Source organism: Ovis aries, chromosome 20, assembly GCF_016772045.2.
Source record: "Ovis aries strain OAR_USU_Benz2616 breed Rambouillet chromosome 20, ARS-UI_Ramb_v3.0, whole genome shotgun sequence".
NCBI lineage: Eukaryota > Metazoa > Chordata > Mammalia > Artiodactyla > Bovidae > Ovis > Ovis aries.
This window is the reverse complement of record NC_056073.1, coordinates 33539436-33611524: the sequence shown is the minus strand read 5'-3', so window position 1 is coordinate 33611524 and position 72089 is coordinate 33539436. Positions and strand designations below refer to the sequence as shown.

The 72089-nt window shown below is 38.0% G+C and overlaps 1 protein-coding gene across 1 annotated transcript; it reads left to right on the top strand.

Annotated features, from left to right (window-relative positions):
• The first annotated feature begins 14533 nt into the window (after nucleotides 1-14533).
• On the top strand, nucleotides 14534-63720 carry LOC101101868 (UPF3B regulator of nonsense mediated mRNA decay). Its single transcript, XM_027958589.2, is given in 9 exon segments — nucleotides 14534-14595; nucleotides 16722-16736; nucleotides 17797-17908; nucleotides 62374-62609; nucleotides 62611-62686; nucleotides 62689-62919; nucleotides 62921-63174; nucleotides 63176-63530; nucleotides 63532-63720. Coding segments are annotated over 9 exon segments (1530 nt in total).
• Nucleotides 63721-72089: the final 8369 nt, after the last annotated feature.

Below are 72089 nucleotides of genomic sequence, written 5' to 3'. Positions count from 1 at the left end.
AAAAGAATGCCATGTGTGTATCTTCTAAAAGGAGAAAAGTAAGGTTGAACAAAGAATTTAGTGTATGATACAGTGTGGTGTGCTGTGTACTGTGCTTAGTTACCTCTGACTCTTTGTGACCCCGTAGACACTGCTAGGCTCATCTATCCATGGGGATTCTGCAGGCAAGAATACTGGAGTGGTTGCTATGCCCTCCTGCAGAGGATCTTCCCAATCCAGGGATGGAATCCAGGTTCCCTGTATTGTAGGAGGATTCTTTACCAGCTGAGCTAATAATACCGTGTGATGTTATTTAGAAAATTCATCTGAAATAGTAAGAAAAAATAAGATATCAGTTGCATTAGTTTCGACAATAAAGATGAACACTCCTGCTCAATTATTTAATTTACTGTGGAGAAATTAGATTTGAGGAAAGGATTAAAATCCAGCCAAATATTTTTCCAGTTTCTTCAAAAATAATTTCTTTTAAGAATCGTTTCTCTTTCAATTCCCTATCTAAGATCAAGCTCAGGGAAGAGACATATTTCTTTATTATTTCTGTCACTAAAAATTATTCTGATTTGGCTAGACTCCCATTCTTTGTAGTTCAGACACATTCATAGTAGTGGACAGCAAAGAATGCTTCTTTAAATACTGTCACATGCCAGTACCATTCAAAGAAATGCCCAAGGTGTCACCAATTGAATCCCAGGTGAACTGCTAACTCTTTACTTGGAAAAGCTATGAAATAATAGCTACCAGAAACTACTGCCTAGGACAATAAAAATTAATTCTGAACAATTCTGAGCTCATCTTTCTTGTATTAGGTAGTTTCCATTTATAAGGGGAAGAAAACCATTTCTACTGAAAGAGAACAGGTTCTATTGACAGTCCACTTTCTAAAGGAGACTCAAAAAAAAAAAGGGTATTTCTGGATGCACAATACATATAAAAATCTCAACAGCAGTAAGCTAGGGATCTTTATTATACACCATACTGTGCCAACAATATGACATAAATATTCCCCAAAAGCCTATTTTTAATGTCCTATGAAAAAAAAATCATTTTCTTACCCTTTATTTTTATTTTTCTCTACCTAATTGTTCTGCTTACTCAAAGTTTCTATTACCTCATAACTTTGGCAAAGTCCATCATATCTTTCTAGCTGATTTCATTTAACTTTGGTACCTGCTGCTAAATGACTCATCCCCCCAGAATTTCTTAGTTCAAGAGAATCTCACTAACTGAGCTCATCGTTTGTCAGACCACATCACAGTTTCCTCATCAGCCTTTGGATGGACTGTTCTTGTGTCCAGTTGGGGATGACTAAGAAGGTGGAAACTGTGCAGAAAGACTTTTGTGAGGCAGCTTATCCTGGTGGCTCAGAGGATAAAGCCTCTGCCTCCAATGCGGTAGACCCGGGTTCAATCCCTGGGTCAGGAAGATCCCCTGGAGAAGGAAATGGTAACTCACTCTAGTACTCACGCCTGGAGAATCCCATGAACGGAGAAGCCTGAGAGGCTACGGTCCACGGAGTCACAGAGTCAGACACAACTGAGCAAATTCACCTTCCCCTTCACCTTGTCCTGGGAAGGAGTTAAGCTTACTTAAGTTCTCTATGCATCCATAGAGAACAAGGTACTTACATGATCTAGATTAGGTCTTGCTAACCAGTAGGGAGAAGGCAACGGCACCCCACTCCAGTACTCTTGCCTGGAAAATCCTATGGACGGAGGAGCCTGGTAGGCTGTAAAGAGTCAGACAGGACTGAGCGACTTCACTTACACTTTTCAGTTTCATGCATTGGAGAAGGAAATGGCAACCCACTCCAGTGCTCTTGCCTGGAGAATCCCAGGGACGGGGGAGCCTGGTGGGCTGCTGTCTATGGGGTCGCACAGAGTCGGACATGACTGAAGCGACTTAGCAGTAGCAGCTGCAACCAGTAGAGCTGGTTAGAGGAGGCTTCTCATGCTGCAGTCCACAGAGTCACAGAGTTGGATACGACTAGGCTACTGAACAACAACGACAACCAGTAGAGCAAACTGTCTACATCCGCTCCAGCACAGCTGCAAAGCTGCTCCCATCTAACCCATTCCATCTATCACATGCTTTGTACATAGGCCCATATCACGCAAATAGAATGCTGTGCTGTGTATCAATTTCATCTCCTGCCTCTGAAGGTGGTATCTAAAGGACCTATCAAAAGTTCTTGATGGTTTTGGAGTCTACTGGATAATTCTTGATTCTACAGAACTAAGAATCTATTCTTTTAAATTCTGATAAGCATCATGCACAGATGGAAGTAAAGATATAAAAAAACACCTTGATTATATTCTACACGTTTCATGCTCAAGGGCTTCCCTGGTGGCTCAGAGGGTAAAGAATCTGCCCTCAATGTGGGAGACCCAGGTTGGATGCCTGGGTCAGGAAGATCCCCTGGAGAGAGAAATGGCACCCCACTCCAGTACTCTCACCTGGAAAATGCCAAGGACAGAGGAGCCTGGTAGGATGCAGTTCATGGAGTTGCGAAAAGTCGGACACGACTGAGTTACTTCACTCTCACTTTTTCATTCTCAAATATACCCAAATAAGACCTGGATTTTCCCCAGTCCTTTTATTTACTCTATGTCTCAATAAAGATGCCAAGTGTAAAAACAAAGGTAGCTTTAGTGCATCAAAGACATTTAGTAGTCATCCAATGCCAATATTTTCTCTTTGACTAGTGATCAAGACTATTTTATAGGAAAATGATAGAGATATCCACTATAGCTGTTAATAAAAATTCACTGACATGAAATAGATCTGAGAAAAAAAATTAAAGCTAGAGCCACTCAGTCTGTATTGTGAATACATGACATGAGAATACAGTCTCAATGACCTTTTCACTATCTCTGCTGAATTGACTTCGATATGGTTCCTTTCATCTTCATGTAGGAATGAACAAACCACCTCCCATGGAGGCCGAGACTTACATGAGGTCTGTCCCTTGCTAAGATCCTCAATCAATAGAAAGCTCATGAAAGCTGCATACTGATCGCATTCTACACCTTTTCACCCAAGCCCCGGTGGAAGCCAGGATTAATGAGACTGATAAACTCTGATTTACCCTTTAGGACGGTTAGAGAAAAACACCCCATTGTGACCATTCAAGGCCAATAGGAAAAGCCATGATAACCCTCTCTTAACTGGCTCTTGTTCCAAAGACAATTTTGAAACCAACAGGCAATGGCAAATGTGCAAACATTACTTTTTTTCACTTCCCTGGATTGAGAAGGGGACACCATCAAAGGTCAAAATTTCCAGAATAAAGTGATTGATCAAAGGTTACTGGAATGCTTTTAAACTTACTACCAATAAAGTATTTTTATCCATATTCTCATTGGGACAATTTTATGTTCAAATGACCCATTTATGTTTCATTGTATCTCTAATGTTTCTTTTATTTATTCAAGTTGGCTGAAAATAGCAGTCAGTCAAAATGTTCAAAATACTTGGGACAAAGAAAAATCCCAGTTTGACAGAAACTCAGTAGATATATGTTGTTTGTTCATAATGAAACAACATTTGACATAGGAGAAAAATGTCCATGACCAAATTCCTAGAATCTGTGACTATGCTATCTTCTACGGCAAAAGGGACCTTGCAGATTGTGACTAAATTAAAATTCTTCAGAAGTTAACCCAGATTTACTGCACAGCACCAGTATGATTGCAAACTCAGACCCCATAAATAAAAAGGGTGGCCTAAGAGTCAAAGGCAGGGAAGGAGTTGTGACAACAGAAGAAAAGGGAGTGAAACAAATACTGGTTTTTAAGATAGAGCCAAGGAAGGAGAGGAGCTTCTAGACGCTGGAAAAGGGCAAAGAATTCTCCCCTACAACCTCCAGAAGGAATGCAGCCCTGTAAAAGCCTTGACTGTAGACCGATGAAGCCCATGTGAACTTCTGACACCCAGAACTGTAAATTAATAAATATTTCTAGTTTTAATCCACTGAATTTGTGCTGACTTGGTACAGAGGCAATAGGAATCTAATGTGTGTGCTTAGTCCCTCAGTCATGTCTGACTCTTTGGACACCATAGACTGTTGCCTGCCAGGTTCGTCCATCCATGGGAATTCCCAGGCAAGAATAATAGAGTGGGTTTCCATTTCCTCTGCAGGGGATCTTTCCAATCCAGGGATTGAACTCAGGACTCCTGCCTGCATTGCAGGTGGATTTTTTTTTTTTTTTTTTTTTTTTTTACTGTCTGAATCACCATGGAAGCCTAAGAGTACTGGAATGGATAGCCTATCCCTTCTCCAGGTTATCTTCCTAACCCAGGAATTGACCCAGGTCTCCTGCACTGCAGGCAGATTCTTTACCAGCTGGGCTATCTGGGAAGGCCCTAGAAATCTAAGACATGGTCTAATAATTTTATTATTAAATCATTGTAAAGAATCTATGCAACCATAGGTAATAGACTAGTTTATAGCCTATTGTTAAAATAATTATTAAAAATCTTAATTGACCACTCCTTACTTTTCAAAAAACTAGGCCGCCTTTGGACTCAGTGAAGACCCATGACTAAAATATCAAAGTATTTCCTTCTTATACTGAACCTGACCCATATTATCTGCTTTAAAAAAAAAAAAGTATTTGCAGCTTTATCATTTTGAAAAAAAATCTAGTGATATAAAATTAAGCCCTATTAATAGAAATCCCCAAAATAAATCCACACAACTATGGATACATTTACTGGAGAAGGCAGTGGCACCCCACTCCAGTACTCTTGCCTGGAGAATCCCATGGATGGAGGAGCCTGGTGGGCTGCAGTCCATGCTGGGGGTCGGACACGACTGAGTGACTTCCCTTTCAGTTTTCACTTTCATGCATTGGAGAGGGAGATGGCAATCCACTCCAGTGTTGTTGCCTGGAGAATCCTAGGTCCAGGGGAGCCTGGTGGGCTGCCGTCTATGGGGTCGCACAGAGTCAGACACAACTGAAGTGACTTAGAAGCATGGACACCTTATCTTTGACAGAGGAGGCAAGAATGTACAATGGAGAAAAGACAATCTCTTTAACAAGTGGTGCTAGGGAAACTGGTCAACCACTTGTAAAAGAATAAAAGTAGAACATTTTCTAACACCATACACAAAAATAAACTCAAAATGGATTAAAGATCTAAATGTAAGACCAGAAACTATAAAACTCCTAAAAGGAAAACATAGGCAAAACACTCTGACATAAATCACAGCAAGATCTTCTATGACCACCTCCCAGAGTAATGGAAGTAAAAGCAAACATAAACAAATGGGACCTAATTAAACTTAAAAGCTTTTGCACAATGAAGGAAACTGTAAGCAAGGCGAAAAGACAGCCTTCAGAATGGGAGAAAATAATAGCAAATGAAGCAACTGACAAAGAATTAATCTCAAATATATACAAGCAGCTCATGTAGCTCAATACCAGAAAAATAAATAACCCAATCAAAAAATGGGCCAAAGAACTAAACAGACATTTCTCCAAAGAAGACATACAGATGGCTAACAAACACACGAAAAGATGCTCAACATTACTCATTATCAGAGAAATACAAATCAAAACCAAAATGAGGAAACATCTCACATCAGTCAAAATGGTTGCTATCAAAAAGACTACAAAAAATAAATGCTGGAAAGGGTGCAGAGAAAAGGGAACCCTCTTACACTGTTGGTGGGAATGCAAACTGGTACAGCCACTATGGAGAACAGTGCGGAATTTCCTTAAAAAACTGGAAATAGAACTGTCTTACAACCCAGCAATCTCACTGGTGGGCACACACACTGAAGAAACCAGAATTGAAAGAGACACGTGTACCCCAGTGTTCATCGCAGCACTGTTTACAATAGCTAGGATTTGGAAGCAACATAGATGTCCATCAGCAGATGAATGGATAAGAAAGCTGTGATACATATGGACAATGGAATATTACTCAGCTATTAAAAAGAATGCATTTGAATCAGTTCTAATGAGGTGGATGAAACTGGAACCTATTATACAGAGTGAAGTAAGTCAGAAAGAAAAACACCAATACAGTATATTAAAGCATTTATATGAAAAAACTAATAAAATAATTTAAAAATAAAGCATATATGTGGAATTTAGAAAGATGGTAATGATGACCATATATCAGTTCAGTTCAGTTCAATTTCTCAGTCATGTCCAATGCTTTGCAACCCCATGAACCACTGCACGCCAGGCCTCTCTGTCTATCACCAACTCCCGGAGTTTACCCAAATTCATGTCCATTGAGTTGGTGATGCCATCCAGCCATCTCATCCTCTGTCGTCCCCTTCTCCTCCTGCCCCCAATCCCTCCCAGCATCAGAGTCTTTTCCAATGAGTCAACTCTTCGCATGTGGTGGCCAAAGTACTGGAGTTTCAGCCATAGCACCATTCCTTCCAAAGAAATCCCAGGGCTGATCTCATTCAAAATGGACTGGTTAGATCTCCTTGCAATCCAAGGGACTCTCAAGAGTCTTCTCCAACACCACAGTTCAAAGCATCAATTCTTTAGTGCTCAGCTTTCTTTATAGTCCAACTCTCACATCCATACATGACTACTGGAAAAACAATAGACTTGACTAAATGGACCTTTGTTGACAAAGTAATGTCTCTACTTTGTAATATGCTATCTAGATCGGTCATAACTTTCCTTCCAAGGAGTAAGCGTCTTTTAATTTCATGGCTGCAGTCACCATCTGCAGTGATTTTGGAGCCCCCCAAAATAAAGTCAGCCACTGTTTCCACTGTTTCCCCATCTATTTGCCACGAAATGATGGGACCGGATGCCATGATCTTAATTTTCTGAATGTTGAGCTTTAAGCCAGCTTTTTAACTCTCCTCTTTCACTTTCATCAAGAGGCTTTTTAGTTCCTCTTCACTTTCTGCCATAAGGGTGGTGTCATCTGCATATCTGAGGTTATCGATATTTCTCCCAGCAATCTTGTTTCCAGCTTGTGCTTCTTTCAGCCCAGCGTTTTTCATGATGTACTCTGCATATAATTTAAATAATCAGGGTTGACAACATACAGCCTTGACGTGCTGTTTCCTATTTGGAACCAGTCTATTGTTCCATGTCCAGTTCTAACTGTGGCTTCCTAACCTGCATACAAGTTTCTCAACAGGCAGGTCACGTGGTCTGGTATGCCCATCTCTTTCAGAATTTTCCACAGTTTACGGTGATCCACACAGTCAAAGGCTTTCACATAGGTAATAAAGCAGAAATAGATGTTTTTCTGGAACTCTCTTGCTTTTTCGATGATCCAGCAGATGTTGGCAATTTGAACTCTGGTTCCTCTGCCTTTTCTAAAACCAGCTTGAACATCTGGAAGTTCATGGTTCATGTAATGCTGAGGCCTGGCTTGGAAAATTTTGAGCATTACTTTACTAGAGTGTGAGATGAGTGCAATTGTGTGGTACTATGAGCATTCTTTGGCATTCCCTTTCTTTGGGATTGGAATGAAAACTGACCTTTTCCAGTCCTATGGCCACTGCTGAGTTTACCAAATGTGCTGACATATTCAGTGCAGCACTTTCACAGCATCATCTTTCAGGATTTGAAATAGCTCAACTGGAATTCCATCACCTCCTGTAGCTTTGTTCATAGTGATGCTTCCTAAGGACCACTTGACTTCACATTCCAGGAAGTCTGGCTCTAAGGGAGTGATCACACTATAGTGATTATCTGGGTCGTGAAGATCTGTTTTGTATAGTTCTTTAATATATTCTTGCCACCTCTTCTTAATATCTTCTGCTTCTGTTGGACTCTGTGGGAGAAGGCAAAGGTGGGATGATTTGAGAGAATAGCACTGAAACATGTATACTACCGGTATGTGAAATAGATCGCCAGTCTAGCTTTGATGCATGAGACAGGGTGCTTAGTGCTGGTGCACTGGGATGACCCTGAGGGATGGAATGGGAAGCGAGTGAGAGGGGAGTTCAAATGGGGAACACATGTACATCCATGGCTGATTCATGTCAATGCATGGCAAATACCACTTTAATATTGTAAAGTAATTAGCCTCCAATTAAAATAAATGCATTAATTTTTAATTAATCTTTTTAAAATGTGTTACTTAGTCATTGTTAGTAATCAATAAATAATTTTCAAAAATAAAAGATGTGAAAATTCCTGTTTTGTTTGGAGTTAGGCTATAAAGATCTGCTAAACATTTGTGGTTTCTAAAACTAAAAGGAGTAAATTCACACATCATTGGGAGTGTAGGTCTCTATAGCCCTGTGAAAAACACTATGGAAATTCCTCAGAAAATTAAAAATAAAACTACCATATAACCAGCAATTCCACTCCTGGGTGTATATCCGTAAAAATACTAATTCAAAAAGATATATGCACCCCAATGTTCATAACAGCATTATTTACATAGCAAAGACATGTAAGCAATCAACAGATGTGTGAATAAAGAAGGTGTAGTACATACAGACAGTGGAATACTACTCACCCATAAAATGAATGAAATATTGTCATTTGCAACAACATGGATGGATTTTGAGGGTGTTATGCTTAGTGAATTAAGTCAAACAGAGTAAGACAAATATTGTGTTTTCTATTCTATGTAGAAACTAAAAGAATGAATAAAAATCAAACCAGTGGCTACCAGTGGGAAGAGAGTAGCTACTAGATACAAAATAATAACTTTAAGTGGTTTATAATCTATGAAAATATTGACTCACTATTAAACTTAATATTGTAAATCAAATATGCCTTTTAAAAACAGATGATTTTCTTAATTGCTCAAAATTGAGTGAGTTATTTAAAATATCCACTGGGGATAAATAAAATTGACCAAATAACCTTGCTTGTAGTTTTATTTTGAAAGACACTACTAAATATGAAATGTTTTATTATTGCTTCAAACAGAAAATTGCAAATATTGCTTTTCAACATCACATACATGAACTCAGAAATGTTATCACTATAATTATCAATAGTTTACATAAAAAAGTTTTGTTTATTTTAATCAGGAAAGACAATGCTTTTACTTTGCTTGCATTTGTCAAAACAGCGTCTAACCTCAGACTACATCTGTGCATTTAGAGATGACAGTCATTTTCCTCCTAACATCAAGGACAAAAACAAATGTGAGAAAATCAAGATAGATACTGAATCTATTAATTTATACACTTTCATGGGGGATTAATTTGGGTATAAAGCATATTTTTTCTATACTATAAAATTTCTGACTAAGAGGGTCAGTAAATCTTTGCTAAAACTTGGAATAGTTATTTGGAAAATTTTAGTATGAAACACTTCAGAAAAGAAAATCATTTGGTTGCAACCAGAGTATTTGACCTGGGTCGCATTTGTAACTAAGGGCACCTGATGGACATCACATTTTCCAAAGTGGGCAAACTTCCATCAGGACCACAAGTGTACCCTAGTTGCCTATATAATTCAGGTAAAGTCTGGCAACAATAAATTTTTTAATTAAGGTATTTGTGCCTAGAATAAAGCATCAGTTACTTCTAGGAAATTTGATTATTTTATGTTTCATTTTTTTTTAAAAAAAAGCGTAATTCATAAAAATTATGTTCAGAAAGATTTTTTGAAATCTACTTTTCTTCCACCTGATTTCATGTGTCAAGCCTCCCTAAATATATTACTTTTTTCCTGAATGCCTCACTGTTATTTCCAAAAGCTCCCAATGAAAACCTAGCTCTCTTCATTTTATTGGGAAATTTTTGCTGACAGAAAAGTATTCTGTCAGCAACTGAATTTAAGTTATCTAAGTACAAGTTAATCTAAGTAATCAACAATAATTTGGAGGTAAATAAACATACTTTGAACATAAAATATAATACCATGAAGATTTATTTTGCTTGCTTCAGAGGAAGAGTCTTCCTGGATGGTGGTGGATGGTACAGTAGGGAAGTGAGATGCTGATGTTTCTTTTCTACATTATTTCTTCACCATATTTTTTAACCCTTTCAGTGCCATGGCTATCTTGCACTCTGACTTAGAGATAGAGTTATAGTGCAGAGATGCACCTTGAAGGTGACTCCAGTTACAAAATGAGAATTCTTCAAAAGTGGAGAAAGGAACCTCGATGTGCAAGGGTGAAGTAGGCATACACCTTCCCTTGATCAGGAGTTTGGGCAAAAGAACTTCAAGCAAACCATTGACCTTGAGACTCATCTGAACACGGAGCACAATTTAAATTTGTTCCATGCAACATTCTTCAACCAGAACCTGTTGTGTCAGGTAAATTATCCCTGGCACAATTATGTTGAAATATTTCTTTTTATAGCATATTTGCTTTAGCAAGTTTGAGGATAAATTCTTTATTATTAATAAAAGGAAGGGTTGTCTGAAAAATAATGAAGCTTTGCCATCACTATTGGGAGAAAATTTTATTAACTTAACAGTCTTTATGTGAGATAAGTGTATTATAAGTGTAATTGCTGCTGCTGCTGCTGCTAAGTCACTTCAGTCGTGCCTGACTCTGTGAGACCCCATAGACAGCAGCCCATCAGGCTCCCCCGTCCCTGGGATTCTCCAGACAAGAACACTGGAGTGGGTTGCCATTTCCTCCTCCAATGCATGAAAGTGAAAAGTGAAAGTGAAGTCGTTCGGTCGTGTCTGACTCTTCGCGACCCCATGGACTGTACCCTACCAGGCTCCTCAGTCCATGGGATTTTCCAGGCAAGAATACTGGAGTGGGTTGCCATTGCCTTCTCCATAAGTGTAATTAAGTAGAGATATTACCAAAGTTGTAGTCATGGTCTCCTCCCTCAGGAGCAAGGCAGTTTACAAAGCAAGATGATATTCCATCTTTATATAATAGCAACTATGATAAACGTTATTTATAAGAAGCATGAAGGAAATTTTGAGATGCAATGCAGTCATTAGATTAAAAACATAACATATTCATAAACTTAGAACTAATATTTCTACTTGAGAGAACATATTTTAAAAAGATTAGAAATTTATGTACATATATGATTATTACTGTGTTCACTGTAATAGTGAAATTTTGCAAACAATCTTTATGTCTAAACAGTAAGAATTTTAAGTAACTAAAGTACATTCATATACTGGGATAATTCAAAACCATTAGAACTTGTCTTAAATGGTCATTCACACATGATAAATGCACTTGATATATTGCCAAGTTAAGACAAATCAGATTGCAATACATTCAAATTAACCTCAATTTTGTAAAAAATCTCTCTGAGTGTTGATTTCTTCTTAGAGAGGTTTAAGCAGAAATAAACCAAATATTAACTGGTTTTCTCCACTGTGAAATTTTGGGTGACTCTATCTTCTTTATTTTTCTTTTCTATATTCTGCTATTTTTTTCAACATGTAAACAATACTTTAAATTTATTTTTAACAAATGGAACATTCAGTTGGAAGTAGTTTTTAAGATAGCCTGATGGAAGAGAAGAAATAGACTCAGGTAGGAATTATATTTTGAAGTAATGTAAGCTTAAAGGTATCAGGATGTTGATTAAGGAATTGGCAATTGAAAAGGAGATTTGGAGAGGGAAATAGCAAAGGGAAAATTTAACCAAATTACTCAGTGAAAAGTTAGCCACATGCTTAAAATATTAGTCATTGAACATTTATTTTAAAATAGAGAAGGAAATGGATAAATTCTGGTTTTGTCCCAAATCATCCACTTGAGTTAGTTGGATAGTTTAACAATCTTTGGACTTTCTAACTATCTTAAGGTCAAGGACTAAGTACTTTTTTATTGGAAAGTTCTCTGAAGTAGCCATCATTGAGCCTCGCTCAAACTGATGTGTAATCCCTGTGTGTGAATTTCATCATTGGCAAAACTGTCACATCATCCATGTGTCCATAATTGAAGAGTTCCGATGTTGGCTAGCAACTTGGGTTAATATAAAGTGACTGGTTTCTCAACCCTGCTATATATTCAGTAGTAAGTACCTTTCATCTTCTTAAATTATGCTTTATGAAAGTGAATACACCGAGTCACCTACACAGGAATGAGTTCTGTTCCCAGAGTGCATTTGTAGTCAAATTTGTCCACAAGTCCAACAAAATTCTACCCAAGTTAAAGCCCAGGTACTCAACTAACACAGTCCAATATATACTACTGTAATGCAATAGGTTTATAATATGTTTCTCACAAATGATACGTAAAAAACAAACACATAAAACAAACATTTTTAATCTCACAGTACAGTGCTTTGAAAAGTTCAATAGTGCAGTACAACATCTGGCATATAGGGGCTGGCATCCAGTCAATAGGCAAGAAGGGTTACTGACTAGGGGAGGGAGAGGGGATGGGAGATGATAGAGTTGAAGGATCATTTGCAATAGGAGATGAGTGCAAGCTGCAATTTTTCTCACACCTGACATGGATGGAGAACACTTTCACATCTTTGAAAATTTGCAACTTGAACTTTGTAGGGGAACTATATATGGGACTTATTCTAGATGTAGGACTAATTAAATATTTATAAAACAGTCAGCTATACTAGTAGAAATACATATACTATTTTAACTCAAATCCTTAGAGTGCATAAATATAGGTTAAAAAGGAGAGCCAACGGGTCAACGAATAAAACTTCAGAGATGGCTTTGTACAACATTTAATGTACATTAAAATGAATTTAGTGTATTTTAAGGTCTATTTCAAGTATTCAGTGCATAGAGTTTTGTTCTTTTTAAAACAGGAATATAATAAATACTGTGCAGAGATTCTGAATGCCCACAGTTTATAATTATCTCAAAGAATCTTCACCCCAGGCCACCTGGAGGCTAAATTTTAAAGTAAGGAAAGTTTGCTTTTACCATTTCTTTCCTTATTACCTTTCATTTTTAGAAATGAATCTATTACCCCAGTCCCTGAGCTAACCTGCACTCTCATCCACAGCCTTTCCTTCTTATCTCCAAAATAGTTTGTCTACTGCATGGGCCGTGGTACCATACTTTCCTGATAGTCTTGCTGTAAGAATCATTGCTCGACCCTTCTGAGTCCCAACCAATTGTTCTCTGTTTGAAATGGGATTATTCACATATTGAGTGATTACCCCTCACCACCAACCATGCATAAAACATGATGTGTGGTCTTTAGCACTTACACACTTCACTGCCTGAAATTAAAATGCCATCTTAGCTATGTAGACCAGGCTTGAGTGTCTTCTAGTGGTTACAGGTGAATATCCCTGATGGGTTTCCATATATGTGAAGTAGATACTTTAATCAAAATGTCATGGGAGCCGATACTACTTTGGCTAATTTAACTGATGTTAGTTTCCTCTGTCAAAATGAGCTTCAATTGCCCCAGACATCACAGGTGATGTTCACTTTCCTTTACAGTAAATCCCTTACATACAAATCTGCAAGTTGTGAACTTTCAAAGCGCAAACGTGCCCAGAAAAAAAAAAAAAAGAGAGAGACAAGAGGACAAATAAATAACTGAATAACCAAAGAGATTCATGACAAAGGAAATGGAAGAAGATTTTCTTTATTTGAGTGGGCACTGCTGGTCTTAGAGGCATAGGACTCGAACAGAGAATGGTACACTAAAGTTGCAGCAGTTGTTCAAAATGCAATCTAGTGATACGTGTCATCGATGCTGAAAGAAAAAAAAAAAAAAAGAACTACTACCCACTCATCGCTGGATCATTTTTTCCAGAGGGTAGAAAGTGTAGTCTCTCAGTCATGTCTGACTTTTTGCAACCCCATGGACTGTAGGATGCCAGGTTCCTCCATGCATAGCATTTTCCAGGCAAGAGTACTGGAGTGGGCTATTTCCTTCTCCAGGGGATCTTCCTGACTCAGGGATTGAACCTTGGTCTCCCGCCCTGCAGGCAGACTCTTTACTGTCTGAGCCATCAGGGAAGCAGATAGAATTGAATCCAGGAAGGAACTAGAACTGTGTCATCAACGTCCAGCCCGAATGCAATTGCAGTGTTCCCACTGTTTCCTTTTGCTGACAGTCCTTCAGCTCTACCTTCTCCCACCTCCTCGCCCTCCTCCAGTCACTAGCTTGCCTTGCCTGCTCACTCCATACCAGCCCTTGTATGCCAGCTGTTGTACTGTATTTTTCAAGGTCCTGTACTGCAAGATTAAACATTTTTTCATGTTTTTGTGTTTGTTTTTATGTACTATTTGCATGTAAAATATAAGCCTATTACAGTACAGTCCTATATAGCCAATTGTGTTAGTTGGATACCTAGGTTAAATTTATTGGACTTATAAACAAGTTAGACTTATGAATGCACTCTTGGATGAAATGCATTTGTATGCACAGAACTTACTGTAGTTTCTTACCATTCTTCCCTTCACTGGCTTTTTCTGCTGCAGTTAAGGCAGAGCGAACCCAGGAGGTCAACAAGTCACTCCAATTATTGTCTTTTCCCGCATCATCGTTTCCTTTCTTAAAATTCATTTGATAGTGTTAGTTCTTAAAAAATAGTCTCGGGTAATCCTGTATTCTTTCCAAAACCATACCAATCCAAAAATAAACTAACAAAAATCATTTACCAAAAAGAGGAAAGCCCCAAACACATTTTAATATGCAATTCAACAAAGATAGAATGATGTCGGGATCCCCTCAGGATAGCATGCACCTGCTAGTACAGCTGACTATTCAGTTCACCAGGTAAATGAAATTTGACCAATGGGACATTGGTATAGGTGACTAACAAGAGACCTACACAGAAATGAAATAATATACTTCCCAAATTTATGACTTTGGCTCACAAGTGTCCCTGTGGAAATCTTGAGGTCAAATGGAAACAAAGGAGCATTGACCACGTAGTAGGAAAACTGCCTACAAAATTGATCTAGAAAACTCTCCTGGGTTACTTCAGTTCTCACAGCATGTTAACTCATAAGATGAGAACGAAGACACAAAGTAATCAGCCTGAATTAAATAAACCTCAACTTCTTAAAAATACCCAAAGGTATATTATTGATAATAAAAGTACTCAAGTCTTCTTTAGCTAAAAATTACTATGTTTTTGATTATCCACCAGTAGAACTTACCGTATTCCTGTTTCCTACAATGTATTAGGGGAGATGAAGACACTGATTCATGGGGAAAATGAGGATTTACCCAATGTCACCTCACAGCTTAATCAATAAGGAAAGTTCAGTTCAGTTCTGTCCCTCAGTCGTGTCTGACTCTTTGCGACCCCATGAACCACAGCATGCCAGGCCTCCCTGTCCATCACCAACTCCTGGAGTCCACCCAAACCTATGTCCACTGAGTGAGTGATGCCATCCAACCATCTCATCCTCCCCTTCTCCTACTGGCCTCAATCTTTCCCAGGATCAGGGTCTTTTCAAATGAGTCAGCTCTTCACATCAGGTGGCCAAAATATTGGAGTTTCAGCTTCAACATCAGTCCTTCTAATGAACACCCAGGACTGATCTCCTTCAGAATGGACTGGTTGGATCTCCTTTCAGTCCAAGGGACTCTCAAGAGTCTTCTCCAACACCATAGTTCAAAAGCATCAATTCTTCTGTGCTCAGCTTTCTTAACAGTCCAACTCTCATGGAAAAATAGCATGCAAAATATAGTTCCACTTTCAAATCCTTGGCAGATACTCAAACAAGCCATAAATATTGATGTTTGGAGTATGCTTATATGCATAAACATTAGCCAAATTATATATCTATAAAGGAAGCAGCTTCTCTTATCTATATGCTTATTTGATATCTTTTTCCAACAAATGTGCATAATCCATGTATTGTAGAACTTTTCAGCATCTATGTTGCTTGTAAAGATTGATTCTAAGACTATTTTCTCCAGAATCCTGTCACTAGACTCACTAATCTTATTAGAGAGGGTGATAATATATATAGTTTACAAATAAGGCCTACAAATAAACATTTTCCTATTTCTTCAAGATTAAACAATTAAATTCTTGCATCTTACAGATTATGGCGCTTGGCAATAAAGTTATAACAAAACAATAGACACAGACTTGTCTCAAAAGTTCCTACAGTTTACTAAGTGACATAGCATTTATTTATATCCTTGAGACGTTCCACTGCCAAACACCCAGTAACTTCTAGCACCCTCGGTTTCTAACATTACCTCATTTCCTTTATATAGAATAAGATACAACTAGTTATCACACGTTAACTGCCAGGTGAGCAACATGGAAAATTAAAAAAAAAAAAAGACACTGAAATTGAAAAGAAATCTACAAACAGTGTGTATAAAAACCCTCAGTGCAAAAATGTAAAGGCTTTTAAAGGTTTAAGAAGTGAACTTGTAAAGAGGTCAAGGCAGAGTTTGGGCCCTGCCTCTGGCACACACCGTCTGAGTTTTGAAGAAATCATCTAACAGCTGCCATTGCTTTGCAATGGAATCATTATTATCATTTGGAGCAGGATAATTCTTCTCTGTTGAGTCTGCCTAAAAATATGCAGGATGTTTACCATCTCTTGCTCTTGACATCAATGGTCATTACAACTTTCCATTTATCTTTATCTTGACAATAATGCCCTCTCCTAAACCCTTATCTTTTGCAATTAATTGGATGGAAGTTAGATGAAATGGGTGCTATCACCTTTATTGAGAACTTCTATTTTTTAACCATTATCCACCTGGTATTCCCTCATTTATAAATGGGATTTTTGTTCACAAGTGAATTTACTTCCCTTTGTTTTCAAGTTCCCAAATTCCCTACAGCTTACAACATAAAGTCATCATGATAACTATTAGACTCTTTGAGGTGGTGTTAATATTTTCTTTTTCTTTTTCTTGTCCCACAGGTATGACCATTTTGTGTAAGATATGTTTTGGTGGGTGATGGAGAAGTAGGTGATGCAAAGTATAGTACAGTAAGAAATAAACGTAACCTTCTATGTGACATTCATTTCTCCGTATCCTTCTTACCCTTCAAAGCCCAATACAAATGTCAAATCTGAAATATTTCATTTCATCCTCTGCCTTTCCCTCCCTCTCTTGGTGAACTTAACTGTGTTTATGCTGTGAAACTGGAAATAACAACACATAGCAACTGACTTCAATAAAACAAGATCAATTTTAATCAGATAAATATTAAATCTTACCATGAGTCTAAAAAATTAACTGTTTAAGTGCAGATATGACTCAAATATTGATCAGCTCCATATATTGGAAAGACTATAGAAGATTCTCAAAAATTCTGTAACAACAGCTGAAAGAAACTAATTGTGACTATGTGTGTGGTTAAAGAAAAAAGGAATCAGAGAACTGTTCCTTCATTTGAAGATAATAAAGCTCTTCTTTCAGTAATCAGGTCAATTTCTAACCCACCATTTACATCTTTTAGAGAATCCTCCTCTGCCCCTCCCTCCTTGCCTGGTGGGCTTCTTTCTCTGCCTCAAGTTCTTCTTGTACCAATGGAAATAGATGTGCAGGGACTGTTAAGAACAAAATTCTGACTAAGCTGAAGTTGATCTTGGATAGCTGCCTTTAACCTCTCTCTCCCTCAGGAGGTTTCATGATTTTATATCTACTGTCTTTTGTGAAATTTAATTTAGTTGTATTCCAAGACATCCTCATTTATTTTGTGATTCAGTCCCATCTTTATAAATGGAAAGAGGGCTGAGTTGAATACATAAGGGTTGGTGACCTTTACCCAGTGATGGAATTGTGAGAGAGATTTATGATGGTGAAAGAATCCATGTCTACACAGCCAGCAAATCCCAGCATTGCCAGTCTCTGCCACTGCCTCATTTCTGTCTGCCACCTTGCTCTGCTGCAATGTTCAGGCAATGTCTTCTTTGGTATGTTTCAATTGACAGCAACATTTACAAATGAAATCCTTACTAAAGGTGAAATAAAAAGATTTTCTCCTTTAAGGTCTGAATTTAGAAACCTGTCTTTTCTTATAACAACTGATGACATCTCTGGTTTCGAGGAACAGAAGGGAGACTGCATCTGTTGGCAGGAAGAGAAAAAAGAATGTACACAGGTACGATACATTTGCAATTTCTTTTAAACACTGGAGACAGGAAATGTTTGAGTTAAAGTGCTCATGGCAAATGTCTGGGTGTGTGTTCTTTATTATTACATGCAATGCTTGCATTTAAAAGGAACTTAGAGATGATACTTTAAATAGCCAGTTTTCCCCCAAAATCATTTTAAAAAATATGATCTATACTATTAAAGCTAATGACATGTGGGGGAAAAAAATTAAGCTTGGTAAACGGTGCTCTTTAAAATTATCACCATCATTTAGTCTGTTTCCACTATCATTTAGTCTGTTTCCACTATCATTTTAGGTTCCCTGATGCAGAGAGAAATACATAATGAGATATCCCCATTAATTTAGAGTTCAGGATATTTATTTTTATACTTTAGGTGCTTTTAAATTTATTAATTTTGTCTTAGGAGAAAGCTACATATATAAAAGACGCCAGCCCTCTTCAAACCTGACTGAATCAGCAGAATAACTTAACCTGTGTGGCTTCTGTGTATCAGAAATTCATTATCACCTAAAAATGGGCTCTTGTGAACAGCCTGGTTTGGATCATTTTAACGATGTGTTACAAAATACAGCTTAACTGCATAAACAAGTTCTCCTTTGTTTAAAAGAAAGAAAAAGACATAGAACAAGGACAAGTAAAAATGCTTCCCATTCCAAAGCAATCACTCTTGAAAACAATTCATATACTTCTTACAACATTCCTCTTTGACTAGCCACCAGCAGGCGCACACAACCAGTGCGAGGTGTGTATGAGTGTTTGCACATGTATGGCTGTCTCCTAAAAAATGCTATTGAGTTCACTTGCTACATTTCACTATGTGTCTAAAAAAAAAAAATGATTCTTCTAAACTCTTTCAACTTACTTTAAGGCTAGAAAATCACCAATGAACTAAAGATTCATAAAGGGAAGAAAGACTTTTGTGATCAAATTTGCTGTAGTGAAAATGGCATTGGCCTCTTGGCTCTTAGGTTCTCAGCTACTTCAGGAAAACCATTCATCAGCATAAATAAAACCATCACATAGACTTAAAGGGATTCATTCAATGCAGACTTTGGCTCCGGGTGTGTGGTTTTCTCTTTCCTATTACACACTTCTTCACACATCCTGCCTATTAGCCCCATTTTTATTTCTTGCTACCATTGGGCTTCTCACATGATGCTAGCGGTCAAGAACACACCTGCCCATGCAGGAGACATAAGAAATGCAGGTTCTATCGCTGGATCAGGAAGATCCTTTAGAGGAGGACATGGCAACCCATTCCAGTATTCTGGCCTAAAGAATCCCCATGGACAGAGGAGCCTGATGGCTACAGTCCATAGGATCGCAGAGAGTCAAACACGATTGAAGTGACTTAGCATGCATGCACTCACAATTTCCCACAACAGGATTTCCAATACTAATTTCTTTCTCTGGTTGCTGTAGGACTGGGATTTTGTTAGGATCAAAAAATTAATAGTCTCCCATTTCACAGAGACTATCTTGCTTTCCAATCCTATTAATATATCTGTATCCTCTTGCATGTTTTCCTCCTGTTCTAACATCTTACAATGAGAAGTTCTTCCTTCATCCAAAATTCATCACTGCGCCTGAAACCTGGGGCTGTCAATGCCTTCCTTCATGACTCATTGACTATCTCTTCTCTCATCTAAAATAACAACTTCTCTATTTCTCTCTCCCCCCAGCTATCTCCTTCAGCATATAATCGTACTCAAACCACTCCCAAATTAAAATTTTGCTCTGATTTTTCTTTGTAACGAGCACACATTTCTCTCCTTTGAATTACAAAGCTATTAGAAAGAGTAATTTTAATGTGATACTTCCAACTCTAATCTTCTCTTATTTTCTCATCTGATGCAAGGTCATTTCTGCATCCATCATCCTATAGAATCTGACCTTGTCAAAATCATCAAAGATTCTAGCTGCTAAGTGCCACGGACACTTTAAAGTCATTATCTTGAACTTTCTGAGGTATTAATACTGTAAAACATTTCCCCATTTTAGAATCTCTTTCTAGTCTTCTAGTTCACCACTCTTTCCTGAATTTGCTCTTCTCTCTGACCACCTTGTTATAGTTTACTTTTTTTTTTTTTTTTTCTGAGAAATTCGCAATAGGCATTTCAGGCACTCCAGGGCTTCCCTGGCAGTTCAGCTGGTAAAGAATCCACCTGCAATGCAGGAGACCCCAGTTCAAATCCTGGGTTGGGACTATCTGCTGGAGAAGGGATAGGCTACCCACCCCAGTATTCTTGGGCTTCCCTGGTGGCTCAGCTGGTAAAGAATCCACCTGTAATGTGAGAGATCTGGGTTCGATCCCTGAGTTGGGAAGATCCCTTGAAGAAGGGAATGGCTACCCACTCCAGTATTCTGGCCTGGAGAATTCAATGGACTATGTAGTCCATGGGGTTGCAAAGAGTCAGACACGACTGAGTGACTTTCACTTCCACTCACTTTCAGTGTGATACAAATAGATTACAGTTGTGCCAGAGATAGTGATGCTACAGAATAAGAATCTCAAGGGAGCTGACTCTGGGCATGTGCCATGTAAACAATTGCTCCTTTTCACTGTAAGACATAATGTTGAAAAGTTTGGCAATCAGTGATCCAAACTTTAAGAAGCTGCTGGTCATGAGGGTTTGAGTTCGGTCTTCTTTAAGATCCTCTCTTCGTTCTGCTAACTCCTTCTCAGTGATCTTCCAACCCTAACACGTGGATGATTTCCATATGTAGTTGTGAGTCATGTTCCAGACATGCAGATTCAACTATTTCTTCTTCAAACTAATCTGCTGGTGTTTTAGGCATCTCAAATATTTTGAAATGTCCCAAACTGAACCCATTATACTTTCCCCCCAAGTAGATATTCAGCTAAATTTTGAATATTGAGCTTGACCCAATTCCCTAACCAGTTGTCCAAAGATTGAGAATTATCCTTTCCACTGTTTCCTTTCTCTCCATCATATCTATTGGTCATTATATCCTAGTCATTTTTATTTCCTTAATAACTCTCACATCTAACCCTGCACATATTTTTATGCCAATCTCTATATTACATATCTATCTATAATTTCCTACCATAGGCAAGCAAATATAAATTCCTTTTAATGAGGCACGAGACCCTTCCCAGTTGTATCCCCCATGAGTTCAATTTTATTTCTCATCACATCTATTCTTCTCTTATCTGTATCCACTCCCTAAATTCCAGCCACACACAACTTCTTGAAAGTTTCCTGGTATATCATGTTCACTCACTCTCACTTTTTGTCTTTTTGTATTATTTTTCACTTGTTAGATCATCTTTATCTTTCATGACTTACCTAGGCATTCTTCAGCTTGTCTTTCTTGACAAATTTTGTAAAGCCTTCAAAGTATGCTGAACTTCGCTTAACCAAAGTATTTGACACCCTATCATATAATTTCCATCTACTTTTATAGCTATTCAATTAATGATGAGATGCTTAATAGCATGAAAGTTATCCAATTCATCTTTGTATCACTTTCCTTTACCACAATACCAAGCGTTATGGTTGAATTGCATCTCCATTCCCATCCCGAACTAAAAAACATGGTGATGTCCTCATCACCATACTCCTAATGTGGTGACTTAAAAGCATGCACAATATGAGAGTTGTGAGTCAGGTTTTATTTGGGGCAAAATGAGGACTATAGCCTGGGAGACAGAATGTCAGGTAGCTCTGAGAAACAGAGTCGGGGGGAAGGTCAGTGTATTTGTGATTTTGTTGAAGGGGTAGTACATGCAATTAAGCACATATTGTTTGCAGAAGTTTCTGCTATGCCTCTGAAGGTTACTGCTACTTATGAGGAACAGATATCACCATGAAGGATTTTAGTGCTTTTCTAGATATGAGGAGATACAAGAATTAGGGTAGATGGCAAGTGCCAATGGCAAATGCCAATTTGTAGTTGACATTTGTAAACAGAATCTTTGCATATTTAACCAAGTTAAGATGAGGTCATTAAGTGAAAGTGTGCTCAGTCGTGTCTGACCCTTTGCGACCCCATGGACTATAGCCTACCAGGTTCCTCTGTCCATGGGATTTCCCAGGCAATAGTACTGGAGTGGATTGCCATTTCCTTCTCCAGGGGATATTCCCAACCCAGGGATCGAACCCAGGTCTCCCGCATGGAGACAGATGCTTTACCACCTGAGCCACCAGGGAAGCTGAGGTCATTAAGGTGGGTGCTAATCCAGATATGACTGGATTATATTTCCCTTTGAAAGTGGGGAATGGACACAGGCACACAGAGAAGAAAGACTATGTGAAGACAAACAGAAAGAATGCCACGTAATGATGGAGACAGATCAGAGTGATGCCTCTGCAAGGCAAGGAATGTTAAAGGCTGCTGACAACCCAACAGAGCTAGAAGAGATAAGGAAGGATTCCCTTCAGGTCTCACAGGGAGCATAGAACTACCTACACTTTGATTTCAGAGTCCTGACCTCCAAAGTTCTGAGATAGGAGGTTTCTGTATTTTTAAGTCTCCCAGTTAGTGGTACTTCCTAGTCATGGTAATAAAGATACAACACCAATATCCTGAATAAATTTGTGGGCAGCCTCTCCCCCAACACACACACAATATTCAGAAGTACTGAATGTTTGCAGCCTCTATTTCTGTAATTTGGTCAGAACATGCTATGACATTTTTTTTTGGTAAAATGCAAGTGACAACCGTCATAATACTTTCCTGAAGAAACTGTTGCAATCAAATACATACAAAACACTTAAGCAGAATATGAATGCTCAAAAATAGTACTATTATTGCTATTACTATCTTCATTATTGCTAGTGTTATTGCTCCATATGGCACCTAGGAGGGCATATTCATCTTCAAATATTCAGGTCTGGGACACGGGTTCCCCAGGATCCCAGCCCTTGCACTCTCTGCATGCTTTCCTATGAGCTAATCCATCTTGAGACTTTCCTTCTGCCAGAGGCCAGGCACACGCTGTCAGCCACCCTTATGTTTGGCTTTGGATCACATTTTTTTTTTTTCTGTCAAGGAATAAGTCCTAAAATTGTATGTGAGGAATGGAAAACAAAACAAATACAGGATCCACCTGATATAAATGTTTGCTTTATAAATAGCTCCTCAAGAATGACTTGTTTCATTAAACAAAATTGTCAAGGAAAATCCAGATTTCAGGACATAAATAAGAGCTAGTTATTCACATCATATACACACATTCATTTTCTAGATTTTCCTTAACGAGATATAGCAGTTAATGTTGTATAAGTATGAGTCTTTTTAGAATTTCTTGGTCAGCTAACTCATCTACAGAGAGAGTACAGTGTGAACATTTATTCCAGGCCATAGATAACAATGCTGATGATCTTGCAGATTTCTCTCTCTCCTTAGAAGTATCTCTTTCTTCCTTTTAGGATCCTATCTGGAGGTTCCCAACTGCTGCGATCTAATGCCTAATGATCTGAGGTGGAGCTGATGTAATAATAACAGAAATAGAGTGCACAATAAATGTAATGTGCTTCAATCATCCCGAAACCATCTCCCACTGCCACCCCACTCCACATACACAAGTGATGGAAAAACTTTCTTCCAGATAACTGGTCTCTGTTGTGAAAAGGCTGGAGATTGTTGCTATAGCCTGATACTCTCCTGGTCTCTAACTCCTCAGTAAATCCTGACTACAGGACTGACTCTAATGATATAAAATTCTAAGTTATGAATGACAAGTAAATTTAAAATTTTGGTCACTTCCATGAATGGTTAAGATGGGTGACCATCACATGGTTCATCAGATATCTTCACGCATGTGAGAAATGGACATTAAGGTGACCTTGACATTAAGCTCACTTATATTGATAGCAATGAATGAAATGCTACCAAGGCAAATGACATCATCTTGGCTTGGAGCACTTTATACAGTTCTCCAAGACTCTATCAGACACAAGTGGATAATCCAATTCACTAATTTCTACATATTCTTGATGATTTGAAAGTGTTAAGAGAGGAATTTTATTTACTACCTGATATCAAGGCAACCCACTCCAGTGTGATTGCCTTGAGAATCCCAGGGATGGGGGAGCCTGGTGGGCTGCCGTCTATGGGGTCACACAGAGTCGGACACGACTGAAGCGACTTAGGAGGAGGATCAAGGCTATGGTTTTTCCAGTAGTCATGTATGGATGTGAGAGTTGGACTGTGAAGAAAGCTGAGTGCTGAAGAATTGATGCTTTTGAACTGTGGTGTTGGAGAAGACTCTCGAGAGTCCCTTGGACTGCAAGGAGATCCAACCAGTCTATTCTAAAGGATATCAGTCCTGGCTGTTCTTTGGAAAGACTGATGCTAAAGCTGAAACTCCAGTACTTTGGCCACCTCATATGAAGAGTCGACTCATTAGAAAAGACTCTGATGCTGGGAGGAACTGGGGGGTAGGAGGAAAAGGGGACGACAGACGATGAGATGGCTGGATGGCATCACCGACTCGATGGGCATGAGTTTGGGTAAACTCTGGGAGTTGGTGATGGACAGGGAGGCCTGGCGTGCTGCAATTCGTGAGGCTACAAAGAGACACGACTGAGCGACTGAACTGAACTGAACTGATTTTCACTTTTTCACTTTCAGAAAAGCTAGAGAACTGGCAGGGATAAAAATGCTTTATAGACATAATTTAAGAGTCATAAAGAAAAACAAGAGAAAAAAAATTTAAAGAAAAGCAAAAGAGAAAATCCTCACTGAAAAACAGATTAGAGAGTTGGCAGTAATTTGCTGAAGATATTCTGTGAGTTGGAGTAGCCTGGCTCTGGAACTATTCATGAAGTGTGGTGAAATCTTTTATATCAAATAAATATAGTTTGGTGGGGAAAAAAAGATAAAGAAAATAAGAGAAAACACCTTCCAGCTGGCTGGTTTTATTGGCAGCCTGCAAAGGGTAAATTGGTGGTTTATGAACCAGGAAAGAGTGTTTGTGAAAGGAAAGAGAAATGAAATAAATGATTAGAAATTTCAAGTTGATCTCACACCATTCCCTTTCCTATATTCTCACCAGCACTCTTCCTTTTCAAGGTCTGTCTGAAATTATCAATAAGGCTGCCAAATGGGAGGGCACCTGTCCCCATATGCAGGATGATATCCTACTTTCTTTCTTTCTTTTTTTTTTTTTCATATTCTACTTTCTTTGGGGTTGGATCTATATTATTTTATGGATAATTGAACTATTACATATCACTTCTACATACCATTATGCATCGTTCGACTGTTTTCCCACAAAAATATTAAATGAAAATGGTCATTTACAAACAATGCTGTGTATTGGCAAGAAGCTTACCTTTTGGAAGGGTCAGCTGAGCCACAAATTATCTTTTCTGGAAGAAAGGTTATGTCTTCAAGGGAGAAACATTCTATTTCCTGAAGACTATTCCAATCACTGAGAATATTGGATTGATAGCAGTAGCAATAATAATAGCAGATCCCTGAGGTTATCTGATTCATTGGGGAAGAAAATACCATAAATCCTTTCTATTTTTTACATATTTGTGTTATATTACCACCAATAAGATCACAGATATGTGATATTTGCTCTCTCCATATTTGCAACAGTAATGCTAAAGTTGTCATTCCAGTTCAATGTTTACATAAAATAAATACCCTCCAATGCTGGAGATAAGGGTTTCTGACTGAGGTGATGGAGTAGAGGTGGTACTGTTGACATGTTGGGTGGACAGTTTGGTACAACCCAGGAAAATCAGCATCCCTGACTCCCGCCCACAAAATGCCAGGAATATCCCTACCCTGATGCACTAGGGAAACCAAGCACAACCTCCCCTCCCAAAGCACACACACACAAATGCACACACACATGCACACACGCACACACACTCGCAACCATTCCCTGGGTAAACAGTGCTACTCTGGTTTAGGGGCACAGATCTGAAATTATTTTTAAAAAGTATATTTTCTTAAAAGAGGAAAGAGAAGTATCAGGAAGAGTACATATCTTCCTTTGCCCACCTCAACGTTCTATCAGGCTAAGAAAAATCCCTGTTTCCTAGTATCAACCACTTTATCAGAACAAGACAATTTGTATAATATCTGGCACAGATTATGTGTTCAATGAGCACTGCATTTCTTTCCTCATGTTCCTTTTTCCAAGAAGAGGAAGTGAAGTAAGGAAACATTTCATGTTGAAACCTTTTGGGTATGACTTTATTGCTCATTTGGAAAGGGTATGTCATTTTCTTACCCATTTGCTTATCAAAAGCAGGCTGTCCATTCTTGTTTTGTCATCTCGATGGACAAGGCATAATTTGTTTCATGTTCTTAGCACAGAGCCAGTCTTTTCTAGACAAGTTGCAGGCAAATTTCAACTGCAAGAGTTATCAGCTATTAAAAGAGGCCATGTACAGCAAGGCACCAGCTCTTTGCTGACTGATACTGCCTGCTATTTTATTTTTGGAAAGTAGCCTAAAGCTATTATGGCTCTGGGTTTTTGACAGGCATCATATATCAGTATTTCAGAAGAAAATTTAACTTCAAAAATCAAGTAGCCTGAGGGTTTGGAATCAAATTTAAATTTTTAATAAGTTGTCAAAATATACTTCGCAGTATTCATTTATAACTGGACTCAACCCTCTGCAAATTAATATGCAAACCTTCTCACTTCGCTTACAGTTTGTTATGCAAAAAAAAGTTAAAGGACCAGTTATCACGTACACTACTAAGAGAAGTAGGAGGTGCTATTTGTTTATATTTTGTGTGTTTGACAGGGACATACTAGCCTGAATATATTTCTGTCTAGAACTAAATTGGTGACTAATATCAGTTCTTTTGATTGACTTCAATTTGAATATGCAAATGAAGTTTTCAGATTCAGTTCAGCTCAGTTGCTTAATTGGGTCTGACTCTTTGGACTGACTCCATAGACTGCAGCACACCAGGCTTCCCTGTCCATCACCAGCCCCTGGAGCTTGCTCAAACTCATGTCCATTGAGTCAGTGATGCCATCCAACCATCTTATCCTCCGTTGTCCCCTTCTCCTCCTGCCTTCAATCTTCCCCAGTGTCGTTTCCAATGAGGCAGTTCTGATCAGGTGGCTAAAGCATTGGAGTTTCAGCTTCAGCATCAGTCCTTCCAATGAATATTCAGGACTGATTTCCTTTAAGATTGACTACAGTGATCTCCTTGCAGTGCATGGAACTCTCGAGTCTTCTCCAACACCGCAGTTCAAAAGCATCAGTTCTTTGATGCTCAGCTTTCTTTATAGTCCAGCTCTCACATCCATACATGACTACTGGAAAAACCATAGCTTTGACTATTGTGGCAATGTCTCTGCTTTTTAATATGTTGTCTAGGTTAGTCACAGTTTTTCTTCCAAGGAGCAAGTGTCTTTTATTTTCATGGCTGCAGTCACCATTTGTGGTGATTTTGGAGCCCTTCAAAATAAAGTCTGTCACTGTTTCCATTGTTCCCCCATCTATTTGCCATGAAGTGATAGGACTGGATGCCATGGTTTTAGCTTTCTGAACGTTGAATTTTAAGCCAACTTTTTCACTCTCCTCTTTCACTTTCATCAAGACGCTCTTTAGTTTTTCTTCACTTTCTGCAATAAGGGTGCTGTCATACTCATATCTGAGGTTATTGACATTTCTCCCGGCCATCTTGGTTCCAGCTTGTGCTTCATTCACTCAGGTGTTTCTCATGATGTGCTCTGCATAGAAGTTAAATAAGCAGGGTGACAATATAGAGCCTTAAAGTACTCCTTTCCTCATTTGGAACCAGTCAGTTGTTCCATGTCCAGTTCTAACTGTAGCTTCTTGACCTGCATACAAATTTCTCAGAAGGCAGGTCAGGTGGTCTGGTATTCCCATCTCTTTCAGAATTTTCCACAGTTTGTTGTGATCTGCACCGTCAAAGGCTTTGGCATAGTCAACAAAGAATAAATAGATGTTTTTCTGGAACTCTCTTGCTTTTTTGATGATCCAACAGATAATGGCAATTTGATCTCAGGATGAACCCTACAATAAGGACTGTAACCACCCATGGATCACTGAGAAACCTATTTAGCATCTGAAAAGAGAATCTTATAGTTTAAGTGGTGATATCAATCAATGATTTAGTCGTCTACAAAGCAGGCATCAGAACTGATTATCTTATCTCTGTCATCTGATAATATGGTGAGCTAATTAAAATACTGATTATTTGGCTATTATTGACCTGGAAAGTAGGTCTGGGATAGAATGAAGGGATTATAGGTGGTTTGGATTAAGTTTAGGAGAAATGTATGTTGTCATCTCAGCATCTGTGATGACTAATGGTGTTAATGAAACAAGGGAGACTGCTTTTAATCAGATAGAGCTGGTTTTAAAGTCTTCATCTCCCTCTTATAAGTTATGTAACTTTGTATAGGACTTTTATTCTTTCTGTCAGTCTCTTTATATAAAAATTTCTAACATCAATCATGACAAAAATAATGAAGATAACAAAAATAATACCTGCCTTATTACACTGTGATGGGGATTAACAAAATGTATTGGAAATAAGCTCTGCAATTGTTTCTGCCTTGAATGGCCATTATTTTTTTCTTCTTTACTCATATTTGGGACCGAAAGCAAATAAGAGGCTCAAGTAAACCTTTAGAACTTATTTAGGCTATTCAGGCTAACAAGCATATGGGAAAAATACCCATGGAGTGATACTTGGCCAGTACAGGTAAGCCTGTATTCAACTTGCCAGAAAACAGAAAGTGGACATAAAGCCAACTTCTTTCTGACTTTCTAGAATAAAGCCTTCAAGGATATTTTCTAAGATTTCTAAAAGACTATCTAAAATGCATATTTAGCCTTTTACAGTTGTACTGTCAGAATGACAAATATATATGCAAAATATATGAGTATCTGAGAACTTCATAGCACTCAGAGCCCTTCCAGCTCTCTGAGATAGTTTGCAAAGGCACAATGAGATTTCAGTTATATTTTGAGAAGTGGTTAAATTTAGACGAAAAGCCTAGAATAAAGACATTTTAAGGAGTCCTAGATAATTCTAGTCCTAAACATGCAAATATTTAAGATCTATTCCAGGGATCACACAAATTGTTTGGAATGAAGATTCTAGAGTATTCCCATGAGAGAAAATGGAAAGATTATTTGGAAGTGGCTTTAGAAGTTTCAGATGCTCAATAAGCCCTGTGTCTTCAAAGTTTTTGATAGTGATGAGAATGGAACATTCAGAAAACTCAGCAGTGATGCACTGAATGATGGGAAGGCAGAGAAGCTAGAGATAGGAGCTAAAGCACAATCTATTATGCATTATGAATAGCACATATTATTTTCTTTAAAACACAATACAAAATCAGAGAGTAGTAAGGAACAGATAACAAAATAAAATTGACAAAATGTTAATATAAACCAATACAGTATTACAAAGTAAAATAGAGTAACATAAAAAATTTTTTAAAAAATTAAAGCAAAAAAAATAAAGTTAGGTGATAGCTTCTTTATGAAATTCCTCATAATAAGGGAGTATAAATAAATATATAATATTAGTATTTCTTAAACTTATTTGTGTATTGCCACTTTCAATAGCTGAAGAAAGCAGTTGATAATCTGTCCAGAAATCTGCATTCATTCAAAAATATTTATACACATACATTTGCAGAAGTTCATAGTTCTCTCTTCTCCCTTAACCTCTCTGTGAAGTCCATCCATGTGCCTCCTGAGTTCAACAGATTTCTTTTGTATATACAGAAATATCTCCAAGTCAAGACTCTTGGAGACTTTAGACTGGGACTTTGGATCTTCAAGTGCAGTTCATGGCTCTAATTCCTCAAACCTTGGCTTTAACTCAGTTCTGTTTTACTTTTCATTCTTTCCAAGCCCCATCTGTTCTTTGTCACACAGAACTTTTCAAGGGTGATAGTTTTTCTCTCATTCACATGCTGTTTAAAGAAAGACAGGGAGCCAAGACCAATTCAAAGAAAGAAGTGGTTTATGATACCATACCACAAGGTCACAGAAATGTTTATGATAACAGAGGCATTTTCTAAACTCTGGTGAAAGGAATTCAGTAGATCTCTCAACAGCTAATTGGTATTACACATATCCAAACTGATTACTATTCCATCAAATGGAAGGTATGTTGGTAAAATATAGGAAAGGAGGCAAAACACCCTATCAGTTAATAACTCATATTTTGAAGTGACAAGAACCAAAACTCAGTTACATACATTTCTTATCTTTGAAAAGATAAAATTACTTATTTTCGTTAATCACTTATTACATGAAAATTACTTATTTCCATGAGCTTTCATTTTTTTCATCTGTAAACTATGTGACACATAACTCTCAAAAAGATTAAAGTGCAAAAGTATTGATAATACTTCCAATTAATAGTGACAATGAACTGGTAATTTACAACCAGGGTTTAACCAAGTCTTTATGTAGTATTCAAGATTATATTATTTTATTTGAACAAAGCCCTGAAGCATATGATATCAAGCATTTCCAATGTGTTTCTGTAACATCATCTCCTTTTCAGAACTCCTTAGGATCACTCCTTTCTGTACTTTTTTTTTTTTCCCCCTTTCTAAATACATACCCTGATTATCATCCTGGATCTTTGCAATCATCTTACTCTGTAAATGAATCTTCAGGATTCCATGCAATGTTATGGTTTTAATTACTACCCATACAAGGATGATTCCCAATTGGAAAAAAAAAAAAAAAAAAACACAGCTTCAACCCTTTATTATCCTCAAGCTCTAGATTTGGAAATGAAAATGTTGAGAAGTCAGCATTTCCAGAACTGAGCTTCTTTTCCTTATCTACTCCCATCCCTATAACTATTATTGCTCTTCAATTTTCCATCTCAGTTAAGGTTACTGCTAACCAATTTAGAAATCCTATAAATCTTCCTCCCTCACCATCCCAATTCAAACAACTCTTGACTCGTCTTAATTTTTTGTGCTTTCTTCCCTTGTTTACCTCCCTGTTGCTACTTCCTCAATTCAGAAGTCATTGTCTTCCCATTAGATTTCAGAAATAACCTGCTGGCTGGCTTCCCAAACTCTTGTTTTCCCTTTTCCAGTTAGACATAGCTCCTCAAGAACAGTCAAAAAATACGTACTAGCTATGGCAAGCTGTATTATTTTTCCAGTTGGTGGAATTATTTATAATTATGGAAAAAAAAAAACCCAGGTAGTTGAAACTAGAATCATCACAAAAAGCCTGGAGTATATTGTTGCTTGTTTTTATGTAGAAAAGTTTTATCGATTTATCTACTAAAACCATTTTACATTTTATTTGTCCTTTTTAATATAATGCAGTCCAACTTTACAGGACCAAACAGGTTTTTAAACAGAAGATAATGGCTTTGTGTTTTGAAGTTTAGAAACCAGTGTCAGTGAAGAAAATAAGAACATGTGATGACTGATTTGTCTTGAGCTCTTGGGCCTAGATGAATTAATAATCAGAAAGATACCTTTTAAATAATGAATGGCTTTAAGCCAGCCCCTCATATAAAATTACTTTTATTGTTCTTTTCTATCTTCTAAGAGTCAAAAATAAGTTTGGCTGAATGTTAAGGAGCTGGAAAATGTCTGCCCAGTGCAAAGTCCAGATAGTTTATAGGTTTTTCTGAGAAAGTTTATCACAACTGTTGTTTAGCCATTGTTATTGTTGTTTAGTTGATCAGTTGTGTCCAACTGTTTGCAACCTTGCAGACTGTAGCTCACCAGGTTCCTCTGTGGGATTTCCTAGGCAAGGATACTGGGTTAAGTGGGTTGCCATTTCCTTCTTCAGGGTAACTTCCCAAGCCAGGGATCAAACCCACGTCTTCTGCTTGTCAGGCGGATTCTTTACTGATGAACCACTAAGGAAGCCCTCCACAACTACAGCATCCATGAAAGCAAACAAATAGTCTATCCTCACTATTGAAATAATTTTGAAATGAAGTATTTTGGAATTGTATGCTTCTTCCTCAGACCTGCCTTCAACAATTTAGTTAGGGAATATGATAATAAGAAATAGTGTCAGAAAAATTTGGACTTGAGAGAGACTTTCTGTTATTTACTTTAAAATATACCAAAATAAACTTAGAAGGGAAAAAATGTTCAATAATAAGAAATAAGAGAAAACATAGCCAGAAGAAAAGAAACCATAATATTTTGGGGAATTCAACATTCCCAATGCTCTGCTCTATATTTAGGTGAGATAAATGTATTCAGAAGGGGGAAAAAAAAGGACATTCTGGACTTTTTTAAAAGGCTAAATAGAGCTATTTAAAGAACCATTTCATCAACGGGCTAGTTCCCAACCAATCTGGTTCTTCTGAGACAAGCTGCTGGTCAAAACATTTCATCAGCAGCTAATCAAGAGAGCTAATGGTCTATGTAGTTAGGCACTTCATGACCTGGGGTTGTTTAAATTAATCTTATGTAACTGATGGCTGTCAACTTTCATCTAGCTTGTGGGTTAAGAACAAAAATAAGAAACTAAAAGTTAAAAATTCTTAACTTGCAATACTATGCCACTTTGCTTTCTAGGGTATTTTAAATACTAGCTTTTCAAGAATTTAGAAGAGGAGATTCAACTGACTCATTCTTCAGTTCAACTTTTCCAACAATTTTAATGGATTATTTCTGTAGCATTGTGTTCTGAGGTATAATAATCTGAATACATATTTAAAATGAACAGAAAAGTTGACACACATATTTATTGGAGTCAAAGTCAAGTTTAAGAAACATTATAGCTAAAGAGACTGTTGGGTAAATTAGATGACCAAGGACATTCATTTCCTAAAGGACACATCCAGAATCGGAAGTTACAAAGTGTGACTTTAGTTCTTTACTCTGTTTCTGAGTACTGTGAGTTACATTAAGCCATTTAAACTCTATTTTCTTATTAAATTTGTTGAATGAAATAAGCTGTAAAGTCCATTCAAGCTTGATGATTCTTCAATCAACTATTAAATAGACCCTAATTATGAGTACACAAATGATTTACATTTCAAGAAATTTGCATCCCTTACCCAAGGATCAGAACCCAATTTACATTTGTCAGATATACTTCTGTCTGAGGCAGACCGTTTCATATAGGTTGGCATTTTTCTGGTTTTCCATTAGGAAAATACAGGATATGTTTAGCCTAAAATTAAAACTTAGCTCTAGAACAAAGCTTTTCACAAAGGATACAATAGGCATTAATATATGCTATTGAATTAATGAATATACATGATATACTTCATGATATACATGAAGTAACAACTGTTTTGAATCATCAATATTATTAGTTTAATCCTCCAACGCGTATTATCACTTAAGGTATTCCTAACCTGTATTGGTTAGCAAAATCAGTCCCTTTGTTTATCAAGTCTTAACTCTAAGTTGTCTTTATTCATGTGGATGAGGAGAAAGGTACTTTTTACTTCCCATAATTCCCCTCAAAAAGACCTGGATCCAAAAAGGGAAGTGTCCATCCACTGAAATTTTGATGCTGAAGCTGAAGTTCCAGCACTTTGGCCACCTGATGCAAAGAGCTGACTCATTGGAAAAGACCCTGATGCTGGAGAAGATTGAAGGCAAAAGGAGAAGTGGGTAGCATAGGATGAGATGGTAAGATAGCATCACGGATTCAGTGCACATGAATCGGAGCAAACTCCAGGAGACAGTGGAGGACAGAAGAGCCTGGCGTGTGCAGTTCATGGGGTCGTAATGAGTCAGACATGATTTAAGCAACTGAACAACACCAACAAAAACTTCACTTCAAGCTTAATGTGACTTTTCGGTCATCAGTTTACAACATGCATAATGAAAATGCATTAGGCTGAGGAACCTAGCAATCTTTATTATTCACAGAAGTAGGAGAAGATAATGATATTTTATTTAAAGTCTTAATAGTCTTTTTTCTGTTTTTAAAAAAATGTGTTTTGTTGAAGATTAGTTGATTTACAATATTGTGTTAATTTCTGATGTACAACAAAGTGACTCATATATATATTCTTTATATATATATATATATATTCTTATATATATATTCTTTTCCACTATGATTTATTATTGGATAGTGAATATAGTTCCCATACAGTAGGACCTTGTTGATCATCTATTCTATATTTAGCAGTTTGCATTGGCTAATCCCAAACTCCCAGACAATCCCCCTTTATATGTCTATGCCATGACAGTAGTAATCATTATGTTCAACTGACATAGTACTTGGAGTATAATCTTGAAACTATTTTGTTTTTGTTTCTTACCATCCTTTTGGTATTCAGAATCCTAGTCCTTCTCCTCTTTGCCGTATAGTAGAAATGAACACAATATTGTAAGACAACAATATTTCAACAAAAATTAATTTAAAAAAAAGATTCTAATTCTTCTCTTGTCCTTGGATAGAAACTTGCAGAGGTTCTTAAACCTTACTCATTGCTTTCAGCTGCAAAATAAAACTTTTCTTCATGAATAAAATATCCCATCTATTATCAGAAACAAATTTGCAAACTTGATTTGGTTTGAAAATGTCTCCCGTGCCCCCAGCTCAGGCCTCCACACATGGGAAAGATTGCCATGAAGGGAAGAACAAGTGGGCTCCTTCCACCTCTCCACTACCTCCAGAGCTTCCCTGTCTTCAGGTGGCTCTGCAGTGAGCCCTGGGGTTGGGACACAGGAGAAGCAGTGAAGAAAGGATGGCAGGAAACCCTCAAATCATCAAAAACTCTCCTGCGCTTGTGTTACTGTTCTAGGGGCATGCAGGGGTTAAATTCATTTGCCCTGAGATTTGTGACTTCTTTGGGGACCTTTGTGTGTCTCCCCCACACCCCACTTCCACTCATCTAAGGAAGTTTCGAGTCTCGTTCCCTTGAGTATGGTAAATGTCTTAGAAATACCGTGACACTTGAGTGTCCTTCTGCCAGGCGGTTCTCTTGCATTCAAGAGTTTACCTAAGGGAAGTTTTTTTTTCTAGATCCTTCACTTAACAGTCCCTGGGGATACAATTAGTTCACAAACAGCTACTATCTCTCTGCCAATCCTTTTCACCTTTGGGATGACATGGTCACCAGGCTTCTGCCATTTCCTTGGGTTCAGTTGGTGGGGGTGGGGTGGGGTTTCTGAAGATGCAGGAGCCATTTTGGTGATTTCTTTTAAAACCCTATTCTCATGACTCATGGGCACCATGGGGGAAGGAAAGGGTGGGATGAACCGAGAGAGTGACGTTGACATATTCACACTAGCATGTGTCAAACAGATAGCTAGTGGGACGCTGCTGTATAACACAGAGGCTCAGCTCTGTTCTCTGTGATGACTAGAGGAGTGGGATGGGAGGGTAGGTGGGAGGGAGGCTCAAGAGGGAGCGGATAATGTATACATATAGTTGCTATGCCTTGCTGTACAGCACAAATTAGCGCAGCCTCGTAAAGCAATTATACAACTTTTTTTTTTTTTTCTTTTTAAGCCTTGTTCCAGACATGGGCTAAGGAACAGATGAAAGATTTCTTCCCTTCCCTTTGGGAGAGTTTCAAAGCCTCACTCTCTCCTAAGAAAATGTCCTCAAGAGTATTTTCAATTACCTAAAACCAAAAAGTTTTCTACCCTCCATGTACAAGAGGAGTTTCAGAATAGTCCAACTTATTCTAACTATTTAAAAAAAATTTCCCAAAATGTGTTAGCACTGTCTTTAAAATGTGGTTCACCTGAGACTTTGAATTAAGCACCTCCTTCCAGAAATAACACTAGGAAATTTTCCTCTCTACCTACCCTCATTTACCTAGAGGTGACTAGTGTCTGAGAATTGATGCAAACAACTTTTTGAAACATTATTATGTCTGCCAATATTTGATTATAACATTGTATATGGTTTATACTTATGTCAAAAAAAATAAGTGGGAAGTAAAATGATATATCTATAGATTACCTTTGGAATTTCAGATTGAAAGATCCTACATTAGACTTCTCATAGATTATATTTAAGAACTGTTAAAATGTTCTTATCACCCCAGTCTGAGGAGAGAGGCTTATTATTACTTTTTGCATTTAGCAAAATAAGGATCAGAATTGCTGTTACTTATTTAAATATACTTTAAGGAGTTCAAGACTAGAAAGTGCATTCTGGGGAATTTTGAAGAGGCATTGTTCACTGTGGTAGTCACTAGACACAGTAGCCATATAAATTTAAATGTAAATTAATTAGCTTATATAAAATTAAAAATTCTAGTTTTTAGGTACACTAGCCATGTTTCAAGTATGTGAGAGTTATATTTGGCTAGAGACTACCATGTTAAACAATGCAAATATTATGCAGGATACAGGATGCTTTGGGGTGGTGCACAGGGATGACCCAGAGAGATGTTATGGGGAGGGAGGCGGGAGGGGGGTTCATGTTTGGGAACGCATGTACACTCGTGGTGGATTCATGTCAATGTATGGTAAAACCAACACAGTATTGTAAAGTAAAATAAAGTAAAAATAAAAATTAAAAACAAATAACATTTTAAAAAAACTAAATTAAAAAAAATCACACTGTTGTAGACATTTCAATTGAATAGCAGGGCTCCGAATATGAATGCCACAGGTAAACCCATACACATGGAATCAAATACTCTTCTTGTCAGGGGAGGTAGAGGAACATTCTAGAGTTATTCAGGATGGCCTTCTAAGGTAGGACTGAGAATTTGTCCTACCATACAAATGATGAAATGTCTTTCTTGGGACAGCTAAGCTGGTTTTTGTGATATGATTGAGAAAGCTTCCATGTTGGGCAGGGCATTAAAAATCGGTTCTTCTCAATTATGAGGTTATAGCCGTGGGGAAATTGCCTTTGTATTACTAGATGTAGACTTCATTACTCAGAAGAGCTGAAAGAGGGTCTTAAAAGAGGCCGAGTCGCAGGATTTGACATTGTGCAAATTGAACTCACTGCTGAATGTTAACATTTTTGAGAGAAACTCACTTGGCTTACAGGTGTGAGATATTTCCATTTTCTCTTCCTGTGTCTTTAAAATAATTATAATTTAGACCCACAGTCACTTATTGGGATAATATCTTCATTCCTGTGTGTAAGAAAGATGTCACTGGAACTTTACTAGGAAAATCGTAATGCACCTTCTCTTTATACAATTTATTTATTCTTTTTTGCTTTTTAAAACTGATTTATTTTATTTCAAAGACCAGGAAAAGATGAGATAAAACCTGGGGACAATGAAAAAAATATATCCTGTTTGTTTTCTGTACAAAACAAAAGGTTAAGCCTATTTTTTTTTCTTTTCAAAATAAAGCAAATAATTCTTTGGTCATCTATAATAGGACAGAGCTATTTTGAACAGTTTGATGTCATATCTACATCCCTCAAGGAAACAAAGGGGAAAGTCAGAGGAAAGGGAAAAGGCAGCTTTGATAAGTTCTGCCAGCCACTGGGCCCTGAGAGTGAAGCATCCTGTTTTTATCATGTGGCCAAAAACAGTGGAAAAAAATTTACTGCGATCAATGGTACCATTCTTTTGTTATTTCACAGTTACCTGCCATAATTCCCTAAATAATCCCACCAAATGAGGGCCTTTTTAGTGACAACTGTGAAACAATGGGCCAGTCTGTATAAAGGTCATTGGAAAATTACAGTCTGAGATGGAGAAAGAATGGTGACAAACCAGAGACACTTCGTGATATGAATAGCATTCTGAGTCCTGACTGTCTGTTGCCACTAGGTTTTCTGACAGTCCTATCCATGCCATCAATTAATACTCCCAATTACTGTAAAAGTCAGTGGGATACACTATACAGAAAAAGTAATAGCAAATAGAATCCTCATAAAAATAAAGTATTCCTTTCAAACAATAAATGGCTTCTAAATAGACTTTTTGCAGTTCCTAGGATTGCTCTATCTATTAAACAGTCAATCATTTTAAGGGACTTCAAGCAAAATGACCTCAGAGATTGCTACCACTTGGAATTCATATCCTTTCAGTCGTCTTATCTCTGGGTATCCAGGTGCAATCCTATAGCATTTATCAGCACAGCAACTATAGGATGTCACTGCAGCACAAGTACACTCCCAGAAATTACAGAAGAAACAGTTCTTCATTCATCTGTTTATTAGACTGGCTTTCTAGGGTATCCTTCATGGTGGGGCAAAAAGAGGAGAGAACAGCCTCTCTGCATTTTAGTATACTTAGGAATAATTTTGGAGCAAAGTTCTAAGGTTTTTTCTTTGTGGATATGGTTCTTTAATTAATAGAAGATCCTTAAACCTGAAATTATCTGGTAACTGACTTTCATCTTTACTGTCTTTGTCAGGACTTGTAAGAAATATTTAAACATCTAACCAATTACCTGCGGGTTTGTTTCACTTGCTGCCAAACATCTGGGTAATTTAAACATATCCAGACAAAATGATATTTTTCAATGATTTTATATGAGTTGTATAGACACAGCCTCAGATTGCAGGCGAGATGAACTGATATAATCCCGAAGAGCTATTTATACAATTAAGCCTCTATTAAGAAAGAATATGATTTCAACCTCTATCCTTTGGAAAACATGATTTGTATGAAATTGATTTACTATTTTAGAATTTCTAAATATTGTTTTCTTCCAGTATGGCTTCCAGCCTCCCAGTGAATTGAAAATATTCGAGTACTCGGAATCCCAATGGATTGCCACTGGGAATGAACAGAAGGTCTCTCTCCCTCCCCCTCCCCCCTCCTTTTCCTGTTTTCAAGTTCCAGAGCCAGATATATGGCTGTGAGACAACACAGAAGCAGTGTCAAGAAAACCATTTTGCTCAAGGGACCTGGCAGTTGAACTCTCCCCAAAAGCTTTTAAAAAGAAAAAAATACATATATATTAAATGCCAATTTAAAACAAATCCAAAGATTTGTGGAGCCCTTGTTCACCTCGTGATGTTGCTGGAGATATGAATATACACCAAATGAGCTAACAGATTATGAAAAGTCAATGCTTAAAATCTCTTGAGTTTTCTAACAAGAGATCTGGGAAGTTTAAAAGCCTATCAGGTTTCCCAGAGATTATTAACTCTGGCTTGCATTTCAAAGTATATCAAGTGCCGTCTGCTTTATACCAAACAGAAGGGAATGTACTACCAGACGGAGCAGACAGAACTAATAAGAGCTGTAATAAATCAAATTAAGAAATATTTATTGAACATCTCTGCATCTCTAGCATTGAGATGTTAGGTGTGTGATAAATATAAAATATAAATGAAAAGGTCTGTGGTCTCAAAAAGCTTAAATGAATTTGGAGAGATAAGATAATTGCACAGAAAATAAATAATAAAGCAGAATTTGAAAAGCAATTCCAAAGGAATAACTCAAGAAATATCATAAATAGTAAAAATGAGCCAAACCAGGAACATAAAAAATGTTATCATTTGAATTAAGCTTAACAGGCAACTTCATGAAAACTTTTCTGTGGAGAATAATGTTGCCCTTCAAGGTATATATATTTATACTTCTTCAGAGACCCACTCTTTGGCTGAATTCTAGGATTGTTCTGTTTGCAAGGGGGTTGGATAGCCAAAAAGGCTATAGCCAATAGACTCACAGAATGATGTTAAATTTAAATTATCAAATAAAAAACATTCTGTAGTCACGTCACTGAATTGCACTGTAGGGAAATATGGATCATTATTCTTGAAAATATCATAATAATGACAATAATCATAGCTTTTATTTAAATTGCTAGACTTATGTGAATGATCTACCAGATCCTTCAAAAGTCTCTGAAAGGCCAAGCTTTATAGCAATTTCATCTTATTTCTTCTTTCTTGTGTGAGTGTACACGCTAAGTCACTTAAGTTGTGTCCAACTCTTTGTGAACCAATGGACTGTAGCCTTCAAGCTTCTCTGTCCATGGGATTCTCCAGGCAAGAATACCAGAGTGGGCTCCATGTCCTCCTCCAGGGGCCTTCCTGACCCAGAGATTACACACAAGCCTCCTGCATTCACAGGCAGCTTCTTCACCATTAGCGCCACCTGGTTATGCTTACTAAGAAACCCCAAATTATTTTAACTATGGTAAATTAAGCATGTTCGCATTCTCTTTGACCTGAAAGCACCTAAACACCCTCTGATGTAAATGAACTAGTTTCGATTGACATTCAGACAGTGTTACTACATCATCTGGGTTTTGACAAAGACTTGAAACAAAGAATAATAAATAGCCATGAGACCCAGTATAAAGTAAATAAACAAAGGAAATGTTTTTAAATGAAGAAAGAATTTACAAACCCAGAATAAATTAACTAACACAGAGAAAGAAAGAGAGGTAAGGAAAAAGCCAAATCCCTTATCTTGAAGAAAGAGAAAAATATATATTTTTTAATAGATTTTGGTCCTTTAACATGGTTCAAAGAATGGTGTTAAGATATTCAGCTAATCTCAAATAGAACTAAAAATAGAATGCTTACCTTGAAAGTCCCTGCTGAAAACAAAGCTGAAAAAGCCCCTACTGCAAAATAGAAGAAACTGAAAAAGCAAAGAAACTGGAATTAAATCATATACTGAGATGAAAAAGTTTTAAACCAGGTACATCAACAAGGTGGCAGGAGATGGTAAAAGCAGGTGAGTCAATAAAAGTGCTGTTTAAAATGTATGAACAGGAGATTTCCCCCATGGTCCAGTGGTTAAGATTTTCCCTTCCAATGCAGGAGGTGTGGGTTCAATCCCTAGTCAGAAAACTATGATCCCACATGCCTTGGGGTCAAAAAAACAAAACATGAAACAGAAGCAGTTATTGAACAAATTCAATAAAGACTTTAAAAAAAGGTTCACATTAAAAAAAATTCTTTAAAAGAAACATACGGACAGATTTAGGGACATCAGCAAGATAAAGTTAGGTCCTGGAGCTAGCAACATCAGGGATCTTTTCCACTCATAGGCCTAAAAGGCAATGGAAGGAAACAGTTAACCAGAATGAAAGAAATCAGGTCTGCAAAGAGAGACTTTATCAGGCTGTAGCACTTGCTAGAGAGACAGCAATCACTGAGACCCAGCAGGAATGAACTAGGATAATAGCTCCTCTACCTCCCTCTTTTCCTGTCTGTCAACCTCTGTCAGAGTCTTCCACCAGCGGACTCAACAGGCAGCTAGCGGGCAGGGAGTCCTTGATGCTGTCCATATAATTCAGCCTCTTGGAGCATAGAGCAGTAGAAATCATAGAGAGTTGATCTTGAGGAGCAAAAACCTCCAAGAGATCCAATGATACAATGATTACAGAAATAAGCATAACATGATACAAGCAAGGTGTTTTAGAAAAAAAAAAGTAAAAAAGTGAAAGTGTGAGTCACTCAGTCATATCCAACTCATTGCAAACCAATGGACTGTAGCCCACTAGGCTCCTCTGTCCATGGAACTCTCCAGGCAAGAATACTGGAGTGGGTAGCCATTCCCTTCTCCAGGGGATCTTCCCAACCCAGAGGTCAAACTGGGCCTCCTGCATTGCAGGCAGGTTCTTTACCATCTGAACCACCAGGGAAGCCCAGAAAAGACATTGATCTACATACAATTGAGTGTTTAAAAAATTGCTTCATTGAGATGTATTTCATATATTATAAAATTCACTCTTTTAAAGTACACTATTAGTATCAATGCTTAAGACATTGCCTTTCAATTCCGGGAGTGCAGGTTCAATCCCTGGTCAGGAAGCTAAGATACCACATGCCTCACAGCCAAAAAACAAAAACAGAGAACAAACTATATCATAACAAAATCAATAAAGACTTTAAAAATGGTTCACATTTTTTAAAAAAGGACACAATTCAGTTACTATAATACATTCAGAGTTATATAACACCACTCTATGCATAACTTTTAAATATTTTCATCACCTGCAAATGAAAATCCATGCTTACTAGCAGTTATGGCAGTTCTTTTTTCATTTCTCTCTCCTCCCAATCCCTGGCAAACACTAACATATTAATATTTTCTTTCTCTATAGACATGTTCTGGAGATGTTCTATACATGAAATCTGATGCTTTTGAACTGTGGTGTTGGAGAAGACTCTTGAGAATCCCTTGGACTGCAAGGAGACCCAACCAGTCCATTCTGAAGGAGATCAACCCTGGGATTTCTTTGGAAGGAATGATGCTAAAGCTGAAACTCCAGTACTTTGGCCACCTCATGCGAAGAGTTGACTCATTGGAAAAGACTCTGATGCTGGGAGGGATTGGGGGCAGGAGGAGAAGGGGACGACCAAGGATGAGATGGCTGGATGGCATCATGGACTCGATGGACGTGAGTCTGAGTGAACTCTGGGAGATGATGATGAACAGGGAGGCCTGGCGTGCTGCGATTCATGGGGTCGCAACAAGTCGGACACGACTGAGAGACTGAACTGAACTGAATGTAACAGGAGAGATCAAGAAGAGATGGAAAGAATACACAGAAGAACTGTACAAAAAAAAAGATCTTAGTGACTGGGATAATCATGATGGTATTGTCTTTCACTCAGAGCCAGACATTCTGGAATGTGAAGTGAAGTAGGCCTTAGGAAGTGCTGCTTCTGATGAAACTAGTGGAAGTGAAGAAATTCCAGCAGAGCTATTTAAAATCCTAAAAGATAATGCTATAAAAGTGCTGCAATCAATATGTCAGCAAATTTGGAAAACCCAGCAGTGGCCACAGGACTGAAAAATGTCTTTCCTTATCCCAGTTCCCAAGAAGGGCAGTGTTAAAAATGTTCAAGCAACTGAATAGTTGCATTTATCTCCCATGCTAGTAAGGTGGCTAGGCTTCAGCATTCTGTGAGCCAAGAGCTTCCAGATGTTGAACCTGGGTCTATAAAAGGCCGAGGAACCAGAGATCAAATTACCAACACTCACTGGACCATAGAGAAAGCAAGGGAATTCCAGAAAAAAATCTACCTCTGTGTCATTGACTATGCTCTTTTGACTGTGTGGATCATAACAAACTATGGAAAACTCTTAAAGACATGGGAATATCAGACCATCTTACCTGTCTCCTGAGAAACCTGTATGTAGGTTAAGAAGCAACAGTTAGAACCCTGAATGGAACAACTGACTGGTTCGGGATTGAGAAAGGAGTACAACAAGACTGTTTATTGTCTCCTTGTTTATTTAACTTATATGCAGAACACATCATTCAAAATGCTGGGCTGGATGAGTTACAAGCTGGAATCAAGATTGCCAGGAGAAATATCAGCAACCTCAGATACGTGATGATACCACTCTAATGGCAGAAAGTGAAGAGGAATTAAAGAGCCTTTTGATTAGGTTGAAGGAGGAGAGTAAAAGGCTGGCTTAAAACTCAATATTAAAAAAACTAAGATCATGGCATCCAGCCCCAACACTTCATGGCAAATAGAAGGGGAAAATGTAGAAGCATTGACAGATTTCCTCTTCCTGGGCTCTAAAATCACTGTGAATGGTGACTGCAGTCATGAAATTAGAAGATGATTGCTCCTTGGCAGGAAAGCTATGACAAGCCAAGATAGCATGTTTAAAAGCAGACATCACATTGTTGACAAAGTTCATCTAGTCAAGGCTATGGTCTTTCCCTTAGACCTCTACTGATGTGAGAGCTGGACAACAAAGAAGGCAGACAGCCAAAGAATTGATGCTTTCAAACTGTGACACTGAAGACAATTTTTGAGAGTCCATAGGAAAGCAAGGAGATCAAACCAGTCAGTCTTAAAGGAAATTGGACTGATGCTGAAGCTGAAGCTCTAATACTTTGGACACCTGATGGGAAGAGCTGGACTCAATGGAAAAGATCTTGATGCTGGGAAAGATTGAAGGTTGAAGGAGAAGAGGGTGACAAAGGATGAGATGGTTGGATGGCATCACTGATTCAACCGGCATGAACTTGAGCAAACTCTGGCAGATGGTGAGGGACAGGGAAGCCTGGAGTGTTGCAGTCCACAAGGTTGCAAAAAGTTAAACATGGCTTGGCAACTGAACAACAACAACATTCTGTTTGCAAGATATATACATGAGGAAGAAGGAATTGTTATCTCATTCTTTCCTATGGATGAATTACACTTCATGATATGAATATATCACATTTTGTTTTTCTATTCTTCATTTGATGAATATTTCATTGTTTCCTCTTTTGACTATTATGAATAACAGGTTGCTATGGACTTGCATGTGCAAGTTTGCTTTTCATGTGGACATACATTTTTAATTCTCTTGTGTAACTCTTTGGAGTGAAATTTCTGGGTCATATGGTTTAACATTTTGAGGAAGCACCGAAAAGCTTTCCAAAGAGCTGTGCCATTTACATGTCTGCTAACAGCACATGTGGATTCCAGTTTGGCCACATTCTTGCCAATACTTGTTATTATCTGTTTGTTTTTAAACTTTTGCCATTTTAGTGAGTATGAAGATGTATTTCATGTGGTTTTCATTTCCATTAATGACTACAATTGTGTATTTTTTAATGTGTGTCTTGACCATTAGTATATCAATGACAAATTGACACTTTCCAAGGGCATTTGCCATCTGTCTCTCCAGGGATTGAATTTTGGATTGCTGCAGTTTATGGCCTTCAACATGCCCTAAAGGGAATTCAGGGAGAGTGAGGCACTTTCTGCTCCAGGAAAACTGGTGGAACAGGTCTTTAGATAGATATTTTCAGGGACTAATTTCACAGTCCTCATCCTTGCATCTTCTCATATCTAGAAAAGCACTAAATCCCTTCATGGTGATATCAGCTCCTTGGGTTTAGCAGAAAACATTTTGCAAGATAAGTGCTTGATTGTATGAACTCCCCCTTCACCAAAATCACATATATTGATCTCCCCCCCAGCCACTACACCTTTGGAGCAGTTTCTCAGAGCTATCTGTGGTATTGTCCCTAAGGCTACAATCCTCATTTTGCCCCAAATAAAACTTAACTCACAGCTTTCACGTTGTACATCTTTTTTTAGTCAACAAATATATATATTTTTTTAATTTTTGGAAACCTCTCTGTTCAAGTCTTTTATCCCTTTTAAAATTGGGTTATTGCCTTTTTACTCTTGTGCCTTTAGACTTCTTGTATTGTGGTTACAAGTCCCTGATTAGATATTTGATGTTCAAGTATCTCCTCCCTTCCTATGAGTTTTCTTTCCTCCTTCTTGATGGTGTCCTTTAAAGCACAAAACATTTTAATTTAGATAAGGTCTAATTTTCCTAAATTTTTCTTTTGAATTTTGTTGTTTAGATGTCCTTGGATGTCTAATCCAAAGTCATGAAAACTTACTCTTGTATTTTCTTCTGAGAATTGTGTCATTGTCTCTCTTTAATTTCAGTGGATGGCCCAATTTGAGTTAAGTCATGTGTGTGGTGTGAAGTAAAAGTCTTAATTTCATTCTTTGCATGTGAATATCTAGGCATCTTAGCGCCATCTATTAAAGGGATTTTTCTCCCTTGAATTGTTCTGGGACTCGTCAAAATGAATTAATGATAAATGTGTAACTTTATTTTTAGATTTTCAATTCTATTCCTCTGATGAATTTATCTATCAATCAATCGATCAATCATTCTGTCATGAATCTATTCTTTATCTTTTTGTCAGTACTACACTGGCTCAATTACGTAGCTAGTAAGTTTTGAAGTCAAAAAGTGTGAATCTTCTTTTTCCTTTTTCGAATAGTTTAGTTGTTCTGGGTTTCTGACTTTGGATATGAATTTTAGAATCACTTTGTCAATTTCTTAAATACAAAGAAAAATTGGGATTTTACAAGGAATTGTATTGAACCAGTATATCAATTTGGAGAGTATTATCTTGGCAATGTTGTCTTCCAATCTCTGAGGACTGGATATTGTTTCAGTGGTTTATGTTTTCTTTAATTGTTTTCAATGTTGGTGGGAGAAGTGGGTGATGGGGTTGAAAGGTATAAACTTCTAGTTTGTTGTTGTGTAGTTACTAAGTCGTGTCTGACTCTTTTTATGACCCCACAGACTGTAGCCCATCAGGCTCCTCTGTCCATGGGATTTTCCAGGCAAGAATACTGGAACGGATTGCCATTTCCTTTTCCAGGGATCTTCCTGACCCAGAGAACCAACCTGAATCTCCCATATTGTGAGTGGATTCTTTACTACTGAGCCATCTGCGAAGTCAAACTTCCAGTGGTGAAATAAACAAATCATGGGGAAGAAATGTATAATATGGGGACTATAGCTAATAAATACTGTATTGCATATTTGAAAGTTGCTGAGAGAGTAGATCTTAAAAGTTCTCATCACAAGAAAATAACTTATTTATAACAATGTAAAGTGTGATGGATATTAACTAGACTTATTATAGTGATGATTTCACAATATATAATTATCAGTAGGACAATGCAGGGGTTGGAGTGCCAACCCCACACCATGTAAAATCCACATATAACTATACAGTTGGTTTTCTGAACCCACATTTCTGCATCTTTGGGTTTAAGCAATCATGGATTGTGCAGTATTGTGGTACCTATTTGTTAGAAAAAAAAAAGTTTGGGTGGGATTGGCAAACTTCTTGAACCATGATAGTCTTCAAAAAGCAGAAATATAAACAAAACATATAATATATATGTACACACACACACACACATTAAAAAAAAAATAACAGCAACCATGAGGGGGAAAAAAAGACATAATGGGGTTTACACTGAGGTCAAAATTGCTGTACAAGTGAGAATGTGCTATTTGGAACTGTATTTTCCAGAGAAAGCAGATCTTGTACAAGATCTGCCAGAAAGAAGTGATTTTTAAATACTCCTTCCTGCATTTGCTGCCTGGGAGTGTTTAACTCAAGCTCTAAAAGACCCTGTCTCTTAAGGAGTAGGAATCATTTCTGGAAGTGTACAGAAGATTGATGGTAGCCAAGCTTGGATTAATTCAAAGTTTCTAGTTCCATGAGTGAAATTAGATCCCTGAAGACTTGGAAATTGCTGTGGGATTTTCAAATAAACAGGTTTTGAAACCACTGATACAGGCTAATGGCTAACAGAAACTTGAGAAGCTGGCAGAAAGAGCTATGCCAGTGACTTGTCAAAAATATTTGGTTTGAGCAAGATTTTTAATGGCAAAAAATAGAAAGTCTCAGAGACTAGGATGTTCTGCTGATTAACTTATTCTGCAGTCTGCCCAAAGGTCTTATCAGTGGATTAAACCATCCTTATGTCCAATTCTCAGCTGGGCTTTCCTATGCTTTAGAGCAAATATAAGAACTGATGACTTGCTGAATTTAAAATGATTCTTCACTAAAAAAGAAAAACATTATTCATGTTTACATTAGAGGACAGTTTCTGCTGAAGTGATTTGGCTAGGACCAGTGAAGTAAAGCTTAGAGATTCCTACAGAGTTGGACACGATTCATGAAAGAGGGATCTTTGAGCCATGTTTGCTAAACACTCTTGAATTTCACAATAAAACCCAAGGGATCGTTTGAATATTCACTGTTAGTTGAATTCATCAAAGTTCAGAAGGAAAAGCCTGTTATTTTAACTGCCCTCTGGAAGCTGGATTGAGCAATGACATTTAGATTTGAGATGCTGGGGCAGCTTTGAAACTCAGAAGTTACTTGGGCATTCCTCTAACTCTTATATTTGGAGCCTTTCGTTGGACCCTGCTGGTTATGGAAAGTAGGTCAATTGCTGAGTGTGGATTAGTGTATTCCCTAGAGCTAGATGAGTGGCTCATGTGGTAAAGAATCTGCCTGTCAAACAGGAGACATGCGTTCGATCCCTGGTCTGGAAAGATCCCCTGGAAAAGGAAACAGCAACCCACTCCAGTATGCTTGCCTGGGAAATCCCAAGGACAGAGGAGCCTGGTGGGTTATAGTCCATAGGATCACAAAAGGATTAGACCCAATTTAGCAACTGAACAACTACAGAGCTGGCCCAGGACACAAACTGGACCTATGTCTCTTCATTTGAACCTAGTATGAGACATTGACTCATAACTATTTTATGTATAGGTAGTCATTCAGTCATATCCGACTCTTTGTGACATAGGTTACATGGACTGTAACCTACCACACTCCTCTGTCCATGGGATTTTCCAGGCAAGAGTACCGGAGTGGGTTGCCATTTCCTTCTCCAGAGGATCTTCCTAACCCAGGGATTGAACCCGGGTCTCCTGTTTGGCAGGAGATGCTTGTAGGCAGATACATTACCATCTGAGCCACCAGCAAAGTTGTCTATGTTTGGGAGGAAATGTAATCAAATGAGTGATGAATTTGTTGTAGGGAATGAGAAAGGAAGATGTTACATTTTTAATGTGAATGGGAATGGTTATGAGTGGTATGGCCATATTTCAAAATGGAGATGAAAAAACAAAGACAAGTATTGACAAAGAATATTATCAGCACAATTTTAAATTGACTGGACTTTAGCCATCATTTAACCCAATTTGCTGTCTTTACTGATTAAGAAATCTCTGAAGTCTGTAATATTAAGTAATCCATAGACTTAGCAGAAGAGCCAATCTTAGAACCCAGACTTACTAAAACTTAAGTCCCTAGGTAATGTTTCTCAGAGATGAAATAACTAGGCTCTTGATGAGATGGTCCAAATGGCAAATTAATATTGTAGAATAATTGTAGGACTAAGGGGAAAGATGACAGAATGGAGAGGCATTTGCCCAGTTTTCAGTGAGGATGAAGAGCTAACCTAGAACTTAAAAAGCAGAAGAGAAATGTTGATTAGGTGGTGAAGTATGTGGTTATATATGATGAAACTCAAGTTAAATGCTTTTATAATATGAAATAGGTTTGCTGTAGAAATGGCACTGGATAGTACACAGAGCCATTCATATAGAATAGTGCTAGTCATCAATTCCTTGTTGTTGTTTACTCGTTAAGTTGTGTCTGACTCTTTGCAACCCTGTGGACTGTAGCCTGCCAGGCTCTTCTGTCCGTGGGATTTCCCAGGCAAGAATACTGGAGTGGGCTGCCATTTCCTTCCCCAGGAGATCTTCCCACCCAGGGATCAAATATTGCAGGCGGATTCTTTACCTCTGAGCCACTGTATACTCAATTACCAGTAATCATAATCTACCTGTGACTGCTAGCATATCCAAAGCTGATAGTCACTACTTCAGCCCATACAAAGATAAGCAATAGTGAATGAGAATTTGGACATAATGCAGAAAAAGAAAAGATTGAGAGCAAATACTGAAGCCAACGCTTGTTACTAATGGAATTTTTTCCTACTGCCTTGATAGATTACCTTCTCTATATGCACATTTTAATTTATCTCCCATCTTCCTCATGCTTGATCTGCTTTCCCAAAATAATTTCTTTATTTTGATTTAAAAACTATTTGCTCAAGCCTCTCCTGAAGACCCCTAAGCCAATAGAATACGGATTTGTTCTTTTTCCCCCCTTCCAATTGTGTGCCATGTGTGGCCACAGGACTGGAAAAGGTCAGATTTCCTTCCAATCCCAAAGAAAAGCAATGCCAAAGAATGCTCACACTACCGCACAATTACCCTCATCTCACACGCGAGCAAAGTAATGCTCAACATTCTCCAAGCCAGGCTTCAGCAATACGTGAACTGTGAACTTCCAGATGTTCAAGCTGATTTTAGAAAAGGCAGACGCACCAGAGATCAAATTGCCAACATCCGCTGGATCATGGAAAAAGCAATATTTCTGCTTTACTGACTATGCCAAAGCCTTTGACTGTGTGGATCACAATAAACTGTGGAAAATTCTGAAAGAGATGGGAATGCCAGACCACCTAACCTGCCTCTTGAGAAACCTATATGCAGGTCAGGAAGCCACAGTTAGAACTGGACATGGAACAACAGACTGGTTCCAAATAGGAAAAGGAGGACATCAAGGCTGTATGTTGTAACTCTGCTTATTTAACTTCTATGCAGAGTACATCATGAAAAATGCTGGAGGAAGCACAAGCTGGAATCAAGATTGCCAGGAGAAATATCAATAACCTCAGATATGCAGATGACACCACCCTTATGGCAGAAAGTGAAGAGGAACTAAAACGCCTCTTGATGAAAGTGCAAGAGGAGAGTGAAAAAGTTGGCTTAAAGCTCAGCATTCAGAAAACGAAAATCATGGCAAATGGTCCCATCACTTCATTGGAAATAGATGGGGAAACAGTGCGAACAGTGTCAGACTTTATTTTTGGGGGCTCCAAAATCACTGCAGATGGTGATTGCAGCCATGAAATTAAAAGATGCTTACTTCTTGGAAGGGAAGTTATGACCAACCTAGATAGCATATTCAAAAGCAGAGACATTACTTTGCCAACAAAGGTCTGTCTAGTCAAGGCTATGGTTTTTCCAGTGGTCATGTATGGATATAAGAGTTGAACTGTGAAGAAAGCTGAGTGCCAAAGAATTGATGCTTTTGAATTGTGGTGTTGGAGAAGACTCTTGAGAATCCCTTGGACTGCAAGGAGATCCAACCAGTCTGTTCTAAAGGAGATCAGCCCTGGGTGTTCTTTGCAAGGGATGATGCTAAAGCTGAAACCTCAGTACTTTGGCCACCTTATGTGAAGAGTTGACTCATTGGAAAAGACTCTGATGCTGGGAGGAATTGGGGGAAGGAGGAGAAGGGGACGACCGAGGATGACATGGCTGGATGGCATCACCGACACGATGGACGTGAGTTTGAGTGAACTCTGGGAGTTGGTGATGGACAGGGAGGCCTGGCGTGCTGCAATTCATGGGGTCACAAAGAATCGGACACGACTGAGCAACTGAACTGAACTGAACCGAACTGAATCAATACAAATTCAGTATGCAAAGCATACAATACTTGTGGATTTGATTGTTTCTGGCAGTCAGTGGCTAAAACTTCATATTGTAACATGTTTGTGATTGTCAGTATACAGACATTGTATTTACTCCAAGGAACATAAGACAGAAAAGCAAGCAACTCTAAGCTCAGTATGCACAAAATCAAAAATAGATATAAAACCTTATGCTTCCTGGTTTAATATTTTAGCACAATCTTTAAGTTTATTTTTACACATCTGCAGCATTTGGTATGATTCAGATTGCTTGAAAAGATGGTGCAAAAGTGACCCTCTCCTTTTAAGTTTTGCTTAATATAGTTCTATATGGATAGCAGAAATTGTAAAACAAGATGAGGTGTTCTCTTAAGGAAACACTGTACATGCTACATATGGAGAGATTTAATAAAAATTAGTCCCAGAACTGAAAAATCAGTAGTGTCTATAACATCTTATGCTTTAATCCTGTTATCTTGAGCATTTTAATATAATTTACAAAAAAACCTGTTATTCTCAATAAAAATGTAGAAAATAATGGATTTATGTAGTATGAAATAACACATTGAAATAAAACTGTCACCATACTTTCATTTCTCTATGATGTGCTCTAGTTTTCACTCAAATATGGAACTCAAGTACTGTGGCTTTACAAATGGAGAGTCAAAGAGCCTTTAATGGTGTTTAATGCAAATTTTAAATATATACATTTTGATGAATGCAAAAATCTATTTAATAAAAAGATTTAAGATGTTCAAAAAGGGTCTTGTACAAAGCTAAAACAAGCTTTCTTCGAAAAATTGAATTTGTTTGTTTTTAAAAAATGACATCATCCAAGATGTGTTTTTAATCAATTATCATTGTAGATAATTCTGAGGGCAACATGGTTGGAAAAACAATGGTGTGATTAACTAGGCATTGACCTGGTGTCATGGCACTGGTCCAGGGAGAGCTTATTAGTTTGCACTAGCAGTAAATATAAAACCCAGGACATTGTAAATCACAACTGTAGGATTAATCTGAGAGTGAATCAGATACCCGGGTAAAACTCAGACATTCCCAGTTAGTTCAAAAACAGCTATAGGAGGTCAGTAGAGAGAAAATAACAGTTTTCATACACAGGCCTCTTCTTAATTTTTTCCATCTTATCTATAATTTTTAATTCAAAAAATTCATCCTTATACTTAATAATGTTCCTTAATAAAATAAATAAAAAACAGGGACACTTAGACTTTCTGGCTATGATGGTCAGGGCAAAATCTTTTTTTGAGGGGTGGCAGTAGTCCTGTATTTTGTCTCTCAAAGTGTTTTGTCCAGTCATATGTTCAAAACTTGGTGAATCAGCACACCTTAAGGCCATAATTTCAGCACCATAAACTCATTTTGTTTAGTTTGTCCATCTCATCACAGAAGTTTTCACTCTTAGGAAACCATTCTGACCCTTCTTCCTTGTGACAGGCAATTAATTGGCTGGGCCACATTAAACAGTGATAGAAAATTTTTTGGAAGAATGCTGTACCTTGTTTTCATCCATCCCTAATTTGCATACATATGCTTAATCAGGATGTTAAAAAGAGCCTTGAGTAATGATATTCTGAAATGTATATACCACTGAAACAATTTTATTGTTGCTGTTTTACCATAAGGTCAAATAATTACCTTGCACATATTTTCCCTCTTCTCATTTCCCTCTGAAATTTCTTTTTAAGAGCACACTCAATAAACCCAGTTGTGTATGGTGCTGTGTGTGTGCTTAGTTGATCAGTCATGTCCGACTCTTTGTAACCCCATCCATGGACTGTAGCCCACCAAGTGCCCCGTCCATGGGATTTTCCAAGCAAGGGGTTGCCATGTCCTGCCCCCGAGGATCTTCCTGACCCAGGGATTCAACCCATGTCTCTTGCATCTCCTTCATTGGCAGTGGATTCTTTATCACCGTGCCACCTGGGAAGCCCTAACTGTGTATGGAAACACAGCCAATTCAGTGTACTAAATTAGTAATGTAAGCTAATCAGAAACAAACATGTGCTTCATACTCCTTTGGGGTTTCTACATGAGTATTCTTCCATTTATATATATTTATTTTTCAACCAGACATACTGAGTGTATGTAAAAAATATATTTCCCTACTGTTGTCTGCTTATAAGCCAGCTGCTGTTGTTGCTTTGATAGGTTCCATTAAGACCTACTTGTTCTTTCCCAGAGGCACTGAAAATGTTCACTGTGGTATGAGTCATACTTATGGCTGCTTTCTGTCAGAGGATGAATCAGTGTAGGATGCCTAATTCCAGAAGAGTCTAGGACAGCAGAAGAGACAGCTTGTGTCTATCCTCTTAAAGCTCACTCCATTCTAGAAATGTACACACACAAAAAAAGCCCTTTCAATCTAGACCAAAGACTTCTTTAACACTTTGATTGTCTCAGATCTACTATAGAAGCAAAGCATGAATAGAATGGCAGACATAAAATTATATTGCACGTGTGATTATTATCCTGGGATGATAATACACCCTTTTTTCAACCTGTTTAAGAGAGAGGTAAATTAACCTAGTAAATTAAAAGATGATATGAAAGGACTTTAAAAGAATCTATTTTTATGATTATAGAAAATAAAAAAGTATATAGGGGAGGTGAAATTTTTATGTCATTCAATTTTATTAGCATATAGCAAGCCAATTATATAAAATTAAATTTTAAGCCTGATTGATTTTTTAAATATTCATTTTAAGCACTGCTTTTGGTGTTTATTATATCATCCAGGAAATATTAAAAAAAAAATGTCTGCTGCCTTCAGGAATTAAATGCAACCTATACTGTCAATAGCCTAGATAGGGCTTTTGATAAAGTATTATGACATTCCTATATTATGTAGCACCATAAAATGCTAAACATACACAGAACACAGCGCTATAAGTTTCAGAAAGCACGTGCTGGAAACTAGAGTGTTTGGCATTTATTGCTGGCTAGCATGGGAAGATAATGAGAAGTTTGATCACTTGGAAATCATAACTATGAAATTTAATATAACAATAGTTTCCCATCAAGATTGATCATATATCATACAATATTGGAGGATAAATCAAGTCTGCAATACAATCTGCTTTTCATTTCAAGTGGAGGGTGATGTGAGCCATAATTTACCCAGGTAGTACTTATGTGGGAAATAATGACAAATGGAGAGCAACGCATGGAAAAAAAAAAAAATAGGAAAAACGTGAAAGATTTGATGTCCTTTGGCTCCCAATTTTCCCCCCCTACTTTTCTTAACCTTCTCCTTCAGTGGAAAATTTTTGTGTTAATATGGATTTGTGATGAAATATAAATATTTCTTTAAAAATATAAGGGGACATAACACAATGACTGGGTAGTATTACCCAATAATTGTTGATTGATATAAAATAAAATAAATCATTTACATGATAGATCACTGTGGGTATCTAGGTCTCCAGGAAAGTCTCAATTTAAATAATTATTAAAATCACTTTCCATGTTAAGATGTGCAATGACTCCTCTTAGAAAGAAAGAAAGAAAGCGAAGTCGCTCAGTCGTGTCCGACTCTTTGCGACCCCATGAACTGTAGCCTATCAGGCTTCTCTGTCCATGGGATTCTCCAGGCAAGAATACTGGAGTGGGTTACCATTTCCTTCTCCAGGGGATCTTCCCGACCCAGGGATCGAACCTGGGTTTCCCACATTGGAGGCAGATGCTTTAACCTCTGAGCCACCAGGGAAACTCCTTTTATACAACAATCATTTCTTTATCAAAAAATTCATTTATGTCATATACAAATGGAGTTGAGGTGGCATAGGAGCAGCATGTCTGGATTTTGAAAAGAGCTAAATGACTGATACTCTGCTTTGATTTTTCTTTTCAGCATTTAATGAACTATCATGAGATAGTAGGAAGACAGAGGAATTGTTAGTGAACAATAAAATAATTTTTTGTGTTCTAACAAAATAGCGGAATCCTATGGCTTTTTCTTATTGTCTACATAGGCTTTGTAGACAGTTGTCACTCAAGTTCTCCATCTTGTACCTACTGCTAAATGAGAATATGTCTAGTAAAGAGAGGGTCAGTGGGAGTTTGTGGTGTGGATCTGAGTTTTAGCCCCATCTCTGTCCTTACTTCCTTTTTTAAAATATAATATGAAAATATCCCTTTGCTTTTGACTTTGGTCCTAAAATCTAAAGACACTGTATAAACAATGGAGCCATTTTTCTTTTTTTTTTTTCCTACATAGACTAAAGTTTACATCACCATTACATTCATCTTCCTGAAAACCAAAATCAGTTTCAACCAATAGTCAAGAGACAGGTCTACCTTTTTCATATCTGATGACAGTGGAATCATTTTAACACTTTAACTCCATGTATCAGTTTTATGATTCATTTGTACTTATATGCTGTGGTAAGTCACTTCAGTCATGTCTAACTCTGTGATGCTATGGACCATAGCCCACCAGGCTCCTCTGACATGGGATTCTCCAGGAAAGAACCCTGGTGTGAGTTGCCATGCCCTTCTTCAGGAGATCTATTCAGGAATTGAACCCATTTCTCTTATATCTCTTGCATTGGCAGGTGGGTTCTTTACAAGTAGCACCACCTGGGAAGCCATATAGATACGGTCATAATGGTAGCAAAACATACTCTTTCCTTTCAATTATCGATGGTAACATGAGAAAAAAACAAAAATGAGGTTAATATAAATTTTCTCGATCATTTTAGTTAGGTGTTAAAATGTTTACTTTTGCAAATTTGTATTTTTTTTTTAATTCTGGAGAAAGACATTGTTTTAATTGATTTGGGTTCCTAGATAACTTTCACAGATAGCACAGAAGGTAACATAAATTCCTGCATAAAGTTCTCAAGAAGAAAATGAATTTAAGATTAACAAGGGCTAAGGGTAATGGGGAGGGATAGATTGGGAGTTTTGGACTGACATATACACACTACTCTCTTTAAAATAGATACTACTATATAGCATAGGGAACTCTACTCAACATTCTGTAATAACCTAAATGGGAGGCGATTTTGAGACAGAATAGTTACATGTATATGACTGAATCACTTTGCTGTACACCTGAAGCTAACACAACATTGTTAATCAACTATGTTCTGATATAAAATAAAAATGCTTTAAAATATATATTTTTAAGCACATAGACCCTTTTAATAGTGTTCTTTTCAAATTTTTAAACTTAATTCCTCTTATTTTTCCTTAGGGATTGTTTTCTAAAGAGGTAAAGAAAAAAATAAAAACAGTTGTCAAGATGGTTATTTTGAATATTGCATTTTAATTTTATTATCATCATTTCCCCCCTTTAGTCAAGTAAACTTAACTTCTTTTACATTCTTTTTTGCCCCCCTTTGCCAATTATGTAATCATTTCAGATGTTTTAGTCAAGTATCTTTGTACATATTCAAAACCATTTACTTCATCTTACTCACTTTAAAAAATTTTTTGAATGCAATTAAAAAGCTGTATGGTATACAAGCTATGCCAAAAATTAAATGTTCTAGGAAAGTTATTATATAGCAAAATTCATGGAGAAGGTTTAGGTTAAATAGACTAACACTTCAACAGCAGGGCTTAACTTAGATTTGCTTATTTACGCACTGACAAACAATCTGATTTATATCACAAATGAATTGTCAGAGCTTAAAGAAATAAACAACAACAAAAAAAAGAAAAAAAAATAGTTGAGAGAGAGAAAGACAGAGTAAAGCAAATATGAGGGCCGCATTTAAACAAACTCCTGCTGCTGCTGCTAAGTCGCTTCAGTCCTGTCCGACTCTGTGCGACCCCATAGACGGCAGCCCACCAGGCTCCCCCATCCCTGGGATTCTCCAGGCAAGAACACTGGAGTGGGTTGCCATTTCCTTCTCCAATGCATGAAAGTGAAAAGTGAAAGTGAAGTTGCTCAGTCGTGTCCGACTCTTCAGAACCCCATGGACTGCAGCCTACCAGGCTCCTCCATCCATGGGATTTTCCAGGCAAGAGTGCTGGAGTGGGTTGCCATTGCCTTCTCCTAAACTCCTAGACATATAGAACTAAAGAGCCTCTTGATGAAAGTGAAAGAAGGGAGTGAAAACGTTGGCTTAAAACTCAACATTCAGAAAACTAAGATATGCCATCCCGTCCCATCACTTCATTGAAAATAGATGGGGAAACAATGGAAACAGTGACAGACTTTATTTTGGGGGGGCTCCAAAATCACTGCAGATGGTGACTGCACCCATGAAATTAAAAGATGCTTACTCCTTGGAAGAAAAGCTATGACCAACCTTGACAGCATATTAAAAAGCAGAGATATTACTTTGCCAACAAAGGTCCATCTAGTCAAGGCTATGGTTTTTCCAGTAGTCATGTGTGGATGTGAGAGGTGGACTCTAAAGAAAGCTGAGTGCTGAAAAATTTATGCTTTTGAACTGTGATGTTGGAGAAGACTCTTGGGAGTCCCTTGGACTTCAAGGAGATCCAACCGGTCCATCCTAAAGGAGATCAGTTTTGAATATTCATTGGAAGGACTGATGCTCAATCTGAAACTCCAATACTTTGGCCACCTGATATAAAGAACTGACACATTAATAAAGACCCTGATGCTGGGAAAGATTGAAGGCTGGAAGAGAAGGATACAACAAGGATGAGAGGTTTAGATGGCATCACCAACTCGATGGACATGAGTTTGAGTAGGCTCTGAGAGTTGGTGATAGGGAAGCTTGGTGTGCTGCAGTCCATGGGGTCGCAAAGAGTCAGACACGACTGAGCAACTAAACTGAAGTGAACTGGAGACATATAGAAGTGTAAATATATGTATTAGATATAGTGTAGTTAAAAAAGTAGGCCACAAATTTTGCCTCAAAACTTTTAGCAGCTTAAGTAAAAAGGGAACTAGTATCAATTATAAGAATCACAGTGTTCCTAAGATTTCAGAATGAAAAAGAAATATAAAACAGTAATTGAGGAAAAAATAATACAAAAGTAGAAATCTGAGGTTTTTCTCTCATAACTTCTCATAAAGTATTGAATAATGTAATAGAAATATGCCTATGGTAAGTATAATGGTAATTTGATTGGACTGTTTCTGATGGTGCTTCTTAATACAGACAACTGATATAAAGTTATGGACAATTAAGTGAAAATCAATAAAAATATCAAATATTGTGGCTGAACACCCAGCTCTTTAGTCTGATACAAGTGTTTTAGTCGCTCAGTCGTGTCCAACTCTCTGCGAGCCCGTGGACTGTGGCCCATGAGGTTCCTCTGTCTATGGAATTTTCCAGGCAAGAATACTGGAGTGGGTTGCTATTTCCTTCTGCAGGGGATCTTACCTGACCCAGAAATTGAACCTGGGTATCCCGCATTGCAGGCAGACTCTTTACTATCCAAGCCGCTAGGGAAAATAGTTAAAATATATAAAAGAATAAATGTTTAGCATGCTCATCAAACATATTTCTGTTGTTTACTTGGTCAGTCATGTCTCTTTTGCAATCCCATGGGCGGGAGCCTACCAGGCTCCTCTGTGCATGTGATTTCCCAGGCAAGAATACTGGAGTGGGTTGCCATTTCCTTTCTCCAGGGGATCTTTGTGACCCAGGAATTGAACCCTCATGTCCTGCATTGCAGATGATTCTTTACCACAGAACCACCAGGGAATCTCTCAGTCTATATCTAGAAACAATTAGCTATCACTCATGTTTTGAAAAGGAATAAATAATAAAGACTTAAACACTGTCACCTGCCTGAAAAAACATGTAGTGCAGCTATTGTGCACTGCAGATTAAATGCTGAATCATATTCCTCAAAACTATTAACAAAGATAGAGTCTTCTCCTGCCTCTTATCAGGTCTACAATCAGACCTAATCTTAAGAAAAAGTGAAAATCTAAAGAAAAGGTGAAAGTGAAAGTCATTCTATTGTGTCCTACTCTCTGCAATCCCAGGGACTATACAGTCCATGGACTTTTCCAGGCAAAAATACTGGAGTGGGTAGCCATTTCCTTCTCCAGGGGATCTTCCCAACTCAGGGATCAAACCCAGGTCTCCAGGATTGCAGGCGGATTCTTTACCAGCTGAACCAGCCAGGAAGCCTTAAGAAAAGGTATGGAGAGGAAATAAATCATCAGCCCAAAGGAATAACCAAAATCCCTCTTTTCAATTTAGAGACTATCAAACTTAAAAACATGTAGTTCTACTGTACTTGTTTGGAAATTCTCTCTGGGGTTAGCCGCAGATTTCTTTAGAGAGATAAACTCAAATTCCAGTAGAATCAGTACCACTGATGTTAACGAAAGGTAGACACAGACGCTGATATTCACGGCAAGATGTGTTTCAATAGAAATAGCTGTTTTTATATATTTGAGCTCCGAGCACCAATCACAATTAATAACCTGAAAGTGATTTGAAACACACACAATGGTCTATAAATACAGTTTTGATTTGTTTGGCCCAACTCAAAATAAAAAATGAAATACTACTACTCATTTGCCAAACACTTCAACTATTTGGTCAGATTCATTTTGAGAGAATCTGGAAGATGTTCCATTACTTTACATGTTGCCTTTTTAGAAGAAAGCGTAGGCTTGCTCCCCACCCCCATGCCCCAAGAGAGATATAGTTTAGAATAGAATTCTCCTGGAAAAGATTTCCACGTCTGTATTCTCAAAGAAATGTCATGTCTTATTTGCCCCCTCAGCTCCATTCCAGGGCCACACAGCAGTTTGGTTCAATTGCTTATTTTATTCCCTCCTCCTGTAACCTCTCATTCTCACAGCACTGAAAGAGTTTAAACAAAAATGACTTTGTTTGGTTCTGCAGAATTAACACGACACTCGGGCTTATTTCTAATTGACTGCAGATGTTCTTTAAGCAGAGAAAAGCCTCAGCCTTGCATGTATAATTCTTTCACGGCCCTAATGGAGAGAAGTGAGTCCAAATTTAGGAACTTTTTAAAGTCAAATCTGGCTATCTGTTGCATAGACTTTGTTTTTTGGTGTTGCTTTTTGTTTTGTTTTCAATTTTCTAAGGGCATCCAGACAGAAGATCTTTCAAGATCTTTACAGCGAGGGCCACTATGTTTCTAAGAAACTTACAAAAGAAAGAAATCCAAACCAATCATTGCGGCAGTGCATTTATGTCTCCCCTCTGCTCTGAGGTTGTCTTAATAATAAGACACTGTCCTTGAGAATTCTTGCTGCTCAGAAACAGGACTTTTAAAAAAACTCACCAAAAAATGTTGATCTCTGTGCAGCAGAGTGGCAAGTTTTGAAGAGAATGAGGTCAACCCAAGGGTTCTGTTTTGACTGTCTCCAGTCTGAGTTGCTGACATGGATAAACTTGTGAAAACCAGCTGAAGAAAGGGACGCTCTGTGTTCTTTCGACTCCTGGCTTCAACAATTTGCCTCACAATATGTTACAACCTCATTGTTTCTTCCAGATCCAAGGCCATGTGTTTATGTGTCCAAACAACAGGTTTTGAGGCTGCTTATGTTGCTCTCAAAAATATCACTTTAAATATTGAGAACCTCAGAACTGGACTGTTAGTGTACCATGTCTCTGCTCCAGAGAACTGACCATGGGGCCCACTAGGGAAAAAATGCACGGCCCAAAGAAATTCATGTTTTAGGCAGAGGAGGTGTGTGTCCTGTTTTCTTTTTCATAAAAATATCAGGATAGATAAGCAAACTTTCAGAATGTGTGATTATATCTAATGTGAAAATACATAAAACCTCAAAATTACACGTTAATAATTGAAAACAAAATGTTTGAGTGTTGGTTGTTATGTAACTAAGTTGTGTCTGACTCTTTGTGACTCCATGGAGTGCAGCATGCCAGGCTTCCCTATCCATCACCGTCTCCCAGAATTTGCTCAAATTCATGTCCATCGAGTCGGTGATGCCCTCCAACCATCTCATTTCCCCCTTCTTCTCCTCTTCTTAATCTTCCTAGCTTCAGAGTTTGATGATAGAGTTCAGTTCAGTTCAGTGGCATAGTTGAGTCCAACTCTTTGCGACCCAATGGACTGTAACACGCCAGGCTTCCCTGTCCATAACCAACTCCCAGAGTTTACTCAAACTCATGTCCGTTGAATCAGTGATGCCATCCAGTCATCTCATCCTCTCTTGTCCCCTTCTCCTCCAGCCTTCAATCTTTCCCAGCATCAGGGTCTTTTCCAATTAGTCAGTTCTTCACATCAGGTGGCCAAAGTACTGGAGCTTCAGCTTCAGCATCAGTCTTTCCAGTGAATATTCAGGACTGATTTCCTTTAGGACTGACTGTTTGGATCTCCTTACTGTCCAAGGGACTCTCAAGAGTCTTCTCCAACACACAGTTCAAAAGCATCAATTCTTCAACATTAGGCCTTCTTTATGGTCCAACTCTCATATCCATACGCTACTGGAAAAACCATAGCCTTGACTAGACAGACCTTGTTGGCAAAGTAATGTCTCTGCTTTTTAATATGCTGTCTAGGTTGGTTATAGCTTTTCTTCCAAGGAGTAAGCGCCATTTAATTTCATGGCCATAGTCACCATCTGCAGTGATTTTGGAGCGCCCCCCCCCCAAATAAAGTCTGCCACTGTTTCCACTATTTCTCCTTCTATTTGCCATGAAGTGATGGGACCAGATGCCATGACTTCAGTTTTCTGAGTATTGAATTTTAAGCCAACTTTTTCACTCTCCTCTTTTACTTTCATCAAGAGGCTTTTTAGTTCTTCTTTGCTTTCTGCCATAAGGGTGGTGTCATCTGCATATCTGAAGTTATTGATATTTCTCCCAGCAATCTTGATTCCAGCTTGTGCTTCATAGAGCCTGGCGTTTCGCATGATGTACTCTGCATATAAGTTAAATAAAGCAAGGTAACAATATACAGCCTTGATGTACTCCTTTACCGATTTGGAATCAGTCTGTTGTTCCATGTCCAGTTCAAACTGTTGCGTCTTGATCTGCATATAGATTTCTCAGGAGGCAGGTCAGGTGGTCTTGTATTCCCATCTCTTGTAGAATTTTCCAGTTTAGTCAAATGCTTTGGTGTAATCAATAAAGCAGAAGTAGATGTTTTTCTGGAACTCTCTTGTTTTTTCACCGATCTAACGGATGTTGGCAATTTGATCTCTGGTTCCTCTGGCTTTTCTAAATCCAGCTTGAACATCTGGAAGTTCATGGTTCACGTACTGTTGAAGCCTGGCTTGGAGAATAGAGGGAGGGTATTATAATGTTAATGAACAAAGAGGTCAGCCCTGGGTTTATGTTTTATTTTTTAAATATTTATTTATTTACTTGTCTGCACCAGGTCTTAGCTATGGCCTATGAGATCTAGTTCCATGACCGGGAATAGAACCCAGACCCCAAGCACTGGAAGCATGGAGTATGAGACCCTGGACAACCAGAGCAGTCCTCGTCCCTGCTTTAGGTTTAGGATTAGAGTCAGATAGGTATTCCTATAAAGAAGGGGATTCCTGAATTCACCAGCGTCTTCAGCTCCTCCCCCAACCTGTTGACACAAGAATATCTACCCTGGAATCTTTCTGCTGCCCTGCAGTCACTGGGTTCTTATTGATTTCAATACTACGCTTGCATTTTGCAAAAGTTCACCTGCAAGTATAGCATGAACATTAGGTTTTAGTGACCTAGAAAACATGGTTTTGCCATGGATTTTGCCTCCATGGAATTATTTTCAAGGATTCAGTTATACAGTACTTCAGATCTTAATTTAGGTAGAGGAAGCATCCTCTGGCATATGGTTTAAAATAAGACTTCTCAGCAGAGGCTGGGAGGCATAGGTGACTGGCATAGCCAGTGTTTAGGCCGAGCTGCCACAGTGCTACTGGCAGCAGTGGTGGGGCTTCAGGAGACAGCGCTAAAGGGAAGATAAGCAAGATTGGAACAAGGAGAAGAAAGGCATTGAGCAAGGTGGTAATTCAGAGATTACCACCTACTTTGACCAAGGAGCAACTTCAGGAACATCTTCAGCCTACGCCTGAGCATGATTATTTTGAGTTTTTTTCTAATGATATTAGTATGTATCTTCATGTTTGCAAGAGCATACATCAGCTTTTAAAGCCAAGAGGACATTCTTTTGTTCAGGGATCATTTTGATGATTATGATGGTTATTCCTTGACAATAAAGGTCAGGAATATCCTGCCATCATAGAATTTGCACCTTTTCAAAAAGCTGCAAAAAAGAAGACTAAGAAAAGAGATACTAAAATTGGGACTATTGATGATAATCCAGAATATAGAAAATTTTTAGAGAGCTATGATGCAGATAATGAGAAAATGACATCTACTCCAGAGACACTGCTAGAGGAAATAGAAGCAAAAAATAGAGAACTAACAGCTAAAAAAGGCATCTCCACTTTTGAGCTTCCTGAAAAACAAGCAGAAGATAAGAGAAGAAAAGAGCTGGCGAGAAATAGAAGGAAAAAGACAAAGAGGAGAGAGGAAGAAGTGGAAAGAAGAAGAGAAACAAAAGCAGAAAGATATAGAAAAGCTAAAGAAGATAGACAGAGTTCCAGAAAGGGACAAATGAAAGGATGAACCAAAGATTAAGCTGCTCAAGAAGCCAGAAGAAGGAGATGAAAGTGCACTGGACAAAAAAGCTCAAGAAATTGGACAAAGAGAATCTGAGTGATGAAAGAGCCAGTGGGCAAAGCTGTACACTGCCCAGGAGTTCTGAGGGTGAATTTAAAGATGAAAAGCCTAAGAGACCTGAAGATAAGAGTGGCAGAGAATACAGGGAGAGCGAGCGGGATTATGAATGAGACCAAGAGCTCATCCTGCGGAAGAGAGAGAGGCTGAAGTGGCCGGAAGAAGAGATCCACAGGCAGAAGGAGCGCTATGAGAAGGAGAAGGCTTGCAAGAGAAAGGAAAAAGAAATGAAGAAAGAGAAAGAAGCACTTTGGGATAAAGGAAAGAAGCCTGATGGCAACTCAGGAAAAAAAAAAAAATGACAAGAAAGAAGTGGTTAAGCGATATTGCATAAGAAACAAGGATCGCCCAGCAATGCAGCTTTACCAGCCAGGAGCTAGAAGCCGAAATCGACTCTGTCCCTCTGAGACCAGCACCAGGACTGGAGATTCAACCATAGAAATAAAGCAGGAAAGTGGTATTAACCATAGAAAAGAAGGAAGCGCGGAGTGATAAGTCCAAATGGCCTTAGGTGTCCTGACTGTCTGCAGCCAAAGAGCATGGAATTAAGCAATCCTGAAGTGCCTTCGGGGCAAAGGAATAGAGAGAGAGAGAGAAAAGGCGTTGCTGTGCTGGTGGGGAACACTGAAGAGGAGTATGTTTTGTGTGAAGGCAGGAAGCCGATTGCAGGTTCAGACTGGAAGTACAATTTTCATGTTTTTATGCAGTTTCTACAAATTAAATTTAAAATGTCAGATAAAGCTGATGGAGACAGGACATGCATCACAGTTTGCAGGCGAGAAATGTCATGAGAGGACTTATTTAAGTATGACATGAGAAGAAGACATGAGAACTGGCTTTAAAATCCAAAGGTTTTGTTAATCCTTGATTGAATTTTCTTAAATTTCAATGGAGCAGAGTCACTGTGAAGTCTCATTCAGATCTAGTTATAGTCATTGCTGGTGATAACAGTTGACTTTGTGTAGTGTAGAGGCAAGAAGCATGTAATACAAGTACAGTGAAGGATATAACACATTTTCATTTATGCAGAAATTTAAACAGTCATGTCATGTCAATATCTTATGTCCTAAAGTTTTAGGATTTGTTTCGGTACTGCTACCCACTCCAGTATTCTGGCCTGGAGAATTCCATGGACTGTGTAGCCCATGGGGTCGCAAACAGTTGGACACCATTGAGCAACTTTCACTTTCAGTTTAGTTCTTCATTTGATTACTTGAGATTAGTATACATTTTTTTAAAAAACCATAACCTTTTGCCTTTAGCAATTTTTATATTCATGAAGTTTAACCCTTAGTTGGTGCTTGACAATCCAATCTTTGCTTGACCTTAGTTTCATGAGCTGAGTGTCTACCTTCTCCAGGAGGGAAATTGCACCAGTATTTGTTTCAGTTAAATAGTAACTTAGCTTGTCTTGCATTGATGTCAATAAATATCAACAGCACTCAAAAAAAAAAAAAAAAAGAAAGAAAGAAAGAAAGAAAGACATCTCAGCAAAACTTAACACTTTGGGGAGAAAGGAGAAAAATATATATTAATCTCCTTTTGTTGATAATTTATGATGCATCTTCCAGAAAGGCTCTATTACAGAATCAAAGTAGGTTACAGCTTTGAGAAGCTGGAAGTGGAGTCTGACTTCTAGAGAATGAGTTCTTCTCTTTCTCAAATGTTATGAAAACAGAATGTATCCTACTGCTTTTTTGCCACGTTGTCTGATGATGTTATTAATAAATTACTTATCTCATGAAACATTAAACACGTAAGAATGTCTGAATTTGCCAGTGATAAGATACTACCCTGGAGAGTTGGAAAGTTTCAAAGGATTTAGCCTATCTCCATAAATATAAGAAGATTTGGGGCTTTAATGATAAATAATTAGTATGTTATCTGAAAGCAGTTATCTGAAATTAGTATGTTATCAGAAAGTGTTATCTGAAATAATAATATGAAAGTTTAAGAAAAAAGAATTTGTTGGTGACAAAAGTCTTTATAATATCATCCACTCAAGATTTCTTACAGATTAAGAGATGTTAAGCTTCAATATGCCAAGTATCATATCTGTCTAACCTGTTATTTTACCAAGCAAAGGCCAAGATGAGTTGATTATGTGTGTGTGCCTGCCAAGTCTCTTCAGTAGTATCCGACTCTTTGTGACCCTATGAACTGTAGCCCGCCAGGCAACTCTAGTCATGGGATTCTCCAGGCAGGAATTGTGAGTGAGTTGCCATGCCTCCTCCAGGGGTTCTTCCTAACCCAGGAACCTGCATCTCTTACACCTCCTATATTGGGCACTCCTGTACTAGCGCCACCTGGGAAACCCCTGAGTTGAATATAGGTGCTAACAAATTATAAAGTCTATATAACATTTAGAAAGAGAAAAAGAAAACCATCAAAAACACTAGAAAACCAACCAAAACATGCTTCCTTCAAATCTTGAAGGAAAAGGGGATTATTTTGGATGCATTTTCATCTTCTAATAGCAGTAGAGAAAGACTTGATTATCCATAATCAAGGAAGACCTTTTAAAACAATTTCAGCTAGGAATGCTAACTCAAAATATTGTAACTAGTGAATCATTTTTGTTTTTTCCATGCAATACCAGAGCTTGAGCATACTGACACTCATGGATTTATACCCACGGAGCAAAGATTTTCTCCAATGCCTTAGCTGTTCAATATTAAGCAGTTCCAAATGCACTTAATTTTTGGTTTCCTTTTCTTCAAGCTTCAGACTCTATTTGTTACCTGCTCTATTTACTTACTTCTAAAACACATAGCTAATAGCTTTTTGCAGAGTAACATCTGCTTTTAAAGAGAACTCATAGTGTGCTATTCTCAGGTTATCTTGTAATTGATTGTTTTTAATGGATGGGTCTTTTTGTTTAACTAAGGATTTCTGACCTTTAAGACTGTTAGTATTTCCAGGTGATATTTACTCTGTTGATCTCTGGCTTTCATTGTTTCTTTGCACTCCTTGTGTGTAGTGTCTGTGTTTAAACTGGTGATTTCATGTGTTTTTAAACTAAACACTCAATCTCTTTGGTTTGTATACTTTCTGGTCTGGGCCTATGGAAAGACTCTCCCAACGCATTAGAGAGAGTTTGAAATTTTGGTTTCAGATAAACTCTAGAGCTCCTTGTTGGAGGAGAGGAGCTCTTTGACGTGGCTTAACAACTCTGCTTTATTTTCGATTTTGATTTTTGTTCTTTATAGCTAATAATATCAGCCTAATAACTAGTAATATTGGCATTTCAGAAAGGAGAAAACAATTTTTTGACAAGACCTCCACACTATGGATTATTTGCTACTTTCTGGGAATGATAAGGCTAAAATGGTACAGTTAAAGTAATGCTATGTATTTCCCCAAGGATAAGATTAGGTTACAAATGATTTACTAGATGGTCTGAGATCAAGTCTCGTAGGCTGTGGATAAGACAGAGGATATGCCCACAGTTAAGGTCCGTCTAGTCAAGGCTATGGTTTTTCCAGTGGTCATGTATGGATGTGAGAGTTGGACTGTGAAGAAGGCTGAGCGCTGAAGAATTGATGCTTTTGAACTGTGGTGTTGGAGAAGACTCTTGAGAGTCCCTTGGACTGCAAGGAGATCCAACCAGTCCATTCTGAAGGAGATCAGCCCTGGAATTTCTTTGGAAGGACTGATGCTAAAGCTGAAACCCCAGTACTTTGACCGCCTCATGCGAAGAGTTGACTCATTGGAAAAGACTCTGATGCTGGGAGGGATTGGGGGCAGGAGGAGAAGGGGATGACAGAGGATGAGATGGCTGGATGGCATCACTGACTCGATGGACGTGAGTCTGAGTGAACTCCGGGAGTTGGTGATGGACAGGGAGGCCTGGCGTGCTGCGATTCATGGGGTTGCAGAGTTGAACATGACTGAGAGACAACTGAACTGAACTGACTGAGCAGTGAAATAAAGTTTAAAAATGCTTAAGGAGGTTCTAAAGGAAATAATCAAATAAAGGGTGTGTTAACATAAAAAGGGTCAGTGGAATGAATGCTTTTTATCTTAATATTTTGTTCCACCCTTATGGGCTCATAAACCCATAAGCAAGGTTGAACCTCCAATGTCCATTACCTGGAATTCTGAGACTAATGCCTCCTGCTCCCAGCCCATCTGCCTGGATTCAGGCCTGTCTAATGGCATGGCCCCCAGAGTGAAGAGCCGAAATGGGAGTGGCACCATGACTCTGACTCAGTGCACCAAAGTGGATGCCATCCAGTATTCCCCCATGACTGCTATGTTAGCTATGCAATGTTCATGGAGAATTTGGAAATCTCTCAGGAGGGGTCTTTGAAGAATAAAAGCAGTAATCAAAGTGAGGTACTTAAACTGTCCCCGCAAGCAAGAAAATGCAACAAATACCATTCCATTTCCTGGCTTTCAAAACTTGAGGAAAAAAAAAAATAAGAGGTTTAGCACTAAAGTGCATTTACGAAAGTAAAATCAAGACAGTATAGCTGAAGCTGGGGGAGGAGGGAACACATGGAGTAAAAATTCCCTCAGAGCCCACGGAAAGCAATAAGAGTTCTCATTTAACCTCAGAAAATGACTTGAGAATCACTTGTACTTTGAAACGATTCTAAATTGCAAACTAATTTCCCAGTGGGATATGTTGATGGCCTACTGTACACAGCATAAATAATGAGTTTGCAACCAGGACCCCAAATAAAGCAGTGCATGTTTGTGGAATTTATGAACAATTTTTTTTTCCCCATCTGACATTGCAATGTTAATGCTTCCAGTTAGGAGTTTTACTGTGTCAGCAGGTGAATTCCCTGGCAGTAAGTCAAGCTTTAATGGAACATGCTGGTAGGAATGATTATGCTGCTGTAGTGTAAAACTCCAGCGTTGGTATTAGGCTTCTAGAACACATGGGCACAGCCTGCTACCTACACTGATTGCAGATGTTCTTGGCTGTTTGACTTTAATGCTACACTTCAAATTGACCACGAGGAAGTAAGGTTTCTCTCTTATAAAGAATCTTAGAACTGGAAAATGTAATATATAGTCAAACCTTCTTTTCTATATAAGAAAGAAATCTGAGGCTTGAGAAGTTACATGGCTGATGAGATGATATCCACTGTAAATGGGAGAACTGGGATGCTAAATTAGACTTCAGTTCTCAGTTCGTGTCTCTTTCAAGGATACTGCCTTTTGCTGAAAAAGAAAAAGGTGAGTGTAATACATTTTATAAATGTGCTTAAGAAAAGCAGACAAAAATACAAATTTGAAGTATAACTTCATAACAAAAAATGAAGTGTACAACCCGGTGTATATGAGTATTCAGACATCTCTGACTATAAGACTGATACACAGTGAAAAATGATTTTTTACAAAGCTTCATCCTCAAAGTTAAAATATTACTAGACCAGAGTTAATATGATGCTGATAAACAACTCGGTGAGGTGAAGATCAAATGGTCCTTACCTACGTGTAGAAACAATGGATATTTCCTAAGAAAAGCTTGCGTGCCATGTGTCTTAGGAGGGGGTGGCCAGGTTATACTCAGCCATAACTCTTCTGAGATCATTTGAGTGTGTCTGTACTGTGGAAGACACATGGTTTCCTCCACAGGAGCCATGTTCAAATTCTTAACCACTTATCCCAGGGTGTTTCCTCTGCTACACGGTATGGTATGGATTCTGCCCCTCAGAACAGTTCCAAGCATCTTGACATTCACATAAATTGACAAATAGTGTTGCTCTATTACATCTTCATTAGACCCCTCCCCAAACCTAAACGTAAGATCTGAGTTCTAGCCTAGCCTGAGAATTCTATGCCTAGCCACCATTCTAAGGCATTCCACCTGGACTTGGGTGTCAATGAGCAGTCCTCTCCTCATCAGCTCCTTTTCTTCTTCTTTCCATCAACTAGTCAACCTCTTTTCAAATCTTCTACTTGACTCCTTCATTGTCATTCTTTATAGATAAACATCCTTTTCCATTTTCATAAAAAAAGTCAAGAAGACCTCAAACTGGGACTTTCATTGTGGTCCAGTGGTTAAGACTCTGCACTCTCAGTGCAGGGCTGTGGGTTCAATCTCTGGTCTGGGAACTAAGACCCTACACTCCACACTGTTGTTTACTGGCTAAGTCATGTCCAATTCTTTTGTCACCTCATGGACTGTAGCCTGCCAGGCCCCTCTCTCCATGGGAGACCCAGAGATAGAACCCGCAACTCCTGTGGCTCCTGCATTGGCAGGCCGATTCTTTACCACTGAGCTACCTGAAAAGCCCTTCAGATGCTTTCCCTTTATACATTTTTAGTACACTCTTTAGAACTTAATTTTCATAGATTCAAGCATCAATAATAATACTCTTCCCAACTTGAAGATTATGCTTGTTCCCAAGACCAGCCTATTCTTATTTCTAGCAGTCTATAATATGTACATAGGTAGAACTGTTCATATATAAAGTGCAAAGAGAGGATTTAAAAAACAACCATATATGAATCATAAAAACTATTAAAATCTAAAAATGCTTAAACATTTCCTTCAGAATCCAAAGGCAGTAAATATATTTAAAATATATTTAGAGCATCTGTCCAAAGACTGCCATAAAGGGTATCTACTGGTGCTGGAGATTTCTTTTGCACTTGTTTTGGTATTTGTGGACTGAACTGTGAGTGAGACATAAGCCAGTCAGTGCCCATGATGTGAAGAGCTCTCAATATGCTCATATACCTCCAGAGTCACACGTTTCACAAACCTCCAAGTATTATAAAATCCTTAAAGATAAGGTTTAATATGATTATTCTAAAATACATGCTTCCAAGTGTTGAATTCTTCATAGAGCATTATGTCTTATGTCAGGGTACTGGTGACAGAAGGACCAAATCTGCTCATTTATATCCACAGTTGGAAACAAAGCTAGTATCAGCCAACATAACTCAGCTGACATTATTCTAAAATATCCTCCTCCCACTTGAAGTAGGATTTCATATTTGCAGAAAATATTTCTCCCAAGCTGCAAGCAATATTACATTGACTCTTTGTTTCAAACTATTCATCACCATATTTAGATAGGTTTAAATGCCAAGTCAGGTATCTTTCAACACATTGTAAGAATGAGGAAAATGGTGGAAAAGATTATACATTCTTTAAAAATGCACTGATTTAATCAATGCAATGTAAAGGCTATCAATGGGACAGCAGCGTACCCTGTGCTTACCAACTTTTGACCAAGCAGATGGTCATTTTGTCACTGGTTCACTTGGATGGGTCTGTGTAGATCCATGGCAGTGTGATCTGGACAATTTTGTCAGGAGCTGAGGGAAGTGGGGCATTCGGTCATCTAGGCTTCACATTTGCTTGAATGCCAGGTAGAAAATATGAAGACATTTTATTTTCTGAACTGTGTCTGTGTCCTGAGCCCTACAGTGATATTCAAAGTCAAATTGCTTTCTCTTATCTTTCATCACAGCATGATTTTTAAATTAAAAATAAGCATTTGCCCTTTCCCTTTTAGTTGCTAATTATCCCTTAGGTAAAAGGGATGAAAAGTTAAGCTGCAAAACCCAGATATATATATATATATATATATTGCAGGAAGCAATGTTTTCAATTAACTCATTTATTTCTTTTATAAGTCCTATTACTGATACCTACAATGTATCTGTCACAGAACTGGGCAAAAGGAAGGCAAATACAGAGTTATCCCCTCTACTTTCAAGAAGGGTATAAATTAGTGGACAAAATAAAAGTGAAATGTTAGTTGCTCAGTCGTGGCTGACTCCTTGCAACCCCATGGATTGTAGCCTGCTAGCCTCCTCTGTCCTTGGTATTCTCCAGGCAAGAATGTTGGAGTGGATTGCCATGCCCTTCTCCAGGGATCTTCCCGACTGACTCAGGGATTGAAATTGGGTCTCCTGGATTGCAGGGAGATTCTTTACTATCTGAGCCACCAAGATTCAGGAAGGTATAATTTCTTGAAGAAGACACACAGAATCAGGTAACAGTGGAATATGGTAAGTACTTTAGTAGTAATATGAATAAATACTATGAAAGTGAAAATGTTAGTTGCTCAGTTGTGTCTGACTCTTTGTGACCCCATGAACTGTATGACCTGTAGCTTGCCAGGCTTCTCTGTCCATGGAATTCTCACCCAAGAATACAAGAGTGGGTTGCCATTTCCTTCTCCAATAAATGTTATGGAAAACACATTTTAAAAATTTACACATTTGGGGATTTAGCTGATAGCCTTATAGAGAAGAAATCTTTTGCCTTAATTAGTGAATAGAAACTGACCTGAGAAGGGGGCTTGCTTTATATATAAGTACAAAAGCATTGTTTCAAGATGGTCTGGTCTTTTAACTTCTGCAGCTGCAGTTGAAGAAGACTATGGAATTGGGAAGCAGTGAAGAAGGAAGTGACCTTTCTATTGGATCAAAGGAAAACCATGTGATAAATGACCTTGAGCTTTCATCTCAAGAGTTATTTTTATTTCATCTTAATTTTAGGAGATTTATAAATCTCTACCATCACAGACTTGAAGTTGGGATGCTTATACAGACATTTCAAAATACAGAAAAGATTTTGTAACTCTCAGTGGTTACCGACATGCCTTAGATATAAGGCAGAATCAATTAGGAATCAAAAGATTTACCACAATGATACGAGTGAGGAATTGTGACTAATAGAGGTATAAAGGTTATAGGAATGACAGTTGACAAACTGCAGTTGCAGAGATTAAGAGGTTTCCAGTATTATCATGGAGGATTTCACACCCTAATAGAGCCAGTGTTTCACAGACAACAAGAGAAGTCAAAGTCATAGAATTATAATGATGAAGAAAGATCAGAATGAAGACCCCTTCATCCCATTGCTTCTAGATAAGGTTAAAAAT